Raw genomic sequence first — 72,089 nt, 5'->3', positions numbered from 1 at the left:
GGATCTTCCTCCTTGGAGTGCTCCCATCAAGCCAAAGCCATGCTGACCCAAAGCAGGGCCAAGGCCAGAGTGTGAGACAAGATGGAGGAGCATGGTACTAAATGAGGTACTGCTTTGTATTGGAACACTTGAAAATTCCAATTATATTTGGCCCATGCCAATCCCAAAGCCAACATGCAATGCCTCTCCTTGTTGTTGTTGTCCCTGAATGCTGTCCCTGAGCTCTTTTTCTCAAGGCTGGCACTCTATCACTTGAGCCACAGGGACTCTTCTTGTTTTCTGATGATTCATCGAGGATAAGAGTCTCACATATTGACCTCACTAAAGCTACCAGCACAACTATGTCTATTGCAGCATTGTTTACCATAGCTAAGATATGAAACCAACCCAGATGCCCTTCAGTAGATGAATGGATCAAGAAAATGTGGTATATATACACAATGGAATTCTATGCCTCCATCAGAAAGAATGACATTGCCCCATTTGTTGGGAAATGGAAAAACTTGGAAAAAATTATATTAAGTGACGTAAGCCAGGCCCAAAGAAACACAGGTCCCATGGTTTCCCTTATTTGTAATATCTAGTATTTGTATGTCAAGCGGCAAAGATCAGATAATGTGATATTAGGAAAATGAACCCTTAGATATGTATTTCAATGTGTCTTTTATTTCATGCATGTGTTTCTAATGCATTTACAAGATTATATTTTTGTTGCTTTGTATGTCCCTCCCCCACAGTATAACCCCCGCTTTCACTATATTTAATGTCAGTATAACTTGTGGAGGAGATGGGGAAAACAAGACGTTTAAGGATACAGGTGGACCTGTTGCAACAATGAGAAGTACAAATTGTCATGTCAAAAACGAGCTTTTACAATGTGGGTTGAGGGGGGAGGATTGGGTAGGGGGGAGGGTGGAGGCTGGGAAGGGAGGTGAAGGGTAAACAAAGGAGGAGGCTGAAATGCTTGGTAAGAAATGTATGCATTATCCTGCCCATGTAATTGTAACCCCTCTACAGTATGTTCACAAATAAAATAAATTAAAAAAAAAGAGTCTCAAATATTTTCCTGTCCAGGCTGTCTTGGCACCATGATCCTCCAGATCTCAGCTTCCTGAGTATCTCAGATGACAGGTATGAGCCACCAATGCCCAGCATGTGATGCCTTTTGAAGGCATCTTGGCAAGTCTGTAAAAGGAGCCAAAAATGGCCTGGATAGATCATGACCCAATCAAGGAGCTGGGATGGGGGAAGACAGACCTTCTAGCCATCCTGTTCCCCAAAATTAAAGATGCCAGATGGTGTTGGATGCCTCAAACACCTAGGCCAACAGCCATCAGGCTTAGTGGGGCAAAGTTAGAGAATATCCAAAGATAGCAGTGTCAAAATCTCTGGTTTTGCATGCATGTGGTGCATGCGTGTGGTGCATGCCTGTGTGTGTGTGTATGTGTGTGTGTGTGTTTGTGTATGTGTGTTTGTGTGTGTGTGTGTGTGTGTGTGTGTGTGTGTGTGTGTGTGTGTGTGTGTGTGAACTCAGGGCCTAGGCTCTATCCCTGAGTTTTCTTGCTCAAGCTAGTGCTCTGCCACTTGAGCCAGAGCCCCACTTGCTTTTTGATGGTTAATTTAAATAAGAGTCTCAAGGGCTTTCCTGTCCAGGGTGGCTTTGAAGCATGATGGTGGCCCCAGGGAAGCAAGAGTAAACAAAACTCACAGGGACATTCCTATGGAGCGAGACTCCTGCTCCCTGGTGGCCAGATGGGGGACATGCGGCCCCTTGCCACAATGCTCTAGAGTTCAATTGGGGGAAGTGACCATGGCTAAGCTGACTCTTACTCACACTGAGTGCTGATGCCAGAGGAGATCTTTTCCACCCTAGGCCAAGAGTGGGCATTACCTGGTGTGACATGTTGCAGCTCTTGCCCCTCCTCGCCCAGAACCATGGTCTGAGATGTCGATTTACTACTGCTCAGATCCACATTGCACCCATGACATGCCATTCTGATGTTCTCCATGCCCCAAGACTCGACCTTTCTCTGGTACTGTGGCCCACTCTGTTGGCAATGGCTTCCAAACAGACTGCTCTCAAGACATATACAACACCTAGACATTGGGATACCCTCAGGGGCCCACGGGAAAGTACTCTGCCTAGAGCCACAGAGTGAGGTCCAAGCAGGCCAGGTGTTGGTCATGGGGCTTGAACTCTGGGCCTGGACGCTGTCCCCCAGCTCTTCAGCTTACCACTTGAGCTACAGAGCCCTTCTGGTTTTCTGGATGTTCCTTGGAGGTCAGAGTCTCCAAGACTTTCCTGCCGGGGCTGGCTTGGAACCACAATCGTCACATCTCAGCCTCCTGAGAAGACAAGCATAAGTCACCAGTTCCCGGCTGATCTGGCCTTTCACCACAGTGTACTAGGAGCTCCTGAAAGCTTTTCTTTATTTTTTCGTGCTACTACTGGGGCTTGAACTCAGAGTCTGGGCTCTGGTCTCTTAACTTTTTCCCTCAAAGTTAGCACTCTACAACTTGACCCACAGCTCCACTTTTGGCTTTTGGTAATCAGCAAGAAGAGTTTCACTAACTTTCCTCCCCTGAGCTGGCTTGACCCATGATGTCTGATTTCAGTTTCCTGAGTAGCTAGGATTTACAGGGGTTGATCCACTGCTGGCATTGGGCTAGAACCTTTTCTTAAGCAAGGGTTCTTCTTTGCCCTGACTCCTCCATGCGAAGGAGGTCTAAGGGTCAGGAGCTGTAAAAAATAGGCTTCCAGCCACAGGAAATGGCTGGGGTCCATGGTGAAAAGTCAAGTTGATCTTCCCGCTGGGCCTAATTCTGGGACCCCACCCTCTGCCCTGTGACTCAAGCACAAATGTTGACCCAGCATTGAACGTCCTGCCAGACTTTCCTGTAGCCACAAAACCTTCATTCCACCCATACCACCTGCTCTACAGCATACCTCAGGACCTTTGCCCATGCTTTAACTTCTGCCTGAGGCTCTCTGTCCTGTATCCACATCTTAGAATTCGTGTGGAATTTTGGCCCTGGTTATATCACCTCCTGGAGCAAGTCTTTCCTTCCCTTCTCCCTCTTTTTAAATATTGAGTTGCTAGAAATGGAACTTGTGCAGGCTGACTGGCAAATGCTCTATCATGGTGTGTGTGTGTGTGTGTGTGTGTGTGTGTGTGTGTGTGTGTGTGTGTGTGTGTGTGTGTGAGTGAGTGCCAGTCCTGGGGTTTGAATTCATGGCCTGGATGCTATCCTATCCCTGAGCTTTTGTGCTCAAGTCTAGGCTTCTACTACTTGAACCACAGCTCTACTTGTGGCTTCTTTGGTTTTTAATTGGAGAATAGTGTCTCATATAGACTTTCCTGCTTGCAATGGGGATCCTAAGATCTCAGCCTCCTGAGTAGCTTACAGGGGTGAGCCACCAGCACCTGCCCTCTACCCTACTGCTTCCCTATATCCTCAGCCCTCCTCTGAGTCCCAGAAAAATATGTCTCACCAGGCTCATTTTTTTGACAGTCTTAGGGCTTGAACTCAGGTTCTGTGCATGTTCCTGAGCTTATTTTCTCAAGGCTAGCACTCTATCAATTAAGCCACAGTGCCACTTTTGGCTTTTTCTCTTTTTGTGGTACTGAGGAATCGAACCCAGGACTTAGTGCATACTAGGTAAGGATTCTACCACTAAGCCCAAATCCCACTTCTATGAGAGTGGGATTTATTGGCATACCTCTTTTTGCATAGAAATAGCTTACTATTTCATATCTTTGCCAAGATTTGGGACCAACCTATGACTTAGCAATGAGGAATGATTAATTAGTGATAGCCACCAGGCCCCAGAGGTCTAGGCTCACATCCTACAGAGGGATAGAGAATATAGAGCCAGAACCTTCGAAAACTCCTACAATCTAGGAACTGTGGTCTCCTTGGAGGCAGTGACTGTCTGCTATGTGTCCCAATGGGATACCTCAGCCAGACATAAGACTTCAGTTATTAAATGGCAGAGAAGTATGCTTTGTTCAAGCTGCTGGCTCAGACTTAGTACTCTCTGAGGGCTTTTCCCTGCTTGCCCAGGTTGGGGGGCTGGGCATAGCCAACCTGCTGAATATCCATCATCCATCCTTCATCCTTCCATACACAGAAACATGGAGTTATTGCCACCTTTTTGGGGGGAGGGGGCAGTTCTGGGTTTGTACTATGAGCTTAGGCCCTGTCCCTGAGCTCCTTTTGCTCAAATATAGTGCTCTGCCCTTGAGCCACAGTCCCATTCAAGTTTTCCTTTCCTGTGATCTCTTAGAAATAAGAGTGTGGCGGACTTTTCCTGCCCTGACTGAATTCAAATTGGAATTCTCTACATCTCAGCCCCCTGAGGAGCTAGGATTACAGGCAAGAGCCCCTGGCTCCTGGGTTTCATTTCCTCTTGTTGTTCTTTTTTGTAATTGTAACAATCTGAAATCTTCACGGTGTCATTCCAATGGTTTGCATCCGAAGTAAACCACCCAGGCCTGGAGTTCGAATGCTAGGACTGCCACCCACAAATGGAAGGAGATTCTGACAAACTCATTCCTATTCATGTGAATGCTAAGGGAATGTTATACAAGTAATAAATAAATTTTCAGTTAATTCATGATACTATTTTAGAATGCTACATAAAAATTATTGGATTTATATCTTCCATTCTAGCTCCATGGTATGATTCCCCTAATGGAAGGATATTGACTAATTTTTAATTAATGCTTTTCTAAGTATTACATGGAGGCATAATTTAATAACTAATAATTGGTATTATATATATATATATATATATATATATACAATTTAATATCCTCACATTCCTTGTTTCTCTATGCATGTATATACTATTGGGAACACCTGTGGATTGATCAAAGGTACTCAGAACTTCCTGGCAGCTCAGTTTGCCGCAGGCTGGTGTGCTAAGATTGTGACCCGATTTTTGGATTGGCAATTGTAGGCCATGAGTTGAAATCCCAGCATGGCCAAAAATTTATTCCTGGAGTCAGAAGCCAATCTTGACATATTTTTTTTCCTTCTCTGTTAAGGTCCTGGGTCTCAATATGATGTATAATCCATATGCGAATATATCCTATGTGATATGATGTAATAAAAGAAACATATATATGTAATAATACTAAATATATAAGAGTAATAAACAACATATGCAGTATACCTGTGTATGTAAATAGATCTTATATATAAATATTACTTTTTCCAGAGCTGGGGCTTCAATCAAGCCCTGGGAACCGATCCGAATTTCTTGTATTCAAGGACGGTGATCCTTTCCCCTTCACCCACAGTGCCACAGAGTTAACCAGACCCTGAATTCAAATACAAGGCTTCCTGAAAAATGGTGCAAATTCCAAACCAGGGCCTAATTATTATTATTATTATTATTATTATTATTATTATTATTATTATTATTATTATTATTATTATTATTATTAGCTGAGCACAGGGCTTGCACTCAGGTCTTGGCATTTTTGCCACAGCCGACCCTTATATCCCAGGACCCGAGTTCAAATCTTGGGCATGGGAAAAAAATAAAAAGTAGAAGCATAAAACTGAGAAGTTCAAGAAGGTGGTTTTACTTTTATTTTCCTTTGTATTGTGACCTTCCTGAGTGCAAATGTCAAGGCCCAGAAAGTGAATATAATCTAACATTGCTGATGTTTGGTGGGCTATTAAGGAAGCCATAGCCAAAACTGGCAACTTAGGTCTGGAGGTCGAATCCCGGGATTGCCTCTAATGAATGGCGAGATTCTAAGAAACCCATTCCTATATAAATCCATACAAATGAATGTTATAAATGTAACAATTAAATTAGTAGTGCATGATTTTATTATAAAAATTATACACAACAATTATACTACATTGACTAATTTTCAATTAGTACTTTATTATGTATTCAATCATGATACTTTGAAAAGGAAGGAATAATTTAATTGCCAATAATGGTGAGTAATATGGTATCTGCAATTTCATAGTATACAGACATCTCTCTCTTGTTTTATGCATCTACATCTATCTATCTATCTATCTATCTATCTATCTATCTATCTATCTATCTATCTATCTATCTATCTATCTGTCTGTCTGTCTGTCTGTCTGTCTGTCTTTCTGTCTACGAATCTACACATTTATCTATTTATACACTTGTCACTCCTGAGGCTCAGTTATAGAGTGCTCGCCTAGTATGTACAAAGCCCTGGATTCCTCACTACCATGTGTACACAGAAATCCAGAAGTTGTGCTGTCGCTCAAACAGCCGAGCACTAGCTTTGAGCATGAAAGCTTAGGAACTGTGTCTAGTCTCTTGCTCAAGACCCAGGAATGGTACCAAAAAAAGATGGAATGTTCTGACTGCAGCTATATAAGGATAGCACTGCAAATATCTCATCAAAGAGCAAGCCTTGAGTCTGGTGCTGACAGCTGCCATCTAACCTGACTTAGCCAGAGGTAAACTGCTGCAACCCAGCTCCACAGAACCAGATGCTGCTGGCTTGCTCACCCCTGTCATCCAATATACTTGGAGGCTAAGATCTGACACTGGTGGGTTTAAAACCCTCCCTGGCAGGAAGTCTGCGAAACTCTGAGCTGTGGCTCAAAGTGATAGAGCTCTAACCTTGAGCAAACTATCTTAGGACAGTACCCCCAACCTTTCAGGGCAATCCCCGTGTCTGACTCCACCTCCCCCCAAAAAAGCCACCCCTTTAAATCATTAGATGTGAACTTTGTGTGGCTTGGGATGTGTTTCTGAAAGAATGATAATACTGATGAAAATACCCTAATTCTAATGACAGTGTGTGGGATACAGCTATGTGATGAGTCCTTTAGGAGGTGTTGTGTGCTGAGTCCTTCACAGGGTGCATTTTTTCATCTGTTTCTTATAGGAGCTCCACAAGTAAGATGATTGTGTAGATGCGAAACTTGAGGCTCAGATATGTCCTCATGTCAGGGCCAAAATTATGTATGTACCTAACTCTAGTGAGTTGTCTCCTGCAGATAATTGTTTTGGTTTATTTTTCTTAGTCATTAAGAACTCAGGGCCTAGCCACTGACCATTCCCTGTTGGGCTCATGGCTAGCACCTTACCACGTGGAGCCAAGAACCGCCTTGCAACAGAGAGTTACAGTCTAGGTATCTGTAGCTGAGGTCTGTCATCCTTCCTACTCAGGAAGCTTAGATATGATGATATCCGTTCCAAACTCTCCCAGACACAAAAGGTCCCATAAGTCTATTGTCTCCTACTCACCACTTAGAAATTTGAAGTGGAAGCTTGGCGCTGGTGACTTGTACCTGTCATCCTAGCCACTCAGTAGCCTGAGAGCTGAGGATCACAGTCCAAAGCCAGGCTGGGAGGAAATTCCTTGAGAGACTTCTCTCCAGCGAACTACCAAAATCCTGCAGGGGTGCTGTAGCTCAAGTGGTAGGGTGCTTGGCTTTAACTGAAGAGCTCAAGGACAGCTCCCAGGCCTAGACTTCAATTCCTCCAACTTTCAAGAAAAGAAAGAAAGAAACTTGAAGTGCAGTGCTGGGACTGTGTCTTAGGGGTAGAGTGCTTTGCAGGTAAGAATCCCTGGGTTTGATTCCTTAGTAAAACATCACTAGAAAAAAGCCTGAAGTAGCTGTTGTGGCTCAAGTGGTAGAGTGCTATCCTTGCACAGGAGAAACTCAGGTACAGTGTTCAGGTCCTGAGTTCAAGCTCCAAGACAAGTGTATGCACACACACACATGCACACACAGAGAGAGAGAGAGAGAGAGAGAGAGAGAGAGAGAGAGAGAGAGAGAGAGAGAGAGAGAGAGAGAGAGAGAGAGAGAGAGAGGAGAGAGAGAGAGAGAGAGAGAGAGAGAGAGAGAGAGAGAGAGAGAGAGAGAGAGAGAGAGAGAGAGAGAGAGAGAGAGAGAGAGAGAGAGAGAGAGAGAGAGATACCAGAATTGAAGCTGTGATACCAAATGTTAAAATTCTGAGCTCATGGTCAGCACCCAGGCCCCGTGTTCAACTCCAAAACTTAGCCACCCAGGGCCTATTTAGGAGAGGTCAAAGGTTTCAAAACCTGATGAGCTTCAACAGCCCTAAATAACAGGAAGCATTGTGATATTAGATATATGCTTGGATTTAGCAAGCTTCCAGAAATCTAGGAAGGCACTGTTGCCAATAATGAATCATTGTATTAGGTCCAGCTCCCTTCTTGTCTGCCAAAAGGACCATTGAATTAATTGTAGTAGGTTATTTCCACACTGGAACATAGTATAACAAAGACGGGATAAGTACAGGGAAGTTGGCTTGCCACGGGAGGTGGCACAAATGAAGGCTTCCTGTCAAAACAAAACACTGGGGAGAGTGACAGCTTGGGGTAGAAAGAGGCCTTTTTCTCCTAGCCTTCAGAGGCTGCCCACACTCCTCCTCACTAATTGTCCTGGATGGAGTTGTTGGTTACACAGCTGTAGAGGAGTGAGGCCATTTGTCTGCCTGTTCCAACAATGAAGCAGATTTTCTCCAGCAGCCTGGGGTGTGGAGAAAACCTCAGGCTACTCTGGGAACATTGAGGAGAGCCCCAGTACATGCACTGTCTTGCAAACACTCTCTGTGCTATGAAATCATTCTATTTAAAGAAAATTTCCTAGCTGGGTTACTTTCATCATAGGGACTCTGGACATTCACAGATAGAAATGCATGCAAACATACAAGGATACAAGGGGAGACATGCAGTTACTTGTGTTTTTGTTTTTGGCAGGTCCGGGGGCTGTATTATGAGCCTAAGCACTGCCTCTGAGCTCATTTTGCTCAAGGGTAGCCCTCTGCCCTTTAGCCACAACCCCATTCATGGTGATCTTTTATTCCTGTGATCCCTCAGAAGTAAGAGCGCTGTAGACTTTCCTGTCCTGGCTGAATTCAAACTGGCATTCTCTACCTCTCAGACTCCCGAAGAACTAGGATTACAGGCAGGAACCTCTGACACCTGGCTTTCTTTTCTTCTTGTTATTTTTTTTCATTATGACAAAATGAAATCTTCACAGTGTCATTCTAATGGTTTGCATTTCGAAGTAAACTACCCAGGCCTGGAGTTCAAATGCCAGGACTCCCACCTACACATGGAGGGAGATCTTGAGAAAAGCTTTCCTATTCATGTGAATGCTTAATGTGATGTTATAAAAATATCAATTAAATTTGCAGTTAGTTCATGTATATTATTTAATTATATATACGATATTACTCTCAATTATTGATAAATTATCCCTTACTTTATTCAAGTATTATGGTTGAATACATAACAAAGTTTTAATTGCAAATTAGTTAATGTACTAAAATTATTGTTTATAACGTAATCATACACTACTAATGTAATTGTTACTTTACAACATTCCATTCATATGGCTATATAAAAAAGTAGTGGATTATGTCTTCCATTCTAGCACCATGGTATGATTATCCCAATTAAAGAATACTGACTACTTTTACATTAATGCTTTAATAAATATTCAACCATGATACTTCATTAAGTGGAGGCATAATTTAATAATAATTCACAATATATATAACTTAATATCCTCACATTGTCTCTCTCTTATATATATTGCAAACTACACATCTACCTATCTATCTAAACATCTATATCTATACCTACATCTACATCTATATCTATATATATATCAGTCACAATTATGGCTTGTTCCCAGGTTCTCAGAACTGGCTGGTAGCTATGTTTGCCAAAGGCTTTTGTTCTACTGCTGTCCCGTTCATAAGTTCCGCATTGTGGTCTGTGAATTCAAATACCAGCATGGCCAAAATTTTATATGTGGTGTCAGAAGCCAATTTTGACACATACTTTTTCTTTCTCTGTGAAAGTCCTGGGTCTTAGTATGAGGTATAATTCACATGCAAATATATCCATGTGATAATATGTAATAAATATAATAAATGGTATATATGTAATAAACTAAAATAAAACATAGTGGTAATAAATGTCATATGGAGTAACCCCATGGATGTAAATAGATCTCATATATGAATATTATTTTTATCAGTGCTGGAGCTTGAATTTGGGCCCTGGAAACTGGGCTGAAATTCTTGTCTTCAATGACGGTGAGCTTCCTCTGCCCCACAGTGCCACAGAGTTACCTAGACCCTGAATTCAAATCCCAGGCCTGACAGAAAAATGGTGAAAATTCCAAGCAAGGGCCTTAATTTCTTTTGGCCAGTATTAGGGCTTGAACTCGGCTCGTGGCAACTCTGCCTCAGCTTCAATCATCCTAGGCTGGGGTGCAGCATCTGGACACACAGCCCATCCTGAGATCCTAGGACCCGAGTTCAAATCTTGGGATGACAAAAACAAAAAAAACAAAAAAAAAAACGGAGAAGTGCTGGGAAGGTGGCTCAGTTATAGATTGCTTGCCTTGCATGCATAAGAAACTGGGTTCGATTCCTCAGCACCACATAAGCAGAAAAAAGCAGGAAGAAGTGTTAAGGCTCAAGTGATAGAGCCATAGCCTTGAGCTGAATAGTTGGGGGACAGCACCCAGACCCAGAGTTCTGGCACCAAACCGAGAACAAAGAAAGAAAAAATAGTGCCAGGAAAACAAAAGGAGAAGGATAAAACTGGGAAGTTCCAGAAGGCGGTTTTACATTGTTTTTTCCTTTACAACCATCCTGGGTCTAAATATCAGGGACCGTAAAGTTTACATGACCTTGCACTGTTGAACTTTGGTGGGCTATCAGGGAAGCCATAGCCAAAACCAGCAACCTAGCTCGGCGTGCGAATCCCAGGACTGCCACCTATCAACGGCGGGAGATCCTCAGAAACACATTCCGATTTACATCCGTATGAATGGAATGCTATAAAGTAACAATTACATTAGTAGTGTATGATTACATTATAAAATTATACACAATAATTATAGTACATTGACTAATTTACAATTAATATTTTGTTATGTATTCAACCATAATACTTAAATAAAGTAAGGGATAATTTATCAATAATTGGTAGTAATATCGTATATATAATTAAATAATATACAGATATCTCTGTCTTGTTTTATACATACATACATACATACATACATACATACATACATATATACTTATATATATATGTGGGTGTGTATGTAACAATCTACATATATATTTCTACACTTGTCATTCCTGGGGCTCAGTAGTAGAGTGCTCGCCTAGTATGTATGAAGCCCTGGGTTCGATTCCACACTATCACATGCACAGAAAAAGCCAGAAGTAGTGCTGTTACTCAAGCAGTTGGGCACTGGCTTTGAGCATGAAAGCTTTGGGACTGTGTCTAGGCCCTTACTCAAGCCCCAGGACTGGCACCAGAAATAAGTTAGAATGTTCTAACTGCAAGAAAAGAAGGCCAGGATTTCAAATACCTCCTCATAGATCAAGCTGGTAGTCTGATGCTGATGGCTGTCATCTAAATTGACTTAGCTAGAGGTCAACAGCTGCAACCCAGCATCAAGGAACCAGACACTGCTGGCTCACCCTTAGCTGTTCAGAGGGTAAGATCAGACACTGGTGGGTTGAAAACTCAGCCCTGCCAGGAAATCTATGAGACTCTGAGCTGTGCCTCAAAGTGGTAGAGCTCTAGCCTTGAGGAAAAGGTCTTAGGACAGTACCTCCAACCTATGAGCGAAATCTCCTAGGCTGATGGACCTCCCCACAAAATAAAACACCCCTCTAAACTGTTAGATGTGAACTTGTGCAGTTTGTGACCTGTATCTGAAAGAATGGTGTTAAGCACCCTAATTCTAATGACAGTTTGTGGGATACAGCTATGTTATGAGTCTTTCCTGAGGTGTTGGGTGTTGAGTCCTTCACGGGGTACTGTGTTCATGGTGTATTGTGTGCTGAGTCATTCACAGGGTACTATGTGGTGAGTCCTTCATGAGTTTTATTCTTTCATCTGGTCCTTATAAGATATACACAAGTAAGATGATTGTGCAGATGAGAAAGTTGAGGCTCAGATATGTCCCCAAGGCAGGGCCAAATTTATGTATATACTGAGCTCTAGTGACTTGTTTCCTGTAGACAATTGTTTTGTTTAGTTTTCTATATAATGAACTTTGAACTCAGAGCCTAGGTGTTGACTTCATTCTTGGGTTCATGGCTAAGGTTCTACTATGTGGAGCCAAGGACCCCCTTGCAGCAAAGTGTCACGGTTTAGGTCTCTTTAGCTGAGATCTATCATCCTGCCTGCTCAGGAAGCTGAACATCTTGGTACCTTTTCCCCTTGGTGGTTGAGTGGCTCTGATGCTCCTTTATCTTGAAGTAATGATGCCAAAGAGATGTTTGTATCTGGAAATGAGCACATCTCTATCCAAGGACTTTTAAAGTACCATTTAAAAATACTTTTGAAAGTGATTTTAAAATATTCTAATGAAATTTTCAAAAAGTTTGTTAATTTCTGCTGTCAAAATTAAAGTCACTAAATTATGGAGTTAAAAAAAAATTATCCCAGATCACAGACAAAAGCCAGCCTGGGCAGGAAATTCCTTGAGATTGTTATATCCAATAAACCATCAGAAAGCCTAAAGGGGTGCTATAGCTCAAGTTGCAGTGCACTAGACTTGAGCTGAAGAGCTCAGAGACAACACCAAGGCCCAGACTTGAACTCCTCCAACTTACAAGAAAAGAAAGAACCTTGAAGTGGAGAGCTGGGATTGTTTCTTAAGGGTAGACTGCTTTACATGTGTGAAACCCTGGGTTTGATACACATCCCTAGAAAAAAAGCCTGAAGTGGCTGTGTTACTCAAGTGGTAGAGTGCTGTCCTTGGACAGGAGAAACTCAGGTACAGTGGTTAGGTCCTGAGTTCAAGCACACACACACACACACACACACACACACACACACACACACACACACACTCACGCACACACACAGAGGCACAATTGCCAATAATGAATCATTCCATTAGATTCAGCTTCCTAATTATCTGCCAGAAATATTCTTGAGTTAATGTTAGGAGTTTGGTTCAACACTGAAACACAATCTTACAATGACAGGATGAGTGCAGTAACTTGGCCTGCCATTGAGGTTGCACAAATGAAGGCTTCCTGTCAAAACAGAGCACTGGGCTTGGCGCTAGTGGCTCACACTTTTAATCCTAGCTACTCAGGAGGTTGAGATCTGAGGATCATGGTTCAAAGCCACTTTGGGCAGGAAAGACGATGAGACTCCTATCTCCAATAAACCACTAGAAAACCGGAAGTGGCTCTGTAGCTCAAGTGGTAGAGGGCTCGCCTTGAGATGAAGAGTGCAGGGACAGCACCCAAACCCAGAGTTCAAGCCCCATGACCGACCAAAAAACAAAAACAACAACAACAAAAAAACCCAGAGCACTTGGGAGAGAGATAGCTTGGGGTACAAAGAGGCCTTTTTTTCCTGACCTTCAGAGCCTGCCTGCACACATCCTCAATAATTGGCCCGGATGAATTGTTTGTTAAACACCAATACAGGAGTGAGGCTTTTTGTCTGCCTGTTCCAACAATGAGGCAGACTTCCTCCAGCAGCTGGAGTATGGAGAACTCCTCAGGCTATACTGGGAACAGTAAGGGGAGCCCCAGAACATGCACAGTCTTGAACACCCTCGCTGTGCTATGAGATCATTCTATTCAAAGCAAATTTCCTAGCTGGGTACATTTCTTCATAGAGACTGATACAAATACATGCATACATACACAGACACATGGAGTTACTGGCTCTTTTTTTGTGGCATGTCCTGAGACTTGAACTGTGAGCCTAGACATTTTCACTGAGCTCCTTTTGCTCAAGGAAGCATTTTATTGTGTTTTAAACCATGATTACCCTAGGCTGGGGTGCAGCTTTTACACCCACAGATAATCCAGGGATCCTAAGACCGGAGTTCAACTCCCAGCGCTGGCAAAAATACAACAAACCAACAAAAATGGAGGAGACATCAGGAAGTTTTACACAACAGTTTTACCTTTGTTTCCTTAGCACCGTGACCCTCCTGGGTCTCAATGAATCAGCTTAAAAATTGTACATGTGCTTGTATTGATGAAGGCTGAGGGCTCTCAGTGAAGCCTGAGCCCAACCTAGACACCTAGGCCCTGAGTTCAATCTTGGGAGTTCAATTCTGGGCCTGCCACCTTCACATGGCTGAAGATCCTAGGAAACTTATTCTTATCTATAGGAACACTAATAGAATATTTGAAATGTACTAACTGAATTACTAATTAGCTAGTCATTCCAGTTTAAGATTGTGTTCAATAAATATAGGTCATTGATTAATACTTTATAAGTCTTCTACTATAATTGATTAATGGAGGCATAATTTCATACTAAATAATTGGTAATAATATAATATGTAGAAATAAGATATAGAGATCACCCTTTATATAGGGTTATACACTAGAGTCTACATAAATGTCTATCTGTCTCTCTCTGTATACATTTATAGATGCATACATATTTGTAAATACACACTCACACACACACACACACACACACACTCATTCACACACTGCAATCTAAACATCTATCTGTTTTTATATTGGCCATTCCTAGGGCTTGATCTCAGGTCCTCAAATTTTCCCGCCAACTTCTCTTGCATCAGACTGGTGTGCTAACATTTACGCATTCATGAAGTGGGCCTGCTAGGCCCTGAGTTTAAGTCACAGAACTGCCAAAAACTTAATCCTGGTGGAGAGCCAATTGTCCCACTTGTTTTCCTTATTGGTGAAATTTCTGGGACTCAGCAATGATGTAGAATACATAGGCACATCTATGTCTTATATAATAGTATGCAAAAAATGTTATAAGTGTAGTCATACTCACTAAAGTACATAAGAAATAAATAAAACACAAAATAAAATGAATACACTAACCGCAATATGCAGTAAACCTGTGTAGATAAATAGAAATCATGTATTCAAAATATATACGAATATTAATTTTTCGAGTGCTAAGACTTGAATTGAGGCCCTAAGAACAGGCCTGAATTTCTTGTCATCCAGAAGGGTGATCTTCCCCATCCCCCACCGTGCTGCAGATTTAACCAGACCCTGAGTTCAATTCCCAGACCTGGCAGAAAAAATGGTGTGAATTCCAAGCCAAGGAGCCTCATAATTTTTAAAATATTTAAATGTATGTATGTATGTGTGTGTGTGTGTATGTATGTATGTATGTATGTATGTATGTATGTGTGTGTGTGTGTGTATGTATGTATGTATGTAGGTAGGTAGGTAGGTAGGTATTTTTATTTTGTCAAGCACAGGGCTTCAACTCATGTTGTGGCAATTCTGCCTCAGCTTTGATCACTCTAGGCTGGGGTGCAGCCACTGGAACCACAGCTGAACCTGGGTTCCTGGGCCCCACAGTCTGACAAGAAAAACAATAATTAATGTGACACAGAAAAAAAAATGGCAACTTCAGATGGCTGCCGGTTCTACATTTGTTTTCTTTGCAAGGTGACCATCCTGTCTGAATGACACTGTTGAAAAATGTTGGTAACCTGCCATTGCTGAAGGCTGGCGGGCTACCAAGGAAGCCATAGGCCAACATGGCAACATAGGCCCTGTGTTTGAAGCCCGGTCACGACCCCTACCAGAGGTGGGAGATCCTAAGAATCTCCTTCCTATTCATAGGAATACTGACGGAAGATTATGAATGGCAAGGTTGAATAGGTTGTTTCTGAATACTACTATATAAATAGAGTGATTTTAGGAGGCCAATGGATTTTAATGAATATTTTTTACATATTCAAAGAATAGTATTAATTACATGGACACAATAGTTTTGGAACAGTGGTTGATTTAATTAATAATTCATTAAGGATGAAAAAATAATATTAATTACATGGAGTGGCAACAGCCCTAGGGTCTATAGCTGAGCTCTCACATCATGCTTTCTCAGGAAGCTGAGATCTGAGGACCTAGGTTCCAAACTATCCCAGACACAAAAGGTCTCATGAGCCTATTATCTCCAATTCACCACTAAGAAACCTGAAGTGGAAGCTAGATGCTTGTCACTCATGTCTGTCATCCAAGCTATTCAGGAGGATGAGATCTGAGGATCATGGTTCAAAGCCAGCATGGGCAGGAAAGTCCTTGAGACACTTAGCTCCAATGGACCACCAGAAAAGCTGAAGTGGCATTTGGCTCAAGTGGTAGAGCACAAGACTTGAGCTGAAGAGCTCAAGGACAGCACCCAGGCCCAGACATCATCTTCTACAACAATAAAAAAAGGAAAGAAACAAACAAACAAACCTGAAGTAGAGGGCTGGGAATGTGTCTGAGGGATAGAGTGCTTTCCAAATATGAAACCCTGGGTTTGATTTCTCAGGACCACAACCCTAAAAAAAAAGCCTGAAGTGGCTCTATGGCTCAAGTAGGAAAGGGCTATACTTATACAAGAGACACTAAGTACAGTGTTCAGGTCCTGAGTTCAACCTCCAAGAATCGTGTATGTGCCTTTGCGCCCTCTCCCACGTGTGCGTACACACACACACACTCACACATACACAGACAAGAAGTGATGCTGTTACACAAAATGGTAAAGCACCAGGCTTTTGCACTGAGCTCATGGTCAGCACCCAGGCCCTGTGTTCAACCCCAAAACCTAGCCACCCAGGGCCCAACTAGGAGAGGTCATATGTTTCAAAACCTGATGAGGTTCACCAGCCCTAGATGACAGGAAGTTTTGTGATACCAGATATGTGCTTGGATTTTCCAAGCTTCCTGAAACCTAGGAGAGGCATCATAGGCCCATCATCACAGGAAATGAAACATTTCATTAGGTTCAATGCCCTACTTGTCCACCAGAAGATCTCTTGAATTATATTGAGCACTGTATCTGAACACTGGACTATAGTCTCATAAAACCAGGATAAGTGCACATGACGTGGCCTGTCACAGATGGTGGCACATATGAAGGCTTCCTGTCAAACCAGAGCACTGGGGAGAGAGATAGTTTGGGGTACAAAGAGACCTATTTTCCTGAACTTCAGAGCCCATCCACACTCATCCTCACTATCTGACCTGGACGGAGTTGTTTGGTACACATTTGTACAGGACTGAGACCTTTTGTCTGCCTGTCCAGACAATGAGAGAGACTTTTTTCCAGCAGGCCTGGGATGCAGAGAAAACCTCAGGTTACACTGGGAACAGTGAGGGGAGCCCCGGAACATGCACTATCATGAAAACAGTCTCTGTTGTGAAATCATTTTATTGAATATGATGAATGCCATTCATCATAGCTACTCTGGAGCTTCACCTATAGGAATACATCCATATATACCAAAGACATGGAATTACAGGCTCTTTTTGAGGGGGCAGGTCTTGGGGTGGAACCATGAGCCAGGAACTTGTCCCTGAGCTCATTTTGCTCAAGGGTAGTGCATTAAGCTTGAGTCACATCCCACTTCTGGGTTTTTCTGTGATCTCTGAGAAATAAGTTTCATGGACTTTCCTAATCTGGCTGGAATCAAATTCAGATTCTCTACATCTCACCCTTTGAGGAGCTGGGATTACAGTGAGAAGCCACTGGCACCTTCTTTCTTTTCTTCTTCATTTTTAATCGGGACAATCAGACTTCTTAGCAGTCATTCCAATGGTTTGAATTTATAAATTAACTACCCAATGTTCTTTAGAACTGCTTTACCTGAGAAGGATTTTCTCTCCTCATCTTCTCCTCTGGGTCACATGTTTGAAGCCAAAAGTGAGAAATGAGTGTCACAGGATTTGGGAGCAAATGCCCACAGGACATGTCAATTCTGTCACTTAGCATTGAGCTGCAGTGAATTTGCTGTCTCAAGATGAGAAGACCAAAAGCTGGAGCTATCATACTGTCTGCATTACTCCTTTTGTCTATAATATAATCTAGTAATTATGAGTGTTGTGTGTCTACAACCTTAAGTATCTAGAACCCACTAGAAGCATCTTCATGTATCTCTTTTTCTGTAGTGCTTCTCGAGATTTAGACTAAGGGTTTGTGTGGAGGGATTCCTTGGTGTATCCCTGAGGAAAGCCTATTGATTCCCGTTTGGGAGATCTCCGTTCAAATTCAGCCTGTGCAAGAATTCTGTGAAACTCTTATCTCCAATAAACCACCAGAAAACCAGAAGTGGAACAGTGGTCCAGAAGGCAGAGTTCCAGCTTTGAGAGAGAAAGCCGAGAAGGAGACACAGGCCAGACCAGGCAGGAAAGCCTGGGAGGCACTTATGTCCAATTAATGACCAGATGGCTGAAAGTGGAGCTTGGCTGTGGTAAAGCCTCAGCTTTGGGAAAAACAGCTGAGGAATGCATTGGGCCCTGAGGTTAAGCCCTGGGATGTCCACAAAAAATTTTCAAAAAGAGAAGGCCAATTTTATGTATCAGTACCCTACCTACTTATGTCTGTATATTAACTCCCTGAATGCAGACCTTATACAGAGCTTCCCTTTTATTTACTGATTTATATTTCAGATATGCTCCTTTCATATATTGCATCATTCTTTTCATTTCAGGCCCATGGCTTTTCTCTTCCAGGGTTCCAGGCCTGTGTCCTTACATGATACATTGACGCTCTCAGGAGCCTTTATTTACATTTTGTTATGCGGCCAATGCAGGAACCATAACAAACTAGGCAGGGGAAAAGAAGACCAGGTTTCATAGAAGTATCCAGTATTCAGAAAATTAAACTTGGGTAGGTAAAATGGCAACATACTTTCCTAAAAACTACCATTAAGGAAAAGATAGGGAGCTGGGAATGTGGATTAATGAGAGAGTGCTTGTCTAGCATGTAAGAAGCCCTGGGTATGATTCTTCGGTAGTACATACACAGAATAAGCCACAATTGGGGCTGTGGCTCAAGTAGTAGAGTGCTACATACAGTGTCCAGGCCTTGAGTTCAACCCAAGAACTGGCAAAGAGATACCTAGGTAGAATGGTAGGTAGGTAGATAGATAGACATAGGATAGATAGATAGATAGATAGATAGATAGATAGGTAGATAGATAGATAGATAGATAGATAGATAGATAGATAGATAGATAGATAGATAGATAGATAGATAGATAGATAGATAGATAGATAGAAAGATGATAGATGAATCTGGTCTTGGATTTCAGGAGGAAAGAAGGGAACAATTCCCAGTCATTACGCCTTCTGCGGGTGCCAGGACACCAGCATTGCCTTCACACAACCAGAGAGCAAGAAGCCTCTCTCTTTCCTACTTCTCAGGCAGCCAAGGGCACCAGAGCCAATTGGTCAGAGCCAGGTTCTAACTCAGATGCTTGGAGAAAGAAGAGAAACAACCCTGACTCTAGTTGGTCTGGGGATTTGAATTAATTATGTGGAGAATGAAGGAAGGAGAAAGGACTGGCAGAGGTATAAGAAGGGCCTTCAAATCTGACAGCTGGAGAGTCAAAAACCCACTCCCTAAGACCAGAGAGCAGGGTTTTTCTACTCTGTTCCTCCCCTCTCCCCGACTAAACTGGCTCTATTGGTAACTTAAGATAGCTTGATTCTCCCTTCACTTGTGGGAAGAATGTTAATTAGTCATTGTTTGAAGAGGCTGAGAAAAGCCTGACCTTGGTGTAAAATCTAACAAGTGTTTTAGGTTTCCTCCCATTGCTGGCATTGTCTGGAATATATGAAGTGGTTTTGCTGCTCACTTATCTGTTGAATGTGTACATTCTGCCTCCGAATCCTGTAGACCTGATCTCTGCACCTAGCCTGGCTTTTGAAACTGTTTTCTGTCCTTCAATTACAGTGTTACACTGGAGTTCTTTCTAGTAATGGGGCTAGGGTTTGGAGCCTGAGAACTTCATGTGAACCCAAGATGGGTCAATGTTTCTTTCCTGCTTCTATAGCTCAAGAATTCTAAGAACATTTAGAGTGCAAGTACATCTCATCACCAAGGGAAACACAGGAAGCTCTTGAACATCTGACCTTTCAGAAGTGGAAGTCAGAGTCTCATAGACTTTCCTGCCCTGGCTGGCTTCACCTTGTGATCCTCAAACCTCAGTCTCCTGAGCTAGGATGACAGGCCTGAACTACTGGTGCTCTGATAGGCTCAGAGCTGTAATGACCTTGACAGTACAAGTCAACTGCTATCACAATGGGCTTGGGGAGCATATTAAGCCTTTCAACATTGGACCTTTCAGAACCCTTTAGGACACAAGATTACAATGCTAGAGTCTGAGAGTCTGGGCATATGGATGTGTTACACTTGAACCTTAAGCTCTGACTCCAATTCTGGTATACATCAGTGTTCATTTTCCAAAGAATGATCTCATAATTAGCAAATGGGAAAAGTACCTGGATTAACCCTCACTTTTTCTCAATAATGTGTCTTGAACTCAAGCCTGGGCACTGTCCCTTAGCCCCTCAGGTCAAGACAAACACTCTACCACTTGAGTAATAGCACCACATGGGGTCTTTGGGTGGTTCACTGGAGATAAGAGTCTAACAGGCTTTCCTTGATTGGCTGTCTTTGAACTGTGGTCTTCAGCTCTCAGCCTCCTGAGAAGCTTGAGTTCCATTTGTGAGACACTGGCATCTGGTCTATTGTTTTTGACAGTACTGGGGCTTGATCTTAGGGCCTAGTTACTGTCTCTGAGCTCCTTTTTCTCAAGGCTAGCCACTTGAGCCACTCCACAGTTTCTACCTTTTTCTGAGTATGTGGCACTGAGGATTCAAACCCTGGCATTCATGCATGCTAAGCGAGCTCCTTACCACTAAGCCACATTTCTAGCTCCATGCTTTCAATTTTATCCCTCACTTGCCTATACTCAGGAAAAGCTTTCTGACTATAAATCATCTAAAGAAATCCCAATAGGAAGAAGTCCAAAAATTGGACAAAGCTCATACTTGGAAGAGACTCTAAACATGTGAAGACTGTGACAAATGCATCCATTTAATTATGAATTATGTTTCAACACTTAATAAAATATATATAAAATAAAATAATGAAAAATGAGTCAATGTCCTAAATTGTTGCATAGAATTTTATTATAAGTGTGCAAAATGCAATAAATATTATGTATATAATATGCTAAATACAATAATCAATTAATGAATCAAAGAAAAATAAAATACAAAATCAATAATAAAATCATAATATGAAATTGACATACATAAGTGTATATCATATGTTACACATATATAGAAATATTTTTTCAATTACAGGGCCTTCATTCAGGCCCTGGGAACTCTAGCCTGAATTTCTTTTCCTCAATGACAGTGAGCTTCGCCTTCACCCATGGTGTAAGTGTTACCTGGATGGTGAGCTCAAATCCTAGCAATGGCAGAAATACTGGCCCCAGTTTCGACAGTGACTTATTTTTTTTTTAATGGAAGCAATCCTGTTTACTCAGTTCCATACTGAACATTAAAAAAAAAGCAGTGTAGAATTTTGTACAGCTATTCAGACATACTTTCCTTACCTCTAAAGTGCTTCTCTGAGAACTATATTGTTTCTCTTTTTTGTACTTTTTTATTGCAAAAATGTTTTACAGAGGGGTTACAGTTACAGGAGCAGGTTAATGAGTACGTTTCCAATTGAGCATTGTTGACTCCTCGTTTGTTTTCCCCCTACCATCCCTTGCCTCCCATCTCTACTACCTCACCCTGCCAAGGTCAGTGACTTAGTTTTTCATTTTTGGTTGGCACTGGATTTGAACTTAACTGTGGCAACTCTTCCCTCACATTGTTACAAGTTTACCAAGACACTGAGTTCAAATCCCAAGCTAGGAAAGAAAACTGGGAAAAATTCCAAACCAGGGAGCTTTATTTTTTTTTAATTTACTTAAATAATGTTTTTTCTTCTTCTTCTTTTTTTTTTTTACAACCATGGGGCTTGAACTCAGTTCGTTTAAACTTTGCCTCAGCTTGGATCTCCCATAGCTGACCCTGAGATCCTAGGCTGAGAGTTCTTGCAGGTAGAAAAAAAACCTGGAAAGCACTAAAAGTGGCGAGCTGTAGAGGGCTGGGGTTTTATGATTTTTTCTTTGGACGGTAACCATCTTGGGTCTGAATGACATGGCTGCAAGGTGGACCTGACCTGCCCTTGCTGATGGCTGGTGGGCTACCAGTGAAGCCATAGGCCAACCTGTCAACATATGCCCTGGGTTCAAATCCCAGTCCTGATACCAATGGCAGGGGATCACAAGAGACTCATTCCTATGCATAGGAATACTGATTAAAAGAGTAGTTCATGCATCGGTCTTGTCTAAAATTGGAGTCAATAATCCTAGAATGCTGATTGGTCTTAACGTTATTAAGCATGAAAAAGATAATATTCCTTCAATGGTGGGATAATAAATACCTAAGAATTGGTAGGAACGTAGTAGTTGTCATTCAATCATAGCTAGACGGCTCTGGCACTCTTTACCAATATATATTTATTTGTATACCACCGTCTGCCTATCCATGTATTGCTGTTTTGGCCAAACCTGGGGGTTGATCTCAGTGCTGGGCAAACACCTGACAGCTTCATTGTCTAGAGGCTGCCATGCTGAAACTCACCCATTCATGAATTGGGCCTGTTATACACCGAGTTCAGATCCTCACACTGCCAGACATGATGGAGAACACATCTAAAATCTAGATTTTATGTGATAGGATGTAAGCAATGTAATAAATGGTATAGATGTCATCAGAGTCAATAAAATAAATGGTAAATAAATGAATAAAACAATAAATAAAATGAATAACCACACCAAACACAATATGGACTGAACATCTGTATTGAAGTATAAATCCCATCGTTGAAATGTATATAAAGAGTATCTTTTCCAGTCATGAGGCTTGAATTCAGCCCCCCTACGAAGAGGGAATGGCGGGAGATCCTGAGATACTAATTTCTGGACCTAGGAAGAGTCATGGAATGAAATCGATCTCATCCTTGAATGAGTACTTCGTGCATTATGCAAGTAGGAAATGATAGGCAAGACTCATGGGGTATAGATTATTTGTAAAGGTGAGTTGATGAAGCATGACAATAATACTCACAGTCATGAAATGGAGGCATCAGGAAAGATCCAAGAATCAGTAGTCACACAGATTGGATTCCATCACAAGACACCATCAATCCTACTCTATAAAAATATATACTTATTTGCATACTACCTTCAGCTTATGGATGGGTGACTATTGTGCTCGCCACTCTCCCCCCAGGGGGGCTCAAACTTAGGTACTGGGAAGGCCTAGCTCCTTCGTTGCTAACAGGCTGGTGTGCTCATGTGGAACCATTCACCAATGGTGCCTGCTAGGCCTGAGTTCAGCCCTGCCAAAAGATTCATCTTGATGCCAGAAGCCAATCGTTGCACCTGTTTCATTTCCTGTGCAAGTACTGGGTCCCAGCTAGGATGGCGAATGCATGGGCCACCCTGTGGTCATGGAAATAAGTTGTTATCCATGTCAGCCCAGTTATACCTGTCATCATATACTCAAGAAAATACACAATACATTCATGAAAAGCATACAAAATAAAGACAATAAGTACACTCAATGCATGACGCAGTCCACACACGGATGTGAATATACATCCCATGTTTCTATGATGCATTGAGGACTATTTGGCCTCCCTAGGGCTCGATCTCAGTTCCTGGTAACAACCCAGCTCCTTACTGGTTCACAGTCTGTTGTGATCACGTGGACCCACTGTGCAATTGGGCCTCTTAAGCCCCGAGTTCGAGTCCCAGCACTGCCAAAAATTCACCCTGATGTGAGAAGATAGTTGTTGCACCTGTTTTCCTGTGCTGCACAAATTCTGGGTCTCTGCTAGATGGAGAAGGTATAGGCAACTCTATACTCATGGGAATAGGTTGTCATCCAATTCATCACATTTATATCTGTCAACCTATACTTAATAACATACACAATACATCAATGAATAAGACACAAAATAAAGAGAATGACTACACCAAACGCAAGATGCCACCCACCCATGTTTGGAAATATAGATCCTCTGTTCAATTATGAATTAATGACTATATTGGCCCCCACCAGGGATCAATCTCAGGTCCCGGGAATGGCCTCGCTCCTTAGAGGCTCACAGGCTGGTATGCTTACCAAGACCCATTCACCAATTGGGCCTTCTAGGCTTTGAGATCAAATTCCAGCACTGCCAAAAGATTCATTCTGATGTGAAAAGCCTAGGGTTGCACATGTTTTCGTGTTCTGTGCATGTCCTGGCTGTCACTGAGGATGGAGAATGCTGTATAGGTAACTCTATAGCCATGAGAATAGTTTGTCATCCATGTCAGCACAGTTATATCTGTCACCATACTCAATAAAATGCACAATACATCAATGAATAAGACACAAAATAAAAAGAATAACTACACTGAATGCAAGATGCATACCACACCTGTAGGTAAAGAGAGGTCCTATGTTTTAAAAAGGTGGGCTTGCTATTTTGTCCAGTGCTGGGCTTCAAATCAGGCCCTGGACCAGATCTGACATTCTAGTTTTCAAGGATGGTGAGCTTCCCCTTCCCCCAAAGTGCAACAGAGCTACCCACACCTGAGTTCAAATCCTAGCACTGACAAAAGATTCATCCTGATGTCAGAAGCCAGTTGTTGCACACGTTTACTTCTCCTGTGAAAGTCCTGGGTATCAACCAGGAAGGGGAATTCATAGACAACCCTATAACCATGGGAACCTTTTGTCATCCATTTCAGCACAGTTATACCTGTCACCATACTTAGTAAAATACACAATACCTCCATGATGTAGATACAAAATAAGGAGAAGTTCACTAAACACAATATGCTGTTGACACATGTATGTCAATATAGATTGTATGTTTAAATTATGAATTTATGACTATAGTGGACCACCTTGTGGCTCAATGTCACATCCTGGGACTGGTTTAGCTCCTTAGTTGCTCACAGGTTTGTGTGTTAACCTTGACTTATTGGCCAATTGGTCCTACTAGGTCCTGAGTTTAGATCCCAGCACTACCAACAAGTGGATCGTGGAGTAAGAAGCCAAGTGTGAAACTTGTTTTCCTTTTCTCTGAATATCCTGTGTGATCCTGAGAATCCTGGCATGGTGGAGAACATTTCTACAATTCTGGATGCTCTGTGACAGTATGTCATCAGTGAAAAAAACAGAATGGGTTTCATCTTAGCACAATCAATGGTAAATAAATGAATAAAACAAAAAATACAAGGAACAACCACACCAAACATGTATGGACTGAACATCTACTGGTAAGTATAAATCCTATCTTTACAATGTATATAATTAGTATGTTTTCCAGGGCTTGGGCTTGAATTCAGGACTAGTGAACAGGCCTGACTTTCTTATCTGCAAGTACGGTGTTCTTCCCATTCATCTACATTGCTGCAGATTTACCCACATCCTGAGTTCAAATCCAAAGCCTAGAAGAGTAAATGGCATGAATTGCAAGCGAGGGAGCATTTTTTTTTAATTTTACTTTTCTCAATATGGGCCTCATGCATGCAAGACAAACGTTCTACCACTGAGCTACCTTCCCAAGCCCATGTAATCAATGTTTTATGTGACATAATAGTCAATAAAATAAATGTTCAATGCATGAATAAAACAAAAAATTAAATAACTGCACTGAATGAAATATAGTCAACATATGTTTATAAATATAAATCATATATGTAAATTGTACATGACTAGGATGTTTTCTAGTGGTGGGTATCTATTTCAGGCCTAAAGAACAGACTTGAATTTCTTGACTTCAAGGAAACCAGCTTTCCCTTCCCACATAGTGCATCAGAATTACCAAGACCATGAGTTCCAAAACCATCCCTGGCAAAAAATGGCACCTTTATATGTGAGACCCAATTCTTAGTTATTTCATTATGCCTCCATTTTATTAATGTGATTGTTTAAATGCTCAATAAAATATGAACTAACATCAATCAGTGTCCTATAATATAATTGTGTATAATTTTATACTGGAATCATTCAAGAACTGCTCATTCAATCATGACACACATCACATTCCATTGGTAATCATATGGATAGGAATAAGTTTTTTGGATCTCCTGCCATTTGGAGGTGGCAGGACCAGGATATGAACTGTGGGCTACAGCTCATACCACTTAAACCCAAGGATAGGGAACTAACCTGTTTGTCCAAGAACATCAGCAAGACCGATGATTAAGCAGGCACCAGTGGCTCCCAGCAGTCCTCCTTGATACTTACAAGGCTGTGATTGGAGGATCATGGTTGAAGTTATCCTAGGCAGGAAAGTCCTTGAGACCCCTTTCCAACTTCAGTGACAACAAAGCCAGAAGTGCTGTGGCTGAACATTGGACGGCCAGCCTTAAGCAAAAGTAGCTCACAGACTGTGCCCAGATCCTGAGTTCAAGGTCCAGGACTAGCAACAAACAGACATACACAATAATCTGTGCAACCATCTGGTTAAAGCTGGTCACCCTCTTGTCTCCAACTGAATTGACATTCTTCCCTGGGAAAAGGGCTGGGGAGATGCTAACTTCTTGACTCTGCCCATGCTGTATGCATCACAGGATTCCAGCCACACCCCCATTCTTTCATTGTTCTTTCTGACCAATGGGATACAAGAATTGTGGCCACCCCAACATTCCATGCTGCTTGGTAGAACTGGGATTCTCACTGTTAGTTTACACCACTACCAGCAGTTGAGGAAGGTGAGGTGTTTGAGTGGTGAGGATGAGACTCAAGTTGACTTCGGAGTATAGTAGGAAATTGAGAAACCTGCCTGCACCCAAGCCGCTTTCCCCCTTTCCCAAGTTTCGAGATTTCAAATATCAGGCAATGTCCCCCTGCCAGCCCGATTAAAGCCCCAACCTGATACCTGGACCTGGTTCTCTACTTTGGGCCCATTTGTCCACAATACCACTGCCATCACTGCTCGCCCCACCTGGAGCAGCCTCCAGCAGCTTCTCCCAGCAGCACAGGTGAGTGGCTGCCCCCAAACCACCCCTACCGAGGTCAGACCCCCCCTGGGAGCACCATAACCCCTGCTTGTTTCCTCTCCCTGGCTCTGAGGAAACAACATTTTGTCTTGGGCATTTCTGAAACAGAGACTCAATATATGCTCTGGATGGGCTGGATCGAGGTTCTCGTATTTGTGACAGGTATGCTCTTCCAGGCCTGGTCCTCTGTAGTTGGGATGGTAGACATGTAGCAACATGCGCAGTCATCAATTTAGATGGCTTATCCCCAACTTTTAGTCCACAGTAGCCGATTCTTGACCATAGGTGAAGCTCTGGGTAGGGCGGCAACCATCAGACCTCATTTTCCTCACAGGACAGTTGTTAGGAAACTAGGGATTTATGCAGAGGGATCTCGGGAACACAGCTAGGCACAAAGGGAGCAGCCTTCAGATAAGATTCTCTGCAGTTCTATGAGCAAATGACAAGAAGATACCTGGAAAGGGCTCAGATGGGGCCTTTTATTAATCGTGGAACAGATGTGGGATTATGAAGCAAAACATGGCTCTCTTTCATCATTACCCTATCCCCATATGGAAGGGGATCCTTCATTCTGTGGAGTTTTGCAGCTGGTGAAACCGAGGCACAGAGAAACCAGGTGACCTACTTATGACTTCAACTTCACAGGAAGCTCAGCCTGACTTTGCTACCGTGCTCCCTAAGACAATGGTTGTTATTCAGTAGACTTCTGGTGGTAGGAAGTCCACTTCTTGTCAGTCGTGGGGCTTGAACTCTGTGTCTAGGCACTGTTCCCGAGCTCCTCAGCAAAAGGCTAGCACTCTACCACTTGATCACACAGCACCATTTCTGGTTTTCTGGTGGTTCTTTGGATATAAAAGTCTCACAGACGTTCCTGCCGGGGCTGGCTATGAACCATGATCCTCGTATCTCAGCCTCCTGTGTAGTTAGGATTAGAGCTCTAAGCCACCAGCAACCTTCTTAATTGTAATTGTGACTTTTTTTTTCTCCCTCTTTCACAAGAACTGGTTGAATGGGTGCTGGAGGAAGGGGTTGGGCATCCGCATGTGGCTAGAACCCAAGGTGACCCTCTCATTCTGGAGGTGGGCTGTAGTTCAGGTGCTGTCTTGCTCAGCCTGTTGAAACAGCTCCATGAGATAAGCCCCTCTGTGCCCTGGCTAGACCATGACAGTTCTTCATTGTCCATCCAGCCTTACTGGATTTATTGTATTGTATTGCTTTTGACATCATTTCTAGCACCTGGCCAAAATTATGATACATCGTTACTGAATAAAAATGTAATGCCATCTTAAGAAAGTCATTTAGGGCTCTGGGAAAGTGGCTTCATGGTACAGTGATTGCCTATCATGCATGAAGCCCTGGGTTCAATTCCTCAGTAACACATAAAAAGAAAAATTCTGGAAGTGGTTCTGTGCCTCAAGTGGTAGAGTGCTAGTTTGAGCAAAAAAAAAAAAAAAAAAAAAATCTCAGGAATAATTCCCTATCCCTGAGTTTAAGCCCCTGGACTGGCAAAACAAAAACAAAAACAAAAAAACAAAACAAAACAATACAAAACAATACAAAAACATTTAGTTAGTAAAAGCAAAATAAAGAACCCATACTTGTAGTATATAATTGCTCCTTCCATATTGACACTTGACAATAGTCCCTAATTCATGTACTTATATTAGGATACTGTGTTGAAAAAAGTTTTGTTCATTGTCACAGCTATTAATGCCAGGAATGTGCTTAGATGTCAGGTGAAGATTAATTCTGGAAATTCAACCATTCCAGGATTTTGTGTCATCACTGCTAATCACGAAGAGAAGGGTAGTCTAAGTGTGACTTTTAAACCTTTTGGTCAGTTATGGCACCAAAAAGGCAGGGCTAATTAAATGTTGTGAGAGAAGATAAAGAATAACTGCAGATATAAGGAATAAATGATAGTAACTAAGGTATAACAGAAACTGTTCTAAAGAACCATTTTTGGTTATTGAAGAACTTGTTGTCAACTAGGCTTTTCCTCATTGTCTTTAGCATTCTAAATCTCTTAGTCTCGTTCTTAATCTCTGTGTGATAAATCTCCTCTTTGCTGTTCTTTCATAGGTGATCTCCTTTGCTTTCTAAAAATCACAGTCTTTCTATATTTCTCTATGAACATTTCCTGATACTAAATTCACCCACACAGATGTCAGAGGATGCTAGTGTAAGGGTCCCTTAGCTCATGAGTCATTAATGTAACAAAATGGAAATGGAGGACATATTTATTGCTATCTCAATTTTAGAAAAGCTGCAATGTCATCATTTGGTTAAAATTTCCATTTATTGTCAACACAGTGTCATTCAGTGCACATAAATGCAAATATGAGCCAGGTGCTGGTTGTTTACACCTGTAATCCTAACCACTCAGGAGGTTGAGACCAGAGGATTGTGGTTCAAAGTCAGCCTGCTCAGAAAAGTCCATGAGACACTAATCTTCAGTTTACCACCAGAAATCCAGAAGTGGTGCTGTAACTAAAGTGGTAATGCACTCAAGTTGAACTGAAGAGCTGAGGAACATTGCCCAGGATCAGAGTTCAAGCCCTAAAACCAATAAAAAAGGTGAAATATGACTTTAAGTTTCCCCAAAAGGAACGAAAATATCAATAATCTTCCCAAGCAATACAAATAATTTCAAAATGATTCAGTGCACCTAATTTTGCTGAGTAATGTTATGGATTATTTGTTGGACATATTCTCTAAAAACAAATCGTTTAACTAGGGATACAGGTGGACTCATTGAAACAATGAGATGTACAAGTCGTAACGTTGAAAAAAGAACTTTACAACTTTGGTGGGAGGGGAAAGACCAAGAGGGGGGAGGGGATAATACAGGAAGGGATGAGATGGGGAAACAAAGAAGAGGAAACAATGCTTGATTAAAAAAGTACTTGTTCTCTTGCCAATGTAATTGTAACTCCTCTGAACGGTATGCTCACAATAAAAAAAGAAAAAATTGTCAAATATTAGCTTTAAAATAAACTTCATCTAATATTTCATGTTTGAAAAGAGAAATCTACACAGTTGATGTCACTTGGCTTTCTTATTATCTTAATTCAAAGCCAACCCTGGCAGGAGAGTCTGTCAAACTCTTGTCTGTGATTACACAGCAAAAAGCCAGAAGTGGAGTTTTGGTTCAAGCAGTAGAATACTAGATTTGGGGGCTGGTGGGCAGGAAAGAAAACTGTTCAGAGACAGGGTCCAGCCTCTGGGTTCAAGCCCCAGAACCAACACAAACTTAACAAACAAGCAAACAAAAAAAACGCAGGTATTTCATTGAAACCCTCCTTAAAGGAGTAGTGATCTGAGAAGAGGCTCCTTTTCCTGATCATACTCACTAGATGCTTCTTTGGAATCCTTCTTGTTTTGGAGAACTCAGGACTGAATTAAAGGAATTGATAAATGACTCCTGAAACAAGAAAATCATCTCAGGGGTGAAATATACATCGATAAGTCTTTAAAACCTCCATGTATTTGTTTCTGTGAAGTAGAGCTTTTATTTGGGGGGGAGGTTCAGTCATGGGCCTGAATTCTGGGCCTGGGCACTCTCCCTCACCTCTTCAACTCAAGGCTAGCCCTCTAACAATAGAGCCACAGAACCACTTCTGGCTTATTTTTGCTTATGTGGTGTTGAGGAACCGAACCCAGGCCTCATGCATGCAAGGCAATCGCTCGACCACTGAGCCACCTTCCCAGTCCCTGGAGTGAAACATGTTTAAAACAACGTTATTTCCTTTTGTTCTATGCTAGCCTTCAAATGGCTCATTATTTCTTTTTTTAAATTTATTTTTTATTGTGCAAATATTGTACAGAGGGGTTAAAATTATATGGGCAAGATAATGACTACATTTCTTATCAAACATTGTAGCCTCCTCCTTTGATTCCCCTTCCCATCACTTCCCAGCCTCTGCCACCCCCTACCTAATCCTCCCCCATCCTCGAACCAAAGTTGTAGAGTTCGCTTTCGACATGACAACTTGTACTTCTCATTGTTGAAATGGGTCCACATTTATCCTTATTTAAACGATTTTTTCCCTTTCCCCTCCACAAATTATACCAACATCAAATACAGTGAAAGCAGGATTTATACTGTAGGGGAAGGACATACAAACAACAATGAAATAATCTTATAAATACCTTAGAAACAAATGCATGAAAGAAAAAAAACATTTATATAAATATCTTACGGTTCATTTTCCTAACATCTTATTATCTGACCTTTTCTGCTTGACTTTTCTTCTTGCTTTGATTGTCTCTGTTGAGAAATCTAAGTTTATTCTAATTGGTTTCCCTTTATGGGTGATTAATCTTTTCTCCTTGACATCTTTAAGCATCTTTTCCTGGGTCTGAGTTGATCCTGTGTGGATTATAATGTGACAGTGGGATGTCCTATTCTGGTCTGGTCTATTTGGAGTTCTAAAAGCTTCTTGTATCTGAAGAGCCCTATTTTTTGCATGTTTGGGAAGTGCTCTGCTAGGATCCTGTTAACAAATTTCCTAGACCATTAACTTCTGTTTCTAGGTGCTCCTCTACACCCATTATCCTTAGTTTAGGCCTTCTGATGGTGTCTTCCAAGTGTTGGATAGATCTATCATATTTCTTGGACTTGTCTTGGATTGTTGTATGTTCTTTCTCTATAATATCTAGGCTGTCTTCAATCCCCGAGATTCGATCTTCTGCATGGTTTAACCTGCTGTCACGACTTTCTACTTTGTTTTTTATTTCTTTTCCTTCTAATTGGTCAGATTTGATGGCTTCAAATTCTTTGTTGAAACTTTCTTTTAGATCTTGAATGAATTTCTTTACTTCCTTAATTTGGTGTTCAGTTTTTATTCTCAAATCACTTAGTTGATTGATTATGGTTTCCTAGGACTGCCATTCATTCTGTTGGATTCCTTTCAGCATTCCCTTTTTGGTCTCCCTGACTTCTTTCAGCTCTTTGTTAATGGATCCCATGAACGCTTTTAGTGATCTTCGTGTATTTTCATCCTGCCCTCTCAATTCCTGTATTACTCTTGGCTTGGCTTCCTCATGTTCTTGCCAGTGCTGTAATTTTCTTTGAGTTTTCTCATCCTGCTCACGCCATTCCTGCCTTTGTCTTTGAGTATTCTCAAGCTGCTCATGCAAAACTTGTATCAGTTTTTTAGTAGCTCCCTCACGCTCATGATTTTCCTGTATAAGCGTTTGGATTGCCACCTCTCTCTCCCTATCAGGCTCATAGAGAGTCCTTTGTGGCTTTTCAATCTTTTCTTGCATTGACCTTTTGTTTGCCTCCATTGACCTTTTGTTTGCCTCCTGTCTCTCCTTATCACATTCATACAGAGTCCTTTGTATGTTTTCAATCTTTTCCTTTATTATGTTTTCCAGCAGTGTTTGTAGAACTATTTGGGAACTCTCCTCTGGATTTTTCATTATCTGTTCTGTCCCTGATTATCATGAGTGGCAGTGGAGATACCGGGACTTGCCATTTTTCTTGTGGTTTTCCGGCTTACTCTGCCCATTTGGGATGAAAATAACACCATTTGTGTGCTAGAACACTAATTTAAGGCAAGCATCAACCAAAGTCTTTATTTGCACAGTCAATACTCTGCAGATACAATCTAGTTCAACAGATACATCTATTCAACATCAAACAACTATATATTAATGGGCTACGAATAGCAAAGAAGAATTTGGTAAGCTAGAAATTATTAGGGTTAGGGAGAGATGTGGGTAAAAAATAGGAATAGAGTGATGTGTGAAGGCACAGGGAGAGTTAACGTAAGTCCTAATCTCAAAGCAGGAACTAGGTTGGATAGGATGAAAGTAGAGAGAGAGTAAAAGAAGGAGAAAGAGAAATGAAAAAAAAGAGACCAGAAAAAATAGAAAAGTAAAAATTAAAAATATTATGCAGAAATGAAAACAATCTATTTAGAGAAAAACATGAATATGAGAGAGAGGAGGGAAATAAAGGAGATGTGAAATTTTTTAAAATAAAATTACTTAAAATATTATATAGGTATAAAGAGGTAGTACTGCTATTAAGGAATTTAAGTCTAAGAGGTTTTGAATTGAGTAATAAATTTGTGGATTAAGTGTGTACACAACAACGTAGGATAAGGTCTAATAATCGACTACAGGTTTGCCTTAGGATGTGCAGAACAACAATAAAGTCACATAAAGAAGAACGAAAGAGAAGAAAATGTGAAAAGGATAAGAAAGAAAGAAAAAAGATCAGAAGTTCAGTAGAGCTAAAAAAAAACAAAAAGTAATTAAAAAAAGAAAAAATAGAAAGAGAGAAAAACACACACACACGCATACACCGAAAATAAAAATTATAAGAGAAAAAAACTTACTAGAAAACATTTTTTTGAAAAAAGCTAAAAATTAAATATTAAAAAAAGTTTTAGAAAAAAAATTGGGGGGGGAACATACTGTACAGAGGGGTTACAATTACATGGGCAAGATAATGGGTATATTTCTTATCAAGCATTGCACTCTCTTCCTTTCTTTAGCCTTCACATCCCTTCCCAGCCTGCCCTCGCCCACCCCCACCCTATCCTTCCCACCCCACCAAAGTTGTAAAGTTCGTTTTTGACATGACTACTTGTACTGTTCATTGTTGCAACGGGACCACTTGTATACTTAAACGACTTGTTTTTCACTTTCTCCTCCACAAAGTATACCGACATCAAATATAGTGAAAGTAGGGGTTATATTGTGAGGGAAGGACATACAAATCAACAAATAATTATCATATAAATGCGTTAGAAACAAATGCTTTAAAGAAAAAAAAAACATTTAAATACATAGCTAAGGGTTCATTTTCCTAACATCACATTATCTGAACTTTTCTGCTTGACTCATACATATACTAGATATTGCAAATAAGGGAAACCATGGGACCTATGTTTCTTTGGCTTGGCTTACTTCACTTAATATAAATTTTTCCAAGACTTTCCATTTCCTACCAAATGGGGCAATGTCATTCTTTCTGATGGAGGCATAGAATTCCACTGTGTATATATACCATAGTTTCTTGATCCATTCATCTACTGAGGGGCATCTGGTTTGGTTCCATATCTTAGCTATGGTAAATAATGCTGCAATAAACAAAGTTGTGCTGGTAGATATAGTGTGGTCTTGTTTGTAAATATTTGGGTAAATGCCCAAAAGTGGGATTGATGGGTGATAGGAGAGCTCTATGTGAAGTCTTTTGAGGAACCTCCATATTGCTTTCCAAAGTGGTTGAACAAGTTTACACTACCATCAACAAGGAAGTAAGGTTCCCTTCTGTTCACATCCCCTCCAGCATCTGTTGTTATTAGAGTTCTTGATTTTTGCCATTCTAAATGGGGTGAGGTGGTATTTCAATGTTATTTGATTTGCATTTCTTTTATGTGTAGGGAGGTTGAGCATTTCTTCATGTGTCTATTGGCCATCCTTCTATCTTCTTCAGAGAAGTTTCTCTTTAAACTTTTGGCCCACTTTTTTATAAGGCAGTTGTTTCTTTGAGGATTTGTTGTTGGCAGATTTAATTTTTTGAGTTCCAAGTATATTTTAGAAGGAGACCCTAGTCCATTTTATGGCTAGTGAATATCTTCTCCCAATCTGTGTGCTTCCTATTGATCTTGCTAGCTATGTCCTTTGCCATGCAGAAGTTCTGCAACTTCATGAAATCCCATTTGTCCAACCTTTCTTTGATTCGTTGTCTTTCTATTAAGAAAATTTTGGCCTGAGCCAAGGAGACTTAGGGTTTCTCCTATTCCATCCTGTAATGTTTTCAGAGTGTCTGCTTTGACTTCGAGGTCTTTGATCCATTTGTAGTTGATTCTGGTGCAGGGTGATATATAAGGATCTTTCTGTAGTTTTCTAGAAGTAGTTAACCAATTTTGCCAGCACCATTTAGTGAAGAGGCTGTCTTTCTTCCATTCTCTTTTTTAGCTCCCTTATCGAAGATTAGATGGCTATAGGTCTGTAGGTTCACTTCTGGGTTTTCAATTCTATTCCATTGGTTCTGAGGTCTGTTCGTGTGCCAGTACCAAGCTGTTTTGATTACTATGGCTTTATAGTAGAGTTTGAAATTTGGTATTGATGTTCTTCCAGCAGCGTTCTTACCATTGAGGAGCGTTTTTGCTATTCGGGGTCTTTTATTGTTCCATATGAATTTTTGGATTGCCTCTTCTATTTACTTGAAGAATGACATTGGAATTTTGATAGGTATGGCATTGAATTTGTAAATAGCCTTGGAAAGTATTGCCATTTTCACGATGTTAATCTTTCTATCTAGGAGCATTGGAGGTTTTGCCATTTTCTATGTTCTGTTTTGATTTCCTTTTTCAAGGTTTTAAAGTTTTCATCATAGTGGTCCTTCACTTCTTTGGTTATGTTAATTCCTAGGTATGTTATTTTTTGTGGGGCTATTACAATTGGAGTTGCTTTCCTAATTTCAGCCACACATTTCTAATTGTTGGCATACAGAATAGCCATTGATTTGCGGGCATTAATTTTATACCTTGTTACTTTGCCAAAGTTTTCAATCAGCTTGATTAAATTGGGAGTGAAGTCTATGGGATTCTTTAGCTACAAGATCATGCCATCTGCAAAGAGGGAGAGTTTTATTTCTTCTTTCCCTATTTGGATCCCCTTAATGTCTGCATCTTGTCTTATTGCTGTAGCTAGGCATTGTAATACTAGATTGAGGAGAAGTGGAGAGAGTGGACATCCTTGTCTTGTTCCTGAGTTAAGAGGAAATGGCTTTAGTTTTTCACCTTTAAGTATAATGCTGGCTGAAGGTTTGTCATATACAGCCTTTACTGTATTGAGAATTGTTCCATGGATTCCTAATTTTTCCAAAACCTTCATCATAAATGGTTGTTGGATCTTGTCGAATGCTTTTCTGCATCTATTTAGATAACCATGTGGTTCTTATTCTTGCTCCTGTTGATGTGATGAATAATATTAATTGATTTGCGTATATTGAATCAGCTTTGCATCCCTGAAATGAATCCTGTTTGATCGTGGTGTATGATTTTTTGAATGAATTGTTGAAGTTGATTGTCCAAAATTGTGTTGAGAAGTTTTGCATCAATGTTCATCAAGGAAATGGGTTCATAGTTTTCTTTCTTTTATGAGTCCCTGTCTGGTTTGGGGATGAAGGTTATGATGGCTTCATAAAATGTGTTCTGTAGTGAACTTTCTCTTTGAATTTCATTGAATAGTTGGAGGAGCATTGGTGTGAGCTTTGCTATGAAAGAGGAAAAAAAAATTTATAAAAGGTGCAAAAATACTGAATTTTTTTTTGGGGGGGGGAGAGGTGGGAAAAATCCTGTATCTCCCTTTTGTTCATAACCAGCCTCTTGTTGCATTCTTTGGTCTCCTTGTGGTGTTTGAATTTCCTGTGGCTTAGTTGGTTCATTAAGTCTGTTTTTTTGAACCGGCAGATAAATGCTCACCTTAACCCAGGTTTTTGTGATCCTCTTCCCAGGCTAGTTCAATGAGAGGGAGATCTACTTTGAGTTTCACAAAAGAGGGAGATGGCTTTTTCCTGAAGTTTGGAGATGCTGTGATGAGGCTAGGTTCTGGGTAGAGTTGAGGCCTTTCAGCAAACAGTAGCTTTTCCCGGGGGTTAGTTTGTGAGAAACTCACAGAGCCCAGACAGGAGCCACTCTGAGGGTTTATGTTTAATAAATTTAAATTGATTGTCAAGGCTGCTAAAGGGAGGGGCAGCCTCTGGCTCTGATTATCCAGCAAAGAAAGCCATTCCTGAGGCTGGCGCCTGAGCTGGGTGACTTTTCCCTGGGTGGAGCCGAGTCTGTCAGGTCACTTTAGTCTCTAGTTTTCATCCAATGCCTGAGTTTGAGCTAGCAGCTACGCCGAGCTTTTTCAGTATCGAAGATGGAGATCTCCGGTACTGGGGGGTGTGGCCTTCCCTCCTCTGCTCCCCGAGAAGGAGTGAGGATGTTAGGCCTCTACTCACACAGCGTCTTGGTTCCTGGGTCGTCTCTGGTCCGCGAAGTACAGGATGAAGATGTCTGTTCCTTGTCAGTTCTTGCTGGTGTTGTGTAGAATCTGCTTGCCCACCATGTCTGGCTCCTTCGTACTGGACTTTCTCTGTTATAGGTATGGTGGGTATGGCCGCCGCTGCCACAGCTCCTGCAGCAGTGGCATCTCCTGGCAAGTGCTCCGATCTGTCTCCTTGCCTGGATTTTTCCTCTCTGGTCTAACACTTTTTCCTGTGATGGAACACTTAGTGTGATTCTCTGGCTTAGGACTGTTCACTGGAACTCTAAATCTGTGTTCTATGTGAGAGCTTGTTTAGGCTTCAGCTTCTACTCCACCATCTTCCCGGAACTTCCCAGGAAATTATTTCTTTCTGTAGTACGCTCAACTAGAAATTTACAGAAAACTTATGTATGAGTAAAAACACACTCGAAAAAGTCAGGGACAGAGTTTTCTTCAAGCCTTCAGATTCTTTTCTTTTTTTAATTTTTTTTTTATTGTAAAGACACTATACAGATGGTTACAGTTACAAGAGAAAGGTAATGAGTACACTTCCTATTGAGTATTGTTACCCCTTCCATTGTTTTCCCCCTACCATCCCTTCACTCCCTACCTTCCATGAAGTTCTTTTTTTTTAAAATTGTGGTTAAGTGATTACATAATTTCCTAAATTTCACAGAATTGTGGAATATTAATGCTCATATAAAGTCACAAGTTCATTCTAACTTTCCTGGAGCAAATTGTCTATCACAATCTATAACATAAAACAGTGTACACTATCCACCATACATGTGATCAGCAGCATCGGGACTTTTAGTAGTGGTTCGACCAGATGAGTGGGAGTTCCTTGTTTCTTAAGTCTTGTTAATTTTGTAATATCACCAAACATTTTGGATTTAGCATCCACTTATCAGGGAGACCATATATCGTTTGTCTTTGCTCTTGGCTTACCTCGCTCAACATGATTCCTTCTAGCTCCATCCATTTCCCTGCAAATGCCATTATTTTGTCATTTTCTAATGGCTGCATAATATTCCATTGTTTATAGATACCACAATTTTTGGATCCATTCATCTGTGGTGGGGCATCTGGATGGTTTCCATATCCTAGCTATTGAGAAGAGTGCTGCAATGAACATGGAGGTGCATGTGTCCTTGTATATTGGTTCCTGTTGTTCAGGGTAGATGCCTAGAAGTGGTATGACTAGGTCATAAGGGAGGTCCAATTTTAGTTTTCTAAGTACCCTCCAGCCTGCTTTCCAAAGTGGTGGTATAACTGTACATTCCCACCAGCAGTGTAGTAGGGTTCCTCTTCCTCCACATCCCCTACAGCATTTGTTGTTCGCTGATTTGTGGATGTGAGACATTCTGACTGGGGTAAGGTGGTATCTCAGGGTTGTCTTTATTTGCATTTCCTTCACCACCAGGGATGATGAACATTTTGTCATGTGTTTCTTTGCAATTTTTATTTCTTGATCTGAAAAGTCTCTCTTTAGTTCCCTTGCCCATTTAGTAATTGGTTTGTTAGGCTTGGGAGGGATTAGTTTCTTGAGTTCCCTGTATATACTGGATGTTAACCCCTTGTCCGATATATTGCTGGTAAATATTTTTTCCCAATTAGTTGGTTGTCTTTCTAGCTTGGTTGTGATAAATTTAGCTGTGCAGAAGCTTTTTATTTTAAGGTAGTCCCATTTGTCGAGTCTCTCTCCAATTTGTTGTGTCCCTGGGACTCTGTTCAGGAAAGTCCTTCCTGTGCCTATTACTTCAAGTGTCTATCCTACTCTGTCCTGCAGTGGTTTTAGAGATTCAAGATTAATGTTAAGGTCTTTAATACATTTTGAGTTGATGTTGGTGCATGGTAATCGTCTGGGGTCCACTTTTAGCTTTCTGCATGTGTCCACCCAGTTCTCCCAGCACCAATGGTTGAAGAGGCTGTGTTTCTTCCATTGTATGTCTTTGGTTCCTTTGTCAAATGTCAGCTGACTGTAGGCATGTGAATTTATTTCTGGATCTTCTATTCCATTCTATTGGTCTTCAGGTTTGTTTTTGTGCCAGTACCATGCTGTATTTGTTATTATGGCTCTATAGTAGAGTTTGAAGGAAGGCATGGACATCCCTCCCATGTTGTCTTTATTCCCTAGAATTGTTTTGGCTACTCTAGGTATTTTGTGGTTCCATATGAATTTTTGGACTGTTTTCTGTATTTCAGAGATGTACATCATTGGGATTTTAATAGGAATTGCATTGAATTTGTATATTAATTTGGGCAGTATTGCCATTTTCACTATATTGTCGGCCTATCAAAGAGCAAGGGAGGTCTTTCCATTTCCTAGAGTCTTCTGCAATTTTGTTCTTTTACTTTTTATAGTTTTCATTAAATAGTTCTTTTACATCTTTGGTTAGGTTAATTCCTAAATATTTTATTTTTTCGGCGGTCATTGTGAATGTGATTGCTCCCTTTATTTCCCTCTCTTCTTTACATTGTCAGTGTACAGGAAGGCAACTGATTATTGTGGGTTTATTTTTTATCCTGCTACTTTGCCGAAGTGATTTATGATTTAAAGAGTTTGGGGATGGAATTTTTGGGATCCTGAAGGTATAGTATCATGTCGTCTGCAAAAAGCGATAGTTTAACGTCTTCTTTCCCTATGCGGATACCTTTAATGTCTTTTTCTTGCCTTATTGCCCTGGCTAAGAGTTCCAGGACTATATTGAAGAGGAGTAGAGACAGTGGGCATTCTTGCATTGTTCCTGATTTTAGAAGAATTGATTGTAGCTTTTCCCCATTCAGTATAATATTGGTTATTGGTCTGTCATAAATGGCTTTCATTGTTTTAAGAAATGTTCCTTCTATTACTATTTTCTCCAGAGCTTTTAGCATGAATGAATGTTGAATTTTATCAAAGGCCTTTTCTGCATCTGTGGCGATAATCATGTGGCTCTGTTGATGTGTTGGATTACATTTATTGACACGTATTTTTAACCATCCCTCCATCTCTGGGATGAAGCCTACCTGGTCATAGTGTATGATTTTTTATGTGTTTCTGGATTCTGTTATCTAGAATCTTGTTAAGAATCTTTGTGTCAGTGTTCATCAAGGAAATTGGCCTGTAATTCTCCTTTTTGGTTGGGTCTTTGCCTGGTTTGGGGATGAGTTTGGGACAGCTCCCTCCTTCTCTGTTTCTCTGAAGAGCTTGAGGAATATGGCTATTAGTTCTTCTTTAAAGGTCTTATAGAATTCTGCTGAGTCCATCTGGTCCTGGGCTTTTTATTTTTTAATATTATTTTATTTTATTTGAGAACATACTGTACAGAGGGGCTATAATTACATGGGCAGGATAATGCATACATTTCTTACCAAGCATTGCAGCCTCCTCCTTTGTTTACCCTTCACCTCCCTTCCCAGCCTCCCCCTCCCCCCACCCATTTATACCCCCCTCCCCCCCACACACCGACATTGTAAAGATGGTTTTGACATGACATTTTGTACTTCTCATTGTTGCAACAGGTCCACCTGAATCCTTAAACGACTTGTTTGTCCCCATCTCCTCCACATGTAATACTGACATCAAATATAGTGAAAGCGGGGGTTACACTGTGGGGGAGGGACATACAAAGCAACAAGGAAATAATCTTATAAATGCATTAGAAGCACATGCATGAAAGAAACGGAAACATTAAAATACATAACTAAGGGTTCATTTTCCTAACATCACATTATCTGACCTTTTCCGCTTGACTCATACCTATACTAGATATTGCAAATAAGGGAAACCATGGGACCTATGCTTCTTTGGGCCTGGCTTACTTCACTTAATATAATTTTTTCCAAACCTTTCCATTTCCTAACGAATGGGGAAATGTCATTCTTTCTGATGGAGGCATAGAATTCCATTGTGTATATATACCACGTTTTCTTGATCCATTCATTTAATGAGGGGCATCTGGGTTGGTTCCATATCTTAGCTATGGTAAATAATGCTGCAATAAACATAGTTGTGCTGGTAGCTTTAGTGTGGTCTTGTTTGTAAACATTTGGGTAAATGCCCAAAAGTGGGATTGCTGGATCATAGGGGAGATCTATGTGAAGTCTTTTGAGGAACCTCCATACTGCTTTCCAAAGTGGTTGAACAAGTTTACATTCCCACCAACAATGAAGTAAGGTTCCTTTCTGTCCACATCCCCTCCAGCATCTGTTGTTGTTAGAGTTCTTGATTTTTGCTGTTCTAACTGGAGTGAGGTGATATCTCAATGTTGTTTTCATGTGCATTTCTTTTATGGCTAGGTATGTTGAACATTTCCTCATGTGTCTATTGGCCATCCTTCTTTCTTCTTCAGAGAAGCTTCTCTTTAAGCCTTTCGCCCACTTATTTATTGGGCAGTTGTTTCTTTGAGGATTTGTTGTTGGGTGGTTTAATTTTTTGAGTTCCAAGTACATTTTAGATATGAGACCCTTGTCTGTTGTATGGCTAGTGAAGATCTTCTCCCAATCGGTGGGCTTTCTATTGATCTTGCTAGCTATGTCATTTGCCCTGCAGAAGCTCTGCAACCGTATGCAATCCCAAAAAGCATTTGACAAGATCCAACACCCCTTTATGATGAAGGTTCTGGAAAAATTAGGAATCCATGGAACATTCCTCAATACAATAAAGGCTGTATATGACAAACCTACAGCCAGCATTATACTCAATGGTGAAAAACTAAAGCCATTTCCTCTTAACTCAGGAACAAGTTAAGGATGCCCACTCTCTCCACTTCTCTTCAATCTAGTATTAGAATGCCTAGCTACAGCAATAAGACAAGATGCAGACATTAAGGGGATCCAAATAGGGAAAGAAGAAATAAAACTCTCCCTCTTTGCAGATGACATGATCTTGTATTTAAAGAATCCCATAGACTCCACTCCCAAATTACTCAATCTGATTTAAAACTTTGGCAAAGTAGCAGGTTATAAAATTAACCCCCCAAAATCAATAGCTTTTCTATATGCCAACAATGAGAAAAGTGTGGCTGAAATTAGGAAAGCAACTCCATTTGTAATAGCCCCACAAAAAATAAAATACCTAGGAATTAACTTAACCAAAGAAGTGAAGGACCTCTATGATGAAAACTTAAAAATCTTGAAAAAGGAAATCAACACAGAACTTAAAAAATGGCAAAACCTCCCATGCTCCTGGATTGGCAAGATTAACATCGTGAAAATGGCAATACTTCCCAAGGCTATCTACAAATTCAACGCGATACCTATCAAAATTCCACCCTCATTCTTCAAGGAAATAGAAGAGGCAATCCAAAAATTCATATGGAACAATAAAAGACCCCGAATAGCAAAAACGCTCCTCAACGGAAAGAACACTGCTGGAGGAATATCAATACCAAATTTCAAACTCTTCTATAAAGTCATAGTAATCAAAAGAGCTTGGTATTGGCATAAGAACAGACCTCAGGACCAATGGAATAGAATTGAAAACCCAGAAATGAACCTACAGACCTATAGCCATCTAATCTTCGATAAGGAAGCTAAAACAATAGAATGGAAGAAAGACAGCCTCTTCAGTAAATGGTGCTGGCAAAATTGGTTAACTACATGTAGAAAACTAAAGCTAGATCCTTGTATATCACCCTGCACCAGAATCAAATCCAAATGGATCAAAGACCTTGAACTCAAAGCAGACACTCTGAAAACATTACAGGATGGAATAGGAGAAACCTTAGGTCTCCTTGGCTCAGGCCGAACTTTTCTGAATAGAGACCCGGAGGCTTTTTTTTTTTTTTGTTGGAAGACTTTTGATAGCTTTCTGTATCTTGTTGTAGGCTATTGGCTTATTTAATTGGTTTATTTCTTCTTTGCTCAGTTTGGGCAACTTGTATTTCTCTAAAAATGCTTCCATTTCTGCCAGGTTTTCTTCCATTAAAGATTATAAATTTTGAAAGTAAGTAGTCCATTAGGATTGTTTGGATATCTTGTTTACATATTGTGATTTTTTTCCTGTGGCATCTCTAATCCCGTTAATATGTGTTTCCTCTCTTCTTTTTTAAATTAATCTTGCCAATGGTCCATCAATTTTCTTTATTTTTTCAAAGAACCAGCTTTTGTTTGGTTAATTTTGGCTATAATTTTCTGATTTTGTAATTGGTTAATCTCTGCTCTTGATTTGGTTATCTGGCTCCGTCTATTAACTTTAGTTTCCATTTTTTCTTGTTTTTCTACCTGTTTTAAATGCAACATGAGATTATTTACTTGGTCTGTCTCCATTCTCTTGATGTGGGCACTGAGGGCAATAAATTTGCCCCTCAGGACTGCTTTTCTTGTGTCCCACAAGTTTATTTGCGAAGTGTTTTCATTTTCATTGAGTTGTAGGAAATATTTTATTTCTTCTCTGATCTCTTCCGTTACCCAGGCATTGATAAGGAGTGTGCTGTTCAATATCCATTTATTAGAGAAATTTCTGCAGTATGCTTTGTTATTGAGAACTAGCTTGATTCCAATGTGGTCTGATAGGGTACAGGGGATTTTGTCAATCCCTTTGTATTTTCTTAAGTTCCTTGCATGAACTATGATATGTTCTATTTTGGAGAAAGTTCCATGAGCTGCTGAGAAGAATGTGTACTGTGTTGTTTTAGGGTGAAATACTCGGTAGATGTCAGTTAATTCCGCTTGAAGTATGTCCTCAATTAATTCGGTAGCTTCTTTGCCAATCCTCTGGTTGATAGACCTGTCCTTTGGTGAGAGTGGTGTGTTAAATTCTCCTAGTATTTTCATATTGGGATCTATTTTATTCTGTAAGTTTGAGAGTATTTGTTTAACATATCTGGGTGCACAAATATTTGGGGCATATAAGTTGATGATGGTAATACATCCTCTTGGATTGTTCCTGGTATTAATATGGAGTGTCCGTCCTTGTCTTTTTGTACTGATTTTAATGAAAATTCTATTTTGTCATATATCAGGATAGCTACACCTGCTTTCTCACTGGGGGCATTTGATTGGTAGATCCTTTTCCAACCCTTTTCTCTGAATTTGTTTGTATGTTTGGCTGAGAAGTGGGTCTCCTGAAGGCAATTCTGATCCAGTCTGCAGTTCTTTTTCCTTTGATTGGTGAATTAAGCCCATTAATATTAAGAGAAAGTATAAAGAGATGCATTGTTGTCCCTGTCATTCCCTGTTTTCCTGAGTTTTTCTTCTTTCCTTTCCTCCTGTGCTTGCTCAGTTAGAAGTTGATTAATGTCTGTCTGGGTGCAGGTCCCAGTTCCTGGTTTCTTTCTTCAGGTTATGTCCCACCTCTTAGTATTCTTTGTAATGCTGGCTTAACGCTTATATATTCATTTAGTTTTTCTTTGCTATTAAAATTTTTCAGTTCTCCATTGAATGTGAATGATAGCTTTGCCAGGTATATCAGTATGGGTTGCCAGTTATTGGCTCTCAGGGTTCGTATGGTACTTTCCCAGGCCTTTCTTGCATTCAGTGTTTGTGTGGAGAGATCTGCAATGATTCTAATTTCTTCCCATTGTTGCATAGCTACTTCTTGATTTTTGCTGCATGCAAGATTGTTTCCTTATTATTCAGATCTATCATTTTTACTATAATGTGTCTAGAAATGTTTCTCCTGGGATCTTGCTTGTTGGGTGTTCTATATGCTTCTGTTATGTAGGTAAGATGTTCTTTTTTGAGGTGGAGAAATTTTTCACCGATTATCTTGTTGATTAGCTTTTGCCTTCCCTTGCTCTGAAATTCCTCACCTTCATCCACTCCAATTATATGAAGGTAAAATTTCTTTGCATTATCTTCTTTCTCTTGAATTTCCCTTTTGCTTAATTTGAGTGATTTTTCCATATCTGTCACTTTTTGGTCCAGTTGGTGTATTCTGTCTTCTGTATCTGACACTCTACAGTCCATTTCGTTCACTCTGTTGACCATGGATTCTATTGTGTTTTGTATGGAGGAAACGGATTCCTTTATAGATTCGATGTTGGTTCTCAAACTATTGATCTCACCTCTTAATGAGGTATGTTCTACCTCTAATTTGGCATTTATCTCACTTCTTACTGAGGTTTGTGCAGACTCTATTTTTGCAAGCATCTCCTGTTTGATATCTTGTATCTCTTTTGATAGCTCATCCTTGTGCTCTTTCAATTTCTGGTCTATTTCTCACTTTATTTCTTGAGTCATTGCCTCCAGCATCCCTTGGATGTAGCTTTTGTCTTCCATTCCTGCTTTGCTCCCACTGGGGCTCTCCCCTGCGTGGCTGCTGGCTATTGAGGATAGCTTGCTATCCTGGGTAGTGATAAACCTTGTAATTTTTCTCTGTGATTTTCTCATGGGGGTTCAGGTATTATTGGAGACTAATCTGCAATTTTGTTTTGGTGTGTCTGTCTTTGCTTGGTTGCTGATTCTGTATTGGTAGAGAGAGTCTGTGCCTGATCTGGGTTCTGTTGGGGGCGTACCTCCAGCTGCTGGTCTGATCTATATAGGATTCTCAGCTCTCTGCTGTAGATTGCTGGTAATTCCCGCCTTTAGAAGGGTTGTGCACCCTAGACTGCTCATGTTTGCTCCTATGGGTGCTCTTGGCAAGATCAGATGCTCTGGATGCACTCTCCCAGATGCTTGAGTCGGCTATGGGCTCCTGATGTTTTTGTTTGTTTGTTTGGTTGGTTTTTGGGGGGGCCAGTTGTTGGCTTGAACTCTAGGTTTGGGTGCTGTCCTTCAGCTCTTCAGCTCAAGGCTGGCACCCTACCATTTGAACCACAGTACCACTTCTGACCCTTTCTGCTCATGTAATGCTGAGGAATCAGATCCAGGGTCTCATGCATCCAAGACTATCACTCTACTGCTGAGCCACCTTACCAGCCTGAGCTCCTGCCTACTAACAGGTGCAGGTGGCCTGTGTTGCCCAATCCCAGCCTAGAATTTATGGGTCGGGTTTTGGTGGGTTTTTGGATTCTCTTGTACTGAGCCTCCAGGTCTTTTGTTGTCACAGGTGTGCTTCCCACGGGGTGCAGTTCCCTGTTTTTCATCTCTCTGCTGAGGCTTATGCTCAGTTGGGAGGAATTGGTTGTGTTGTTCAGGCACCGGATTGCCAGGCCTGGTTCTGGCCCCCCACCTGGGGCATGCTGGTTAGGCCTGTGCTGCTGTGTATACCACCTAGGTTATGCAGCCTGGGGTACACAGTTTACATTTCTTCTACTGTTGGTTGTCTGGACCCAGCGGCACTGTTCCTGGCTTGGGTGTTTAAGCTCCCTTCCAGGGGTGCTCTTGCTCTAGCCTGCCCAGCAGAGTGTGCTCCAAGGGCCGGTGGAGTTCTCGAGCAGTTCCCAGTTTCAGTGGGTCCTGTGGTCCGGGTGTTGGGGTGGGGAGTCTGGGTCAGGGTCTCAAGATTCCCTCAAGCTCTGGTCTCCCTTGAGGGATACACTGTCCCCTGTGGGGTATTCACCCTGGAGCTAGTTCTTTCTGTGTGGTGTAGGTTGTCAGTTGCTGTTGCAATCCGAGTTCAGTTGGGGTGGTTGCGGGCTAGGCTGGGCAGTGGTGGCTCTGTGTGATTCTCTTCTGTGTCTGCTTCTGTCGAAGCTGTCGGGTCCACAGTGTCCATGCTCAGGCGGCTTCTGCACGAGTTATGTGCATGCAGCTCCTTGTGTCTCTGGGACCCTGGCAGCCCCCGCTAGGTTGTCACAATCGGCAGGTCTGACACCGGTACCTCAGGCATCTTCTGCATGAGTGATCTGCAGGCAGCCCTCTGTGTCTCTGGGACCCCAGTGGCCCCCACCATGTCGTCACAATTGGCGGGGCTGACACCGGTACCTCAGGTCACTTCTGTGCTATCTGCAGACAGCTCCCTTTGATGTGCTGCTGGTGCCGGGTGGCTTTGGCGGGATGGAGCCTCTCTGCTTGGGTGGAAAGTGAGGGGTGGGTGTGGGATCATAGTGGAGACTCACAGATGGTAGGTTTCTCTATTTGTGGCGATCAGCGGGTCTGTAAACTGGTACCTCAGGCGGCTTCTGAGCAGGTGATATGCAGGCAGTCCCCTGTGTCTCTTGGATACGGGAAGCCCCCGCAGCGCCGGCTGGCCATGGCTTGGCACACTGCCGTGTGGCCAGTGAATGTTGGGGGAGGGGTATTCGCTCTTCTCTGTTCTGAAATTCTTCTTTTCCTCTCTTTCTTTTTTGTTATTTTCCACCTCCTGTTTTTCTCTGAATGTTCATCTTTTTGTTATTGTTGGTCTCTTGGGGAGATTAAGCATTGGAACTCAAACTCTCTTTTTGGTTGGGGAGAGCTTTGGTATTTCCCTACTGCCTCGTTACCATCTTTGTCCTTTTCTTATACAGTAAAAAGGAAAACACAAGTTAACTTGAACTTTGTCAATCCTCTGTGTTCCATTTTTCTCCTAGGATCAGTTTCCACATCCAGTAACAGTTACTTCCAGGAACAATCGATGGTGATGCTTGAGGTATAATGAATGTTTTCTAGCTTCACCAAAATAACCCAAGGACACCTTTGGACCTGAGGTAACACATGTTTCAGAGAAACATAGTAAAGAGAAAATACCATTTATATTGCTTATAAATACATTATTCATGAGTATATTGAGTTCAAACTTTTTAAGTCCTCTGTAAATAAGGCGAATTTTAAATGGGAAGAAGGTTCTCAGATCATTTTTTAAGGAGTGTATGTGCTGCACATTATTTCCCAAGTTTACACGAGTTAACAGTAAGGGAAACAATAGCAATAATAGGAGTAAGAGAAGTTCTGTGTTTAAGTTTAAGGGTTCATTACACTATAGAAGACTCTACAAATAAGACAACATTGAAACAATAAAGCCAAGTACAGTATGTAGATTTATTAATGCATTCCCTCTATAGGGAATGCATTAATCCTACGTGGAACACGAAATATGAGGCCACTCTCTTTCTAAATCATGCTTGTTAATCATGCAAATTTGTAGAAAGTAGAATGGAAGAATAATTCTGTTTACAATGCAATTCACATATAAGAGCATGGACTTAACTGGAAAAAAAGTCCATCTTGAGAGAGCAGGGATTATACTAGCCATGAACTGGTGGATAAGATCACATTTTTTTTCTTTCCTTTACTTATATATATATTTTTTGATGGTGGTCTTGGCACTTGAACTCTGGTCCTTGGCTCTGTCCCTCTGCTATTCAGCTCAGGTTAGCATCCAGCCTGGGCAGAACAGTCTTTGAGACACTATTTATAATTAACCAGCCAAAAGCTGTATTAGAAGAATGGTTCAAGTGATGGAATACCAGTCATGAGCAAGATGGCTGAATAATAGCTTGAGGCTTTTGCATATATACATACAAACTTACACATAAACACAGAGGCACTTATATGTGCACACACAAATACACAAATGAAGCAATTCTCAGAAGATATAGAAAAGTTAGGACACAATAGATAATATGTCCTCAGTAAGACTAGAATCAAGTGATAATTTTTAATGTTAGAAATTCCTCAAGTGAAGTTTCTTCAAAAAAGTTTAAGAATATTACATAGATATGGACCAGAGATAGTAAGAGAGACAAGTAATCATTATGAAAGGGATCGGATCCATGTAGGAATGAATCAGAGACCCCACAGGTGTATCTGAAAATGATCATATCCCCTGTGAAATGTTAGAACATCTTTTAATATAGTCCATGAACAGTCTGAGCAGTCTAGTGGATGATATCACTGGAGAAGTTCAGAATTGCTAGTCTGTATCTAGATTAAATAAACCAAGAAACTCTGGCAGGTCAATGTGATACAAGCCTAGAATTCTAGCACTCAGACTGACAGGAGATTAGAAACTGGAATTACATAGTGATACCTTCCCTGGACCAGGTAGTATAATTTTGTCTTAATAAAAGTAACCAAACAAGAAAGGAATACGCAGTTGGAAGTTTGGGCTAATTTTGTCATTATGTTTTGAGAAGTAATTTCCTATTGAAATGCAACTCATATATAATCCTCAGTTGTGCTTTTAAATGCTCTCTTCATTAGAAACATTCTTAGATGCAAAATGGCTCATGATTCCCATCCAAAATTTGAAAAATTAAGTAATCTTCATTCTGTTAGATTCCAAGGAAAGGATGAAGGATTGCAAAAGCTTAAGCCTGGACATATAGCAAACTTGGTCTAATGTAGGACTTTATAGACCTTGTTAAATTAGAGTTTAGATTTAAAATATATATTTTGGTTTTGTTTGTAATTTCATATTCTATAGGATACTACAAAATTCTTTTTAAGTAGAGGGTTTAATTGACAAATTTACAAATGTTTCTTGCATTCTATTTGCCTAGAATATACTTTCAAGGGAGTTATAATTAGAACTCCGTTAATAGATATTAAAAAACAGTTTATGTATAAAATGATAATGTGAATAATGTAGACAGAGTTGCCAACAAATGATGATATTAATTTATAAATTTAGAAAAAGAGCAATTATTTGAGGCTTTGGTATAACATTGTATGAAGAGAATAATTGTGTGACTTCTTCTTTCTTCGACCTGTATGTAACACAGGAAGCAATTTCCTTAATGACATGTCTCTGTATACAATGAGAAAAATGCTACGTTTTGGGATTGTTTTTGTTTTTGTTTTATTGGTTTGTCCTAGGTGTTGAACTCTGGGCCTGGACACTGTCTCTGAGGCTGTTTATGCTCAAGGCTCATGCCCTAACACTTCAACATCAGTACCACTTGTGTCTGGTTTTGGTGAGAAGTTTATTGGAGATAAGAATCTAGGGAACCTTCCTGCCTGGGTGGGCTTTGAAATGTAATCTTCTGATATTAGCATCCTGTTTATCTATGATAGTTAAAAAGTATAAATATAAATAATATTTGCAAGAATACCAGTGGAGGAAAAATGATGCAACCCAGTTTATTGTGGTGCTTTTTCCAGAACACGGAGGGCATCACATTAGCAAAGGTGTAGTATTTTTTCACTATGGAGATAAGCTATTCGTGATGTGAATTAAGGGAATTTTGAAGTGCACCCTACAAGTTGGAAACTGTTGGTCTAGGATGACTTTATTGCATAAACCTTGGGATTGATGGTCATAGAAATAATAGCTTAATCTGTTAAACAATTGCTTACTCTTGAAGAATTAATTTTTGCCGCGGACCGGGTTCTGTCGGGACGACGGAGGATACCTAGTGGAGGAACCTGGAATAGGACGGGGAGATGGCAAACAGACAACTCACACACATTAGGAGTGGATGCTGAGTGCTGAGTGCTGAGTGCGATTTAATGCAGAGGATAACAAACTTTTATAGCAAAAAGTCTCCATAAGAAAGGGCAAAAGGTTACATAATCTTGCTGCAGGGCTTCATTCTTGGGCGGTCACCAGCTGGTCGCCTGATAGGCACTTGTTTCCGGCTTTACCTCTATTTTTAAGAAATACAATTGGTTTCGATGATTGTCACCAATTAACCACTACTTTATTCTATAGAGGCCTTAACTGTCCCATTAAGATCTTTCCTGTTCCTTCTTTAATAGTAAGCACCAAGGAGACTTAGATTTAGCAAGTCTCTTAGTAAATGAGGAAGTTCTTTCTCCTAAGTAGTTATCTCAGCAATTGCCATACATTCTTTCTGTTCTAGCCGCGCCTACAACTTTTTGTAAATCTCTTACAAACAATTCCTTCTGCTGAAGTGACTTTGTGAAACCCCCAATACTTTTATATTTACTTATAACTTGTCTACTAGCCTCCATAAGAGGGGTTTCAGGGTAGCACTTAACTCTGGTGAGTCAGTCATATTTTTAAGACACTCGTCAGATATTGGAGTCGTCAACACTCTTAAGAAAGAGCTTTGAATAAGGGAACGTTGACAATGAGTAAGTACAAAGAGCAGTAGAAGCAGTAAAAGATTAATAGGCACTCTTATGAGGAAAAGATAGGCAGAAACATATCTTTTCCAGGGGTTTTGCCAGCCTTTTCCCAGGAGTAGGCCTCTTAGAAGCCCTATTCTCCGAGGTAGACTTCGGTGAAGTCCCAAAACTCAGAGATAGGTCTCGAAGCCCCTATCATGGTCTGATAGATGGTTTCCCATGCTAAGCAGAATCTACTGGGGTCGGCGTGGCATTTGCCCCTTTTTTTTTTTTTTAATTTTTGCCAGTCCTGACTCCGTGTATCAGTTAATTCAATTTTATACCAGCTGTACTTGTAAGCTCCAATTTTAAGACATAGTCATACCATTTGCGACATACTTAAACTTTCTGAGGTTTGTCTTAAAGACAATCCTTACTTTTCAAATTTCCCCAATTCTCTTTCCAAGGCTTTCTTTACTTCCCTCTTTCTTTACAATCTCTTGACCATCTTGTGGCTGTAGTTTAAAACTGCCCAATTTTTCTTTGGCTTGCGGAACCTTTATCTTAGAACAGCCTTAAGGCACCACCGTGATGCAGAAGCTTGCTAGATTTTAAGGCTAAGAGTATTACCTCCATTGATAACACACTCAGGTTATTACCATACCAGAGTCAAACTAGGCTGTGACCATAGAGTGGATTTCCAGTCACTATGCACTGAAGTGCCTAAAACAAGCAAGCCAGTGATATCCTTGTCCCCAATACCCACTGTGGGAAGAGAGGGTTTCTGGATATCACCCAAAAGAATGTCCCACAAGATCTTAGATTTAGCAGCTTTCAACCAGGAAGCCGACTCAGGTGATGGAATCAAGCAGGAGTATCTCCGGTTGACTGTCAGGCCGTCGTTGAACTTTACCCATTAAGGTGTTCAGCAGTAGCAGTAGCAGCAACAGGGTCTCTCGTGCTGGGCTGCAAATTCCTACACAGAGTGGTTAAGGATGCAAGTAATACATAGGCTTGGCAGGCCGTGACTCCGTTTCCGACCTGGGCCGGTTCACCCCTCCTTAGGCAACCTGGTGTCCCCCCGCTCCCGTTGGGTACCACCTGCCGTGGACCGGGTTCTGTCGGGACGACGGAGGATACCTAGGGGAAGAATCTGGAATAGGACGGGGAGATGGCAAACAGACAACTCACACACATTAGGAGTGGATGCTGAGTGCTGAGTGCTGAGTGCGATTTAATGCAGAGGATAACAAAATTTAATAGCAAAAAGTCTCCATAAGAAAGGGCAAAAAGGTTACATAATCTTGCTGCAGGGCTTCATTCTTGGGCGGTCACCAGCTGGTCGCCTGATAGGCACTTGTTTCCGGCTTTACCTCTATTTTTAAGAAATACAATTGGTTTCGATGATTGTCACCAATTAACCACTACTTTATTCTATAGAGGCCTTAACTGTCCCATGAAGATCTTTCCTGTTCCTTCTTTAATAGTAAGCACCAAGGAGACTTAGATTTAGCAAGTCTCTTAGTAAATGAGGAAGTTCTTTCTCCTAAGTAGTTATCTCAGCAATTGCCATACGTTCTTTCTGTTCTAGCCGCGCCTACAACTTTTTGTAAATCTCTTACAAACAATTCCTTCTGCTGAAGTGACTTTGTGAAACCCCCAATACTTTTATATTTACTTATAACTTGTCTACTAGCCTCCATAAGAGGGGTTTCAGGGTAGCACTTAACTCTGGTGAGTCAGTCATATTTTTAAGACACTCGTCAGATATTGGAGTCGTCAACACTCTTAAGAAAGAGCTTTGAATAAGGGAACGTTGACAATGAGTAAGTACAAAGAGCAGTAGAAGCAGTAAAAGATTAATAGGCACTCTTATGAGGAAAAGATAGGCAGAAACACATCTTTTCCAGGGGTTTTGCCAGCCTTTTCCCAGGAGTAGGCCTCTTAGAAGCCCTATTCTCCGAGGTAGACTTTGGTGAAGTCCCAAAACTTGAAGATAGGTTTCTGTAAAGCCCCATTCTCTGAGCTAGACTTCGGTGAAGTCCCAAAACTCAGAGATAGGTCTCGAAGCCCCTATCATGGTCTGATAGATGGTTTCCCATGCTAAGCAGACTCTACTGGGGTCGGCGTGGCAAATTTTAACTGACGTTTCATAGTTTTATACTATACCAGAATGTGGATATTTTTCTGTTCATTTCTCTATCTGTAACACCCCATTGGAAAATGCATCTAATGCAGAATTTCATAACATGCACACAAATACTATTTTGAATCTCTCAGGTATGGAATGTTCATTATTTCAAAATGAGTAGTTATTATTCATATGAATATTGAAGAACACATATATTCTGTTCTCTTAACAACTTATTTACTTTCAAAAGTTCTGGGTTTCCGTAGAATTAAAGTGTTTTCTGTTTTAGTATGAGAAAGTACTAAATTTATTCTTTTTTCAAAATATTGGCAAGTATATTGTGAAAATATTGCCTAGTTGGATAACATTCAAGTTGATGGCCCTTTGATTAAAAATGGGTAATTAATTCAAATTAGATGTCAAATAGTACTGATTTTTAAAAAGTTACTACATAAAGAATAATATTTACTATACCAATACAGTGAAATTTTATTTCATGCAGCTTATTTTTTAAATTTAATTATAATGTCAAAGTTATGTGCAGTGGTAAGCACAATTGTAAGCTAGTAAATACACAACTTTTCAAACTTGTTACCCCCTCTCTCATTTTTCTCACAGTTTTAATTCACCCCAATACGCCTCACAAGTTGTAATGTACATTTCCAATTTATTTTCTTGTGAGTATTGCTATTGCATTGGTTTGCCCTTTGTCCTTTGTCTTGCCATTTTGTTGTTCATGTTCCCTTCCCTAATTAAGGTAAATGTATGCACAATACACAGGGTACCAAAATCAAATACAGCAGGGGATAAACCATAGAGGAAATAGAAATCACATTGTACATTAGAAACAACAACTGTAAATAAATATGTCTGTTTCCATAGCTTGGAGTTCATTTTGCTCAGCATCCGCTCATATGACCATATACATGCATAACACAGCCACTGGAAAATAATAGTTTCATGGAGAGCATATCAGGAAAAAACATATTAACTGTTTTTATGGTAAAGTTGGAATTAGGATTGGTGAATTTGCGATTCTGATAAAGGAATTTCAAAAAAGTTTAAAAATTTATGACAGGTAAATTTTAATTGGTCAAATTTTTCACAACTTAGCCTATTAAGAAAGTTTAAAATTACTTGGAAAAATAGGCTTTCATGTAAAGAAATCCATAGAGACTTAGCTGAGAGGGAGCAATGTGGGTGAAGATGGCTGTTTTTTACACCAAACCAACAAACCTCACAAACCTTGCTGTAAATCATTTAAGTTCCCTTGAGAATTGTCCTTAACCAGGAAAAATACTCTTACTGGGTAAAAACAAGGTTGTAGTGGTATTTAAACTCAAAGTTTTTTAAAAAAATAAGAAATGAAAATTTGTGAATTGACTTCAATTACCAAACAGTAATTTTCTGAAAAAGATAATTTGGTTCAAATTATTTAGGGAGAGAGTGTCCTCCACAATGAAAGAAGGTATTGGGTTTACACTTTTCTGTTTGTAATACTTTCCACAATGTCTTTCCTCATGAAGCAGTGAAACACAGAAAAAAATCTGATTGGATACTTCAAACCAATGATTTCACATTTCTAAGTAGCTCAAGAATATTATCCTTATTAACATGAGATAGTGAAGACTTCTCTTATTACATAAGCCAAAAACTTTTGGGATCAGAAAAGAATTGGGAAAATTGAAAAGGTAAGCAAACGCGTTCTTAGAAGCCCTAGCTAAGCGTATTGTCTTCTGCAGTGGTGGGAGGCCAAAACTTATTGATATAGATTGTCTTAATGTTTTTGCAACCTAAAGTGATTTTAGAGTCTATTTGGCTCAGTGTATTGCAGAACAAATTGAAGACATGAAAATAAATTCCATATCCAAATAAAAGAGTTTTGAAAGAGAAACCATGAAGATATAGCAGTGCGGGAGGCCTTATAGTCCTTCAGCTTTACTAGACCTGAAGCCAAGAAGCTGTGATTAATTGGAAATCAGTCAAGAGCTAAGAGGAGAACAGAGAAGTAGGACATAGAAGTATTGCCTTTTAACAGACACTGTAATCCAAGGAATGGGTGATTTAACTCTATGCTCCATACATCTTGTTGAGCAAATGCAAGACCATGAGAAAAATAATCTATTGAAATAATTCTGCAAAGGATAACTTCACTGTTCTTGATATGGTATCTAAGGAGAGTCTTAAGAAAGAAGATAAAAGTGGAGTATTCTTCGGTTTCTTCTAAGCATCTTGTTAGCAAATATATCTTTGAGGTTAGAAGTGATTGAAGCAAAAAGTGGTGGAGTATTTATTTATTTTTGTTTTATTTTTAATATTTAATGCCCTAAATTTATTCTAATCTACTGACATTCAAGAACTGGGTTACATTATCAAGTAAAGCTAAACAAACAAATGAAGAGTTCTCGGGTGTTCCTCAACCCCAGATGATTCACCTTTGAAACTGGATGTCTCCTTTCTTAGGTCTGTTCCCTGTCCAGACACCTAGGGGTGGGTGCCAATGCGCTCAAGGTAGAGTATTTATTTTTGAGGAAACTTTAGACACGAGAAGATTTGCAAGGTAAAAGAAAAAGGAAAAAAAAATTATAGCTAAATATTTGTGATTACAGGTTCTTGGACTGGTTTTTTGGAGACAAAGTTTTGCATTACAGTTTATCCTCATTAACATAAATGTTGAGTTTTCCTGGCAACCAAATGCAAAGGGGAAGTTTAATGGACTCACTCGGACAAGTAAACACTATGATAGTAAATAATGGGAAATAAAATTTAGTGAAATATTTTGAACAATTACTTTGCCAGAACAAAGAAGGAAAGATATAATTCAAAATCACTTGAGTTTATTAAAAGTATGAAAAAAGAGTAATGAAGACAGAGGAGAGAAAACATAGAGAAATGTTTTCTCTCCAGTGGAGTAATGCGTTCTTGATCTTGTTTCTTCCATTCTATCTTCACAAGCTATCAAGTGTGCCTCATGACTGGAGTGTCCAGTTCAGACAAAGAGCACTTGCAGATGAAAATATTTGCAGTAGATGTAGGTCATTTATAACCTTTGACAATGTACTTAATCTGTTCTAAATTCTCCCCTACCCCAAACTGCCCTCTTTGAACAGCTTTGTTTGCTTTTCCCAAGACTGCCCTTCATTAACTGTCTAAAATTTTGATAGGTCATATTCATACTGTCTAGAGATTGCTGTTTGGTTGTGATTTTTGTTTTTTGTTTGTTTTGTTTTTTAACTGAATTTCAAAGGTTGTGCAAATTTGTTACAATTAAATATGTCCATCTAATTGTCAAATGCTCCAGGATCAGAGTCACTCCTTCTAGCATTCTCAACCAATCCCTTCTCCAAGATTCATTTCAGATTTACCACTTCATGCGTATATTGAGTTTTCTAGATATACTTGTCCCTTGTTCCATTTTTCATTCATTCTATGTCTTTACCATTATTCCTCTCGGGTTTCAATTTCTTGATAGTCATTCTGTTAAACTGTCTGTTAATATTTTGAAAGGTTTATATACATCCCATGCAGTTTCAATCCCACATATACATGAACTGATGTCAGCTTATATTTCCATAATTCATTTGCAAGACTGGAGATGTGAAGCACCTACACATGATTTTATTCTCATCCATTTGGAAAATTAATCTTTAGTCAACAAGAAAATTTAAAAATGGCTTAGAATTTATTCCTACCAGTTTTTATAAATGGCTTTGTAAAATGGTGTGATTATTTTATTCTACATGGGTTAATATTTTCTACTACCTATAAGTTTTGGAAAAAGAAGAAAACTAAGATTTACTACTATAGAGGAATATGATAGAAATAGAAGACAGATTTTATATTTGTCACATCTCTGATGAGTACCCATATTCAATACTTAAAGTCATATTTCTTACTATGTTAGACAGGGAAAACATAAAACAACACATGATAAGGCAACTATTAGTGACTTTTTAAAATGTACCTTCTTATGTGATGAAGTTTACTTTATTAGCTAGTATTTGGGTTTGAAATTATGGGATGCTGTTCTGTTTAACACATTTCTGGAAGGCACCTACGGAACAACGCCAATGGTGTGGGGGGGGGTAATATTTCTACACTTTAATGAATGGTTGAACTTGTTTGGGATTAGTGCTGGCTAAATAAATCAATTGTACTGTAACTTACCCTTACATTGAAAAACTTGTAATGTCACTATCATCTACTTGTCAAGAGTTATTCTGGCGAATGCGATTTTTAAAGGTTTATTTGAAAAGGAATATACTTTCAGAAGATTAAATGTAGGTTATCATTGGTTTGAGAATGACAATATTTTTGTACTAGAGAACCAAGTTTTACTGAAGTAACAGGATTTTGCAGCACTAAGGATCTTCTCAATTAAAGTTTTTCTAAATTATATTTCACCTGTAAGTCAAGATTTCCTAGGTTTGGTAGAACAAATATGGATCGACCATTCCAGGAAGTATTTTTTGACCTACTTATGCTGGGCTAAAATCTTTCATTAATCATTAGGAGAGGGGTATTAAAAATAATCTTGTGATATTTGTGATTTTGTTCACTCAAATGGGCTTGTCATCTGTAATTTGAAATTTGTATTACAGTACATTCTCTCATATTTTATGATCTCATCTTCATTTTAAGTAGACTTGCATTTCACAATAGCTTACTGCTAAATCCTCCAAGGAATTAAGGACCTGAAATATTACAGGAAATGAGAAATTGAGACGGGTCTTCAATTACTTTCTATTGGCATGTTGCATGGGCCTAAGTGAGAAGTTTTGCTCTCGTTATCTGATGATGCAGATAACTGGGATCTGGTATCCTAGGACCCGTGGGTCCTGCAGAAGAATAATAGCTTTTAGACATCATATCAGCAAAATTTTGGTATAATCAGTAAGAATGTTTCAGAAATATGGAGAAAAAAAGTTTGGGACCAGCGACTTAAAACAATAAACAGAGCAGCAGATTAAAATCCTTTATAGATTAGAGGAAAACAATACTGTGTTTTTACCATGTGAATTCAGAAGACCAAGAACACTTAGAAGGTATCACAAGTTTATACCTAAGACATTGCATTGATACTTTTTATATTCTAATATTCTAAACCTAATTATTTATATTCAAATCTATTTATGGGAATAAATATCAATTTAGTTGTCAAATTATCATCTAATTCTAGTAAGTTTCACTGTGTGAAATTTAAGATCAGCACACATAAATAAAAATATATAAGTGTATATAATATAAGAAATTATTTTCCATTGTTCTGTTGTGGTTAGGGTATCAAAGTCAACTCTGTTTTAAAGTATTGTTCCATTATCTCTACCTCAGTTTTTGGTAGAGTTAGATCTAAAGATTTACCATTTTGAGATTTACAGCCTAGAGACAAGAGGAAACACAGTGATTAAAACATTACCAATTTAAGGCCTAATATCGAGGAGAAACATAAGGACTTGTCCAGGAGCTATGGAAATATTTGTTGGTAGAAAGTCAGTAGTGTAAGTTACTGCCTAGTTGGATTGTAGACAGGCTAAGACATTAGGTAATCATGCATATGAACAATATTTTCACTTTCTTGGCTTTAGTTACTTTTGAAATGTAACAATATGAACAATATTTTCACTTTCTTGGCTTTAGTTACTTTTGAAATGTTTGGTATAATAAACAAAGGTATTTAAAAAATACTTTGAATATCTGCCTTTAGCTACCAACTCATGGACAAAATCTAAGTGTCCACTGTAGGCTTCCCCATGAAGAGGGGTATATTCATCCTCATGCCTTTTTTTATAAAATACCTTCTTTTCTGAACAATTCGTTCTCAACTGTTCATCTCTCTATGATCCCTTGTAACTAAGATTAGTTTTGTTCCAGTAAGACAATCTATGCTGCTACGGTAAGATATTCTGGTTGGTCTCTTCCTACATGGAAGAAGGGTAAAGGGTCAGGTAGACAATTGTACCATTGAGACCTCATTTGGGAAATTTTAAGCTGCGGAAGTTTAGAAGTAGCTTTTAAGAAGGCTTACTTTGAAACCATTAGCTCCACAAAGCTAACTCAGTTGATAAGTAAATACTTGAAAAGCCATCACCTTTGGACTTAGCTATAAAGGCTTCAAAATTTAAAATGAAAAAGACAAAATAGTCATTGACAGAAAAATTTCAAATATAAGCAATACACCAAACAATGTAAGTTTTTTTCCACTATACACAGAAATTTAGAGAAATATGATCAATAACATTTTTAGGAACAATAAGGGTTCATTGTTACAAATAGGCAACCAAGGATATATGCCTGTATAAAGATTGCATCATTAACTACTTAAATTTAGAGGATACTACGTGCTTCAGCAGCTGGTCTAACCAAATGACAACAACACAGAGATTAACATGGCTCTTGCACGAGGATCATATAAAAATTTGTGAAGTATTCCATATTTTTCATTTTTCAGATGCAAGAAATGAAAAACAGTTATTAAAAAGTTGATTACAAGAATACAATGGTAACAACATATATAATTCATAGAATTAAAGGTTAGTTTGAAATCAGTGTTTAAATCTTCACCTTAGAAAGACCTTTACATAGCATAATCTTTACAAAACTTGAAATTAGATAACATTGTCATCTTATCCCAAAGAAATAAAATACTATAAGGACCTAGGAAAAAAATCTTAAATTTTTTCGATATGGAATGCAATTTGAATGGACACATTTATTAATTAACCTATATATTATAAAACAACGTAGAATTCAAAATATTATATCTAGGAGAGAAGGAAATAGATTATGGGCATTATACAAACATAAATATACTTTTTTCAGACAAGCATCAGGAATAACTTTAGTTTCTGTACTATTCATTTCCACAGATAAGTTAAAATTATTTCTGATTTAAAAAAATCACAAACTCTGCAGAAAACATTATAGATGTATACAAACAACTCTTGAATACATTTTGACATCAATGTCAGGCAATTCACTTGGAAGAATAACATGGAATCCATGACTTTTTAAAGTAAGATATTGCTGTTGCTTTGCATTGTGAAAATATTTTGTAGGGACATGAAGGATGAACGAGCAGTTTTGAAATTGAAGAAACTTAACCAGAGTTCCGGAAAGATGGCGGAGGAGAAGCTGGAGTCTAAAGAAGCTCTTGCATAGAAAGCAGGTTTGGTGTTCCAGTAAACAGTCCTAAGCCAGAGAATCACACCATGTGTGCCATCACATGTAGGGAGCCGAGGCGAGACTCCGCCCACTCCCTTGCAGCTTTGAGGATTACCACTCCAGACGGTGCTTGGCGGGACGCCTGGGCTGTGCGCGTGCGCGAGCCCGGTAGTGTCCCCAGCCAATCCCATGACAACTGGTGACGGTAAAAGGCAGGCGACCAACAATAGAAAAGACCCGTGTTCGAATTCCCTATATAAGCGGCTGTGTTTCGGGTGCACGCTCTCTCGCGCCCAAGCTCTCCTACAACTAAAAGGCTCTCCAATAAAGCGTGATCTGAGAAGACTCCTGGTGTGGTGGTCGTTTTTCCTCGCTGGTCGAGTAGGCGGTCACTACAACTGGTGCCGAAACCCGGGAACGAACCTGGGACGGGGCCCGCGCGAGAGGCCGAATTGGAGCCAGAACTCAACACGCGGAGAGGGGACGTCGGTAAATATCCCCCGGTATGCTGTTCACTGTAGATTTAGATATTTATTGGTTGCTTGCATTGCTTCTTCCCTTGTGGCTTGTCTTTTTGATGGTGCGCACTTGCCTCGAGGAGGGAGGGTTTGATTTAATCCAGGAAGGATGCAAAGTACTAACACGGCATCAGGATAGTCTATCAGAGTCAGCATACAGTAAGGGGGAGGAAAATAGGCCTAAAAGAAAAAGGGAAAAAAGACAAAAGGATCCTAAAGAATTAAAGCAAGAGGGGCTGCAGCCCTCACAAAAGGAGAAGGGTTTCAGAGAGGAGGGGGTCTCAAGGAGACTCCCGCGCCCTTCTTTAAAAGCAAACCGGTTCTCAGCCCTACATGTGGAAGGGCGGGACCGAGAATATAGTAATCTTGTGAGTGACTCAGAGGAAGAAATGTTAGAGGAGGAGGGAGAGCAGCTCGATCCAGCTGATAGTGAAGAGTTAGAAGAGGCTGCAGCGGAGCACGTGGCAGACAGATATGGAGGGTGGCGCCCCCTAGGGGTGGGAGTACCGCACCAGCCAGGGAGAGGAAACGGAGCTGCCCCTCACCCGTCAGCCCCCCCGCCGTGCCCACCGGCAGGGAAGAGTCACTTTATAAAAGGCAGCACCTGGTCGCCGTTAGCGGCCGCCTTTCCAGTTTTTGAAAGTCCCATTACTAATGAGAGAATTCTTGAGCCGGTTTCCTACTTCCAGCTTAAGGATTTAGTTGAGGCAGTCCGGACTTATGGAGTGACGGCCAATTATACCACTGCCTTGCTTCAAAGGCTAACTATTAATGCTATGATTCTGTGGGAGCAAAAACTGTTCAGTATTTTCCTGAATTAGTGGCTAAACAGGCAATTTTGATCTGAGAAAAAAAAATAAAATTTAAAAAAAAATAAAAAAATTAAAAAAAATTAAAAAAAGAGGCAATTTTGGGTATAAAGTGTTGTTTAATGCACTTTGCAAAAATTCCAGATAAATTAATTGTTCCATACACCCGTGAGCAAGTTGAAATTTTAGCAGCCACAATGGATATGTGGGCAATTCTTGTTTGCTCATTTCCAAATGTAATTGATAATCATTATCCTAAGCATCCTCTGCTTGCCATAGTTAACAAAAATTTAGTGTATTTTCCTGTTGTCACTTCAAAGGAGCCCTTGGCTGATGCTCTGACCATCTTTACAGATGGATCAAAATCTGGACAAGGTGCCTTTTTTGTTCAAGGACACAAACAGCCGGTAGTCTTTAATTTTCGGCCGAATACCCCACAGGCTGTTGAATGTTTAATTGTGCTTGAAGTTTTTAAAAGATTTGATCAACCTTTTAACTTATTTTCTGATTCATTATATGTTGTAAATGCCGTTGCTTCTCTTGAAGTTGCTGCTTCAATTAAGCAGGCCAGTACAATTTCTAATGTTTTGTTACAGATTCAGTCCCTTATCTTAAACAGAAAACATCCTTTTTATATTGGACATATTCGTGCCCACTCTATGTTGCCGGGCCCGATGGCAAGGTGTAATGATTTGGTGGACCAGGCAACTCGGGCTATGGCTCTGGTTGCTGCTGATCCTGTAGAATTGGCAAAAGACTTTCATAGATTGTATCATGTACCTGCTAATACCCTTAGGAAAAGATATAATTTGTCCAGGCATGTGGCAAGAGATATTGTTAAAGCCTGTAAATCTTGTGTTACCTTTCTTCATCCTCCCCATGTGGGGGTAAACCCCAGGGGGTTGAGACCAAACGCCCTATGGCAAATGGATGTTACTCATCTGACAGAATTTGGTAAGTTGAAATATTTACATGTGTCTGTGGACACCTTTTCTGGTGTCATTCATGCCACACCTTTGGCAGGAGAAAAGGTGTCTCACGTCAGAATACACTGCTTAGAAGCTTGGGCAGCTTGGGGAAAGCCCCTTAGACTTAAGACGGATAATGGCCCTGCTTATACTTCCCATGGTTTTCGCGCCTTTTGCGCACAAATGCAGGTTGCCCACACCACCGGATTGCCCTACAATCCTCAAGGACAAGGTATAGTGGAAAGAGCTAATCGAAGCATAAAAGAAATGCTTCAAAAACAAAAAGGGGGAGTTGCTGAGTCCGCGTCCCCCAGGGAAAGACTTTCTCTTGCGCTCTTTACCCTTAATTTTTTAATTCTAAATGACAACGATCAGTCTGCCGCAGATCGGCATATGACAAGAGACTCCATGGATACTAAAGACATGGTCATGTGGAAGGATGTTATTAATAATAAATGGTATGGACCGGATCCGGTAATAACGAGATCCAGGGGAGCTGTTTGTGTTTTTCCACAGAGTCAAGAAGTACCTCACTGGGTGCCAACGAGACTGACCAGGCCAGTGGAGACTGCAGAAGAACCCCATCTTGAAGATGCCATCCACTCAGCTGATCTTCCTGCTGTTAGCAACAGTGCTAATAGCAATCCCTGTGATAGCTAAACCGATGATGCTGTGGCCTGTTACAATTTACTGACTGGATTGCCTCTGCGGTGTCCTTTTTCAAAGAGCGGGTGGGAGTCGGAATGTTTTTAGCCTGCTGCTTGGGAGGATGCATGGTCTGCCTATGGTTGGTCTGTCGCCTTCGAGCCCAAACCAGAAGGGACAAGGTTGTTATCTCGCAAGCATTAGCTGCTTTGGAGAGTGGATCCTCACCCCAGATCTGGCTGTCGGCCCTAAGAGGCAGTTAAGCCTTACCATTCTGCATAGCCTTAGAACCCCGAGGGATCAGGGGATCCCATTGCACCGGGACAGGTATGCAATTTGCAATTTGGGACAGGGTGCAAGGCAAGTGCACTGCACTTGAGGAGATGGTTCTCATCTCCTCAAGACGAGCATGCTGGGTTGCAAGTAGGTTGATGCCCAAGATCCCACCTCTGCAAAAAAGGCATCGGACGGGCCTGGTCATCACTGGGGAAGGCGCCCCTCAGGCGAAGGCCAGTGCAAGGTCCTCTCATTAATGTCTTAGACAGAGGCCCAACCTCTACTCTTACCTGTTGCCATAAAACAAAGAAGGGGGAACTGTAGGGAGCCGAGGCGAGACTCTGCCCACTCCCTTGCAGCTTTGAGGATTACCACTCCAGACGGTGCTTGGCGGGACCCCTGGGCTGTGCGCGTGCGCGAGCCCGGTAGTGTCCCCAGCCAATCCCATGACAACTGGTGACGGTAAAAGGCAGGCGACCAACAATAGAAAAGACCCGTGTTCGAATTCCCTATATAAGCGGCTGTGTTTCGGGTGCATGCTCTCTCGCGCCCAAGCTCTCCTACAACTAAAAGGCTCTCCAATAAAGCGTGATCTGAGAAGACTCCTGGTGTGGTGGTCGTTTTTCCTCGCTGGTCGAGTAGGCGGTCACTCGCAGGCGTCCCGCCAAGCACCGTCTGGAGTGGTAATCCTCAAAAACTGCAAGGGAGTGGGCGGAGTCTCGCCTCGGCTCCCTACAATCACAGGACAGAGAGTCAGGCCAGAGAGGGAAAATCCAGGAAAGTAGAAAGATCTGAGCTCTTGCCAACAGCCGCTGTGGCGGTGGCAGTGGTGGCGTCGGTGGTGATCGCAGGCACCATACCTGAGCCACAGAGAGTCAGGGACGAAGGAACCAGATGTAGCGTGCGAGTGGATTCCACTCAACACCAGCAAGAACCGACAAGGAACAGACATCTTCATCCTGCAGTTTGCAGACCAGAGACGACCCAGGAATCAAGACTCAGCATGAGTAGAAGCCCGACATCCTCCCTCCTTCTCAGGGAGCAGAGGAGGGAAGGCCACCCCGCCTCTGGCCGCCCCACCGTACTGGAGATCTCCATCTTGGAAACCGAAAAAGCTCAGTGGAGCTGCTAGCTCCAACTCAGGCCTTGGAATAAAACGAGTCATTTAGCAGGTCACAAGAACTTAACGGCGGCATGACTTGCCAGACTCAGCTCCACCCAGGGAAAAGTCACCCAGCTTGGGTGCCAGCCCTAGGAGTGGTATTCTTCACTGGGTAATCAGAGCCAGAGGCTGCCCCTCCCTCTAGCAGCCTCGACAATTAATTTAAATTCAGTAAACAGAAACCCTGAGAATGACTCCAAGCTGGGCTCCGTGAGTTTTTCACAAACAAATCCCCGGGAAAAGCTACTGTTTGTTGAAAGGCCTCAAGTCTACCCAGAAACTAGCCTCATCATTACATCCTCCTCTTTTGTGATTCTCAAAGAAGATCTGCCTCCTATTGAACTAGCCTGTGAGGAGGATCACAAAATCATTGGTAAAGCAAAGCATTTTTCTGCCTGCTCGAACAAACTGACTTAAGAAACCAACCAAGCCACAGGACCACAAGCAGACCAGAGAATCCAACAAGAGGTTTGTTACAGACACAAGGGAGATACAGGATTTTCCCCACCTCTCCCAAAAAAATCAAAGAACTTTTCTTCTCTTCTTCTTCTTCTTCTTCTTCTTCTTCTTCTTCTTCTTCTTCTTCTTCTTCTTCTTCTTCTTCTTCTTCTTCTTCTTCTTCTTCTTCTTTCTTCTTCTTCTTCTTCTTCTTCTTCTTCTTCTTCTTCTTCTTCTTCTTCTTCTTCTTCTTCTTCTTCTTCTTCTTCTTCTTCTTCTTCTTCTTCTTCTTCTTCTTTCTTCTTCGTACCTTATATAAATTGTTTTTTTTCTTTTCTAAAACTTTTTTAATCTTTAAGTTTTGCCTTTTCTGAAAAAAAATTGTTTTCCAGTAACTTTTTTTCCTCATAATTTTTATTTTAGTGATATGTGAGTGTGCGTTTTTCTTTCTTTTTTTTGTTTTCTTTCTCTTTTTTTCTTTTTTAATTATCTTTTTGTTTTTTGTTTAGCTCTACTAAACTTCTGATCTTCTTTTCTTCCTTTCTTATCCTTTTCACCTTTTCCTTTCTTTCGTTCTTCTTCATGTGACTTAACTCTTGTCTTGAACATCCTCACATAAACCAGTAGTTGACTATTAGACCCTATCCCCCTTTATGTACAAACTTAATCTACAACTTTATTACTCAATTCAAAACCTCTGAGACTTAAATTCCTTAATAGAAGTACTACCTCTTTAAACCTATACAATATTTTAACCATTTTTATTTTTAAGTTTTTCACATCTCCTTTATATCACTCCCCTTCTCCCACTATATTCACATTTTTCTCTAAATAGATTGATTTCGGTTCTGCATAATATTTTTAATTTTTACTTTTCTATTCTTTCTGGTCTATTTTCTTTTCACTTTCCCTTTCTTCTTTTTCTCTCTCTCTCTACTTTCATCCTACCCAATCTATTTCATGCTTTGAGATTAGGACTTAGTTAATTGTCCTTGTGCCTCCCCACATCAATCTATTCAGATTTTTTACCCACATCTCTCCCTAACCCTAATAATTTCTGGTTTTCCAAATTCTTCTTTACGGTTCGTAGCCCATTAACATATATTGTTTGATGTTGAGTCGATGTATCTGTTGAACTAGATTGTATCTGTAGACTATAGACTGTGCAAATTCAGACATTGGTTGATGCTGGCCTTAAAAGAGTGTTCTAGCACAAAACTGGTGCTATTTTCATCTCATATGGGCAGAGAAAGCCAGAAAAACATAAGAAAAATGGCAAGTCCGGGTATCTCAATTCCCAATCTTGATAATCAGGGGACAGAACAGATAATGAATAATCCAGAGGAGAGTTCCCAAATAGCTCTACAAACACTGCTGGTAATTGGGATAAATGAAAAGATTGAAAACATACAAAGGACTCTTCATGAGCGTGATATGGAAAGAGAGGAGGCAAACAAAAGGTCAATGCAGGAAAAGATTGAAAACCTAAAAAGGACTCTGTATGAGCATGATAAGGAGAGAGAGGAGACAATCCAAAAGTTTACACAGGAATATCATAAGCGTGAGGAAGCTACTCAAAAATTGATACAGGATTTGCGAGAGCTGCTTGATAATACTCAAAGAGAAAGGCAGGAATGGCATGAGCAGGCTGAGAACACTCAAAGAGAACTATAGGAATTCCGAGAACGGGAGGAAGCTAATCAAAGAGTAATACAGGAATTGAGAAAGCAGGAAGAGAATACAGAAATATCACTAAAGGCATTAGTGAAATCCATTAACAAAGAGCTGAAGGAAGTCAGGGGGACCACAAAGGGAATCCTGAATGGAACCCAACAGAAGGAATGGGAGTCCAAGGAAACCATAACCAATCTACTAAGTGATTTTAGAATAAACACTGAACACCAAATTAAGGAAGTAAAGAAGTTCATACAAGATCTAAAACAAAGCTTCAACAAAGAATTTGAAGCCATCAATGCTGACCAACTAGAAGGAAAAGAGATAAAAAACAAAGTAGAAAGTCTTAACAGCAGGTTAGAGCATGCAGAAGATTGAATCTCAGGGATTGAAGACAGCCTAGATATTATAGAGTAAGAGCATATATCCATCCATGACAAGTCCAAGAAATATGATAGATCTATCCAACACTTGGAAGACACCATGAGAAAGCCTAATCTAAGGATATTGGATGTAGAGGACCACCTAGAAACAGAAATTAATGGCCTAGGAAATTTGTTTAACAGGATCCTAGCAGAGAACTTCCCAAACATGGACAAAGATAGGCCTATTCAGATACAAGTAGCTTTTAGATCCCCAAATAGACCAGACGAGTATAGGACATTCCACTGTCACATTATAATCCACACAGGATCAACTCAGACCCAGGAAAAGATGCTTAAAGCTGTCAAGGAGAAAAGGATAATCACCTATAAAGGGAAACCAATTAGAATCACCTCAGATTTCTCAGCAGAGACAATCAAAGTAAGAAGAGCCTGGAATGATGTATGCCATGCCCTAAAAATAAACAACTATCAACCAAGAATACTGTACCCAGCTAAACTCTCCTTCATAACTGAAGGCCAAAGAAAAACCTTCCATACCAAAGAAAAATTCAAACAATATTTCTCCACCAATCCAGCCCTACAAAAGATTCTTAAAAATGTCCTACACGTATTAAACCAACAAGAACACAATAAAGGCCAAGAAACTGCACCAAAACTGAGATTCCTAGAACCATAGGAAGAAGCCAGTTTTCGAACCCCCTAAAAAGGTGGATAACATGGCAGGAATTCCCAAATACATCTGATTCCTTTCTCTTAACTTTAATGGACTTAACTCTCCAATTAAGCCACATAGACTGTCTAGTTGGATTAAAAAACAAGACCCTTCTATCGCTGCCTTCACTACCGAACATATTTTATGAAGCCATCACAACCCTCTTCCCAAAACCAGACAGGGACTCATCAAAGAAAGAAAACTATGAACCCATTTCTTTGATGAACATTGATGCAAAACTTCTCAACACAATTTTGGACAATCAACTTAAACAATTCATTGAAAAAATCAAACACCACGATCAAACAGGATTCATTTCAGGGATGCAAAGCTGGATCAATATACGCAAATCAATTAATATTTTTCATCACATCAACAGAAGCAAGAATAAGAACCACATGGTTATCTCAATAGATGCAGAAAAAGTATTCGACAAGATCCAACACCCCTTTATGATGAAGGTTTTGGGAAAATTAGGAATCCATGGAACATTCCTCAATACAATAAAGGCTGTATATGACAAACCTACAGCCAACATTATACTTAATGGTGAAAAACTAAAGCCATTTTCTCTTAACTCAGGAACAAGACAAGGATGTCCACTCTCTCCACTTCTCCTCAAACTAGTATTAGAATGCCTAGCTACAGCAATAAGACAAGATGCAGACATTAAGGGGATCCAAATAGGGAAAGAAGAAATAAAACTCTCCCTGTTTGCGGACGACATGATCTTGTATTTAAAGAATTCAACAGACTCCACTCCCAAATTACTCAAGCTGATTCAAAACTTTGGGAAAGTAGTAGGGAATAAAATTAACCCTCCAAAATCAATGGCTTTTCTGTATGCCAGCAATTAGAAATGTGTGGCTGAAATTAGGAAAGCAATTCCATTTGTAATAGCCCCACAAAAAATAAAATACCTAGGAATTAACTTACCCATAGAAGTGAAAGACCTCTATAATGAAAACTTTAAAATCTTGAAAAAGGAAATTAACAGAGAACTTAGAAAATGGTTAAACCTACCATGCTCCTGGATTGGAAAGATTAACATCGTGAAAATGGCAACACTTCCCAAGGCTATCTACAAATTCAATAAGATACCTACCAAAATTCCAACCTCATTTTTCAAGTACGTAGAAGAGGCAATCCAAAATTCATATGGAACCATAAAAGACCCCGAATAGCAAAAACGCTCCTCAACGGAAAGAACACTGCTGGAGGAATATCAGTACCAAATTTCAAACTCTACTATAAAGCCATAGTAATCAATAGAGCTTGGTATTGGCATCAGAATAGACTTCAAGACCAATGGAATAGAATTGAAAACTCAGAAATGAACCTACAGACCTATAGCCATCTAAGCTTCGATAAGGGAGCTAAAAAAAGAGAATGGAAGAAAGACAGCCTCTTTACTAAATAGTGCTGGCAAAATCGGTTAACTACTTGTAGAAAAGTAAAGCTAGATCATTATATATCACCCTGCACCAGAATCAACTCCAAATGGATCAAAGACCTCAGAGTCAAAGCAGACACTCTGAAAACATTACAGGATGGTATAGGTGAAACCCTAGCTCTCCTTGGCTCAGGACGAAATTTTCTGAATAGAGACCTGGAAACATAACCAATCAAAGAAAGGTTAGACAAATTGGATTGCATGAAGTTGTAGAGCTTCTGCATGGCAAAGGTCATAGTGAGCATAATCAATAGAAAGCCCATAGATTAGGAGAAGATCTTCACTAGCCATACAATGGACAAGGGTCTCAATCTAAAATATACTTGGAACTCAAACAATTAAATCTGCCAGCAACAAATCCTCAAAGAAACAACTGCCCAATAAATAAGTGGGCTAAATACTTGAAGAGAAACTTCTCTGAGGAAAAAATAAGGATGGCCAATAGACACATGAACAAATGCTCAACATCCCTAGCCATAAAAGAAATGCAAATCAAAACAAAATTGGGATACCACCTCACTCCAGTTAAAATGGCAAAAATGAAGAACTCTAATAACAACAGATGCTGGAGGGGATGTGGACAGAAGGGAACCTTCCTTCATTGTTGGTGGGAATGTAAACTTGTTCATCCACTTTGTTTCCTCAAAAGAATTCACATAGAGCTCCCCTATGACCCAATAATCCCACTTTTGGGCATTTACTCAAATGTTTACAAACCAGACCACACTAAAGCTACCAGCACAACTATGTTTATTGCAGCATTATTTATCATAGCTAAGATATGGAACCAACCCAGATGCCCCTCAGTAGATGAATGGATCAAGAAAATGTGGTATATATACACAATGGAATTCTATGCCTCCATCAGAAAGAATGACATTGCCCCATTTGTTAGGAAATGGAAAAACTTGGAAAAAATTATATTAAGTGAAGTAAATCAGGCCCAAAGAAACATAGGTCCCATGGTTTCCCTTATTTGTAATACCTAGTATATGTATGTGTCAAGCGGAAAAGGTCAGATAATGTGATGTCAGAAAAATGAACGCTTAGATATGTATTTTAATGTTTTTTTTTCTTTCATGCATGTGTTTCTAACGCATTTATAAGATTACCTCTTTGTTGCTTTGTATGTCCCTCCCCCACAGTTCAACCCCTGCTTTCACTATTTTTGATGTCAGTATAACTTTTGGAGGAGATGGGGAAAAACAAGTCGTTTAAGTGTACAGGTGGACCTGTTGCAACAATGAGAAGTATAAGTTGTCATGTCGAAAACGAGCTTTACAACATTGGTGCGGGGGGGTGGGAAGAGGGGGCGAGGATTAGGTGGTGGTTGGGGGGAGGGGGGAGGCTGGGAAGTGATGTGAAGGGTAAACAAAGGAGGAGGTTGCAATGCTTGATAAGAAATGTGCACATTATCCTCCCCATATATTTGTAACCCCTCTGTACAGTATGTTCACAAAAAATAAATAAATAAAATAAAACGTAAAAAAAGAAATTTAACCAAACCATTATGACTTTTCTAGGGACACAAAGTATGAACTGGCATTTTTGAAATTTAAGGAACTTAACCAAACCATTTCGATTTAGGAGAACAATTTGTAAAGACTTTCACAACTTCAAAGTGGTAGTGATACATACTTATCCTTTTGGCAATATCAAAGGCAGTTTCTTCCAAGCTGTTCTTCAGACCTGGTTTGATATAATGGTTCAACAGAAGTAGGTACAGCATATCTTTGCTATTTCTATTCCCAGCAGCAAGATGCAATGTGGTCAAGAGGACTTTAGTTTGGGCATTTGTATCTGCATGATGATGAAGTAAGAAAGAATCCACTCTGGTATTATTCCACATATAAGCACTGTGCAGGGGTGTCCAGCTATTCACAGTTATTGCATGGCTACCTGCCTTGAGCTACCAACTCATGGAAAATATCTAACTGTCCACTGTAGGCTTCTCGATGAATAGGGTTATACTCATCCTCATCCCTAGTATTCATATGAGTGGCCTTTTTGGAAAGTAGTCTCCGCACTGTAGTAAGCCGATTAATTTCGGCATCCCAAAGAAGAAATTTACTTGGATACTTCTCCATTTTTGTCTTGTAATTGATACCATTTCTCAATTTTTCATCTTGTTCCTTGTCTTCATCAGAATTGCCTAACCAGAGACTTTGAGTACCAGCTGGAATGAGGTGTCAATGAGTTTCCCGTATAGTTCACGTCGGTTGAACTGGTCAGAATAATCCGGTGAATTTTCGGTATATATTTTTTCACCATGATTTATTTTCTCTTTTTCCATTTTTACTATTCTAAATTATTCTACTTGGAGAGTAGGGATTGATAGAGAGCAGAGAAAGATTTTCCTCCATATTCAAAGTACAGACTGAAAATGAGGACCAGTGGTATCTTCATGTACAGCTTATTCTTAGGAATGAGAAAATAGGAAACAATACCTTCTATGTAAATGATTTGGGAAATACCATGATATTCTGTAAGAGAACTCACTATTCAACATATGAGCTTTAAGAGCTTTCTAATAGATCCATAATTTATTGGTATTCAAATGAGAAATAAATGTATAATTCAGTAGTACAATACAAGTCCTTTGCATAAATACTTAAATTCCTTGTTTTTTAAAAAGACACTTGTTTTCATCTAAAAACGTAGTCCTGTTTATTATCTTTAGGTGATTTTGATTATTGAAGATGCTTAATGAGAAGTCAAAATGTATTAGTAGTCCTTTGCTATCAATTAAATTTCACTTTTCTTCTTGGAGAATATAATGATCGAAACAATAGTTCAGAATCAGCAAGCAATAGTTCAGAATCATGCTTCCAGCACAAGCGGATAACCAGTAAGTAATACTCGATACCATTTTCCAAAAAGATTTTTCACAGATACAATCAGCCTGCCTTCTCTAGTTGCTTTCCTAGCCTGGACCTATTCCTTCATTGTACAGGAAAAGTGTGATTCCACTGATTTCAGTCAGATCTGGTAGTAGAATTATAAAGGATTTACATTTTTTTTAAAATTAGTTGTGGGGCCTGAACTCTGGG

General features: G+C 40.1%; 1 long non-coding RNA gene and 2 pseudogenes across 1 annotated transcript; 2 read left to right on the top strand and 1 right to left on the bottom strand.

Moving 5' to 3' along the window:
- The first annotated feature begins 26,724 nt into the window (after nucleotides 1–26,724).
- On the top strand, nucleotides 26,725–60,282 carry LOC138835456 (uncharacterized). Its single transcript, XR_011374633.1, has 3 exons — nucleotides 26,725–26,889; nucleotides 47,286–47,402; nucleotides 59,893–60,282. It is a non-coding gene; the product is annotated as an uncharacterized lncRNA (long non-coding RNA).
- On the top strand, nucleotides 59,176–59,275 carry LOC138835466 (U6 spliceosomal RNA; annotated as a pseudogene).
- A 10,321-nt stretch (nucleotides 60,283–70,603) lies between the features above and the next one.
- Nucleotides 70,604–71,332, bottom strand: LOC138835452 (ankyrin repeat domain-containing protein 49 pseudogene; annotated as a pseudogene).
- Between the last annotated feature and the right edge of the window lie 757 nt (nucleotides 71,333–72,089).

Source organism: Dipodomys merriami, unplaced genomic scaffold, assembly GCF_024711535.1.
Source record: "Dipodomys merriami isolate MVZ:Mamm:240054 unplaced genomic scaffold, mDipMer1.0.p SCAF_239, whole genome shotgun sequence".
Lineage (NCBI taxonomy): Eukaryota > Metazoa > Chordata > Mammalia > Rodentia > Heteromyidae > Dipodomys > Dipodomys merriami.
This window is presented reverse-complemented; position numbering and strand designations above follow the sequence as displayed.